Genomic DNA, 72,089 nt, shown 5'->3' on the forward strand with positions numbered 1-72,089 from the left:
ATAGTATGTGCCCATCAGAGTGACCCTTTCCATCACGTGTGCTCCTCAGAGTGCCCCTTTTCATTGTATGTGCTCCCCAGAGCGCCCTTTTCCATCGTATGTGCCCATCAGCATGCCCCTTTCCATCAGAGTGACCCTTTCCACAATGTGTGCCCATCAGAGTGCCCCTTTCCATCGTATGCACCCATCGGAGTGCCCCTAACATAACATGAGACCATCAGAGTTCTCCTGTAAACAACATACCAGCATGTAACCAGCATAACAGCATGTACAGCAAACAGCATACCTTGCGGGCAGGCAGGGAACAGGAGGGGTAGAGAGCTGCGAGGGGCTGGGAGCTGCACCGAGAACCTTGCTGAAGGGGGCGGGGCGAACACGACGTCATTGGTTGCCGGGATGCCTGCAGTCCCAGCAACCAATGACTGCTGAGCAGCAGGGATCTGGCACTTCAGACTGAGGGGCTGCCGGTCCGGACAGGAGTCTTGCTTGGTCCCGGTCTAGACCGCGGTCCGCCATTTAATGACGGCTGGTATAGTTCATAAAACCAGGCAGAAGGGTTCAATGGTATAAAATCTTTATTTACAACAAGCAAATACAAAATGATGCAATGCAGATTCCAGTGTTTTTGGTTTTTCTTTATAGATAAAAGGGGCACAATGGTAAAGCTGAAGTCGGACATACTGAAAGGACGCAATGGGGGGAGGGGCACGAAGACAAATTCCCATATGGGCTAAGACATTTTTCCATTTTGTGGTCCCTGTGCACCGGTTTCATCATATGTTCCTTTTGGACCAATCACGCCTCTGTAATGCTCTTCGCAGGATGCCGGCACACAGTGGTTCCTACCCATTGGGGATTGTCTGTAAATGATATCCGGGTCCCCCTCCAAGCAGCTGTGCCCCAAAAACTGCCGGTGGCATGAGATGTGCTATGAAGCCTCCCCACCCAGAACTGTCTTTAATATTTACATGGGTCTCTTGTAAACATAGAAACATGGATTCCTTCTCGTGGTTCCAGGCCCCGTGGTTGGGATGAAGAATCCCCCATACATTGGTTTCGGATTGCGCGGTGATGCGGGGAAATTGACTGGTTGTAAAAACGGGTGCCAGATGCAGGACCCTTTGGCGGTTTCAAAGATGATGTTGGTTATTGGGGGTGCCGCGTCCATGTTGTTACCACAATACGTAACGAGGAGGACTTTTATTGATCCATGTTGCCCCGGATGATCCTTCATCCCTATGTGAGGTTGTTGGTGTTGGGGTTTTCCTACAATGACAAATAGTCCATTACCGGTCTGCCTATATTAACAAACTATATGGTGTAGGTTAAAAAAAAAAAAACGGCATAGAGAACAGCATGTTGTCTCTACAGCTGGGATATGCAATTAGCGGACCTCCAGCTGTTGCAGAACTACAAGTCCCACGAGGCAGAGCAAGACTCTGACAGCCACAAGCATGACACCCAGAGGCATAGGCATGATGGGACTTGTAGTTTTGCAACAGCTTGAGGTCCGCAAATTGCATATCCCTGCGCTACAGTTTAAATATGTTAGTGGGGAAAATACTGCAGTATGGCCACTAGATGGCACTGACTATCATAAGAAATGAGTATGCTCCTCAACTCCATCAAGTGGCCATTATGCAGTATTTTCCCCATTTCACACATTTCATCAGCAGAAAATTTAACTTGAAAACATTAGATTTTGCCCCGTTTGCACAGAACAAACTTAAGTATATGCTCTAAAAAAAAATCTAAATTAAAACTTTAACCGCTTCAATACCGGGCCAATTCTGACACTTTGCTCCTACATGTAAAAATCATCATTTTTTTGCTAGAAAATTACATGGAACCCCCAAACATTATATATGTTTTTTTAGCAAAGACCCTAGAGAATACAATGGCGGTTGTTGCAACTTTTTATCTCACACAGTATTTGCGCAGGAATTTTTCGAACGCGTTTTTTTGGGGAAAAAAACTGTTTTGTGTTTAAAAAAAAAACAAAACAGTAAAGTTAGCCCAATGTTTTTGCATTTTGTAAAAGATGAAGTTACGCTGAGTAAATAGATACCTAACATGTCACGCTTCAAAATTGCACACGCTCGTGGACTGGCACCAGTGTTCGGTACTTAAAAATCCGCATAGGCGACGCTTGAAATTTTTTTACTGGTTACATGTTTTGAGGAGATCTAGGGCCAAAATTATTGCTCTCGCTCCAACGTTCGCGGCGATACCTCACATGTATGGTTTGAACACCGTTTTCATATGTGGGCGGGACTTACGTATGCGTTCGCTTCTGCGTGCGAGCACACGGGGACAGCGGCGCTTTAAAAAAAAATTTTTTTTTTAATTGTTAATTATATATATATATTTTTTTTTTTTTATTTTGACACTTTTTTGAAAAAAAAAAAAAATTGATCACTTTTATTCCTATTACAAGGAATGTAAACATCCCTTGTAATAGCAATATAACATGACAGGTGCTCTTAATAGTGAGATATGGGGTCAATAAGACCCCATATCTCACCACTAGGCTGGGAAGCCTGAAATAAAAAAAATAAATAAAACGATCGCCGCTTCCAAGCCGAAGCAGCGCCGTTTTTTTGAATGGAGAGGCCGGGCGTGACGTCATAACACTGAAATCTCTATGATCTACATCCGGCGCCGGCGGATCCACTCTCCACCTCACCGTTCGTAACGGTGAGTCGGAGCAGGCACCGGAGGGCGGCGGGAGGGGGGGGTCCCCTCTCGCCTCCCATAAGAATGATCAAGCGGCAGAACGGCCACTATGATCATTCCTATGGTGTAGAGATTCGCCGGCTGAAACTGGCAATATCTGAATGATGTTTGTAACTACAGGCATCATTCAGATATACCTGCTCAAAGCCAAGGACGTCATATGACGTCCTTGGTATTGAAGTGGTTAAAGTGCAGGTTTTAGACCATTCTGCATGTTACATCCATATTTAACCACTTCAGCTCTGGAAGATTCCCCCTCTGCTGACCAGGCCATTTTTTGCGATATGTCACTGCGTTACTTTAACTGACAATTGCGCAGTTGTGCGAAGCTGTACACAAACTCAATTTATGTCCTTCCCCCCCCCCCACAAATAGAGCTTTCTTTTGATGGTATTTGATCACCCCTGCAGTTTTTTTTTCTTTTGTGCTATAAACAAAAAGACTGACAATTAAAAAAAAAAATGATATACAGTATATATATATAATTTATTTTTTTACTTTCTGCTATAAAACATCTAGTAAAAAATCTAATTTCTTCATCAATTTAGGCCAATATGTATTCTGTTACATATTTTTGGTAAACAAAAATCCCAATAAGTGTATATTGATTGGTTTGTGCAAAAGTTATAGTCTACAAACTGTGGGATATATACTGGAATTTTTTTTAAACTAGTAATGGCGGCGTTCAGCGACTTATAGCGGGACTGCGACATTGCGGCAGACAAATCGGACACTAACTGACACTTTTGACACTTTTTTGGGAGCCAGTGACACTAATACAATGATCAGTAGGGTTGTCCCGATACCGGTACCTATACCGAGCATTTGCGGGAGTGCTTGTAAACTATAAAACTATATGTCGCTAAACTGGCAGTAACGCACACAGAACTATATGGCATTAAACTGGCAGTAATGCACGCAAAACAATATGGCGTTAAACTGGCAGTAACACACACAGAACTACAGTATATGGCATTAAACTGGCAATGACGTGCGCAAAATGATATGGCGTTAAACTGGCAGTAATGCACACAGAAGTAAATGGCGTTAAACCGGCAGTAACGCAATAAAATAGACGGTGTTCAATCGTCACTACACTGACGCTATCTGAACTGTCCCTACTCTAGCTATGCACTAATGTAAAGATTACTGACACGGTCCCACTACACTACTATGAAACTATCTGAGCTGTCCCTACTCTAGCTGCACACTATGCAAAGCTGAATGATGGTCCTCCTCACTACACTGACACTATCCCTAGACTGACACTAAACTAATATTCTACACTGACAATTGAAGCAAAATAGCACAGTATAGCACACTAACTAATAGCACTGAACAGAGCCCTGTTCTATCTCTATCCACCCCAAAATCACACTGAAAATGGCTGCCATTGAAAGAATACTTTTATACTGTGGGGCAGGAATGAGCCATGATTGGATAGTCATGATGACAGTGTCCAATCATGACTCTGACAGTGCTCTGTCCCCTGATTGGCTGAAGCTTTCACTGCTTCAGCCAATAAGGGCTTGCAATGCACTATTCAGCGCCACAGTGCATTGTGGTCGGTTCGGGGGGGCGCGGCGAACAAATGGTCAAGCGACCTGTTTGTTCGGCCCGAAGAGTTCCACAGAGTTCCACAGCAGAGACTGGAGTATCTGTACATAGGACGACAATAAGCCGTACGCTCCACAGAGTTGGGATTTATGGCAGAGTGGCCAGAAGAAAGCCATTACTTTCACCAAAAAACAAAATGTCACATTTTGAGTTTGGGAAAAGGCATGTGGGAGACTCCCAAAATGTATGGAGGAAGGTGCTCTGGTCTGATGAGACTAAAATTGAAATTTTGGCCATCAAAGAAAACGCTATGTCTGGCGCAAACCCAACACATCACATCACCCCAAGAACACCATCCCCACCGTGAAACATGGTGGTGGCAGCATCATGCTGTGGGGATGTTTTTCAGCAGTCAGGACTGGGAAACTGGTCAGAGTTGAGGGAAAGATGAATGGTGATAAATACAGGGATATTCTTCAGCAAAACCTGTAGCACTCTGTGTGTGATTTGAGGCTAGGACGGAGGTTCACCTTCCAGCAGGACAATGACCCCAAACACACTGCTAAAACAACACTTGAGTGGTTTAAGGGGAAACATGTAAATGTGTTGGAATGGCCTAGTCAAAGCCCAGACCTCAATCCAATAGAAAATCTGTGGTCAGACTTAAAGATTGCTGTTCACAAGCGCAAACCATCCAACTTGAAGGAGCTGGAGCAGTTTTGCATTGAGGAATGGGCAAAAATCTCAGTGGTGAGATGTGACAAGACTCATAGAGACTTATCCAAAGTGACTTGGAGCTGTGATAGCCGCAAAAGGTGGCTCTACAAAGTACTGACTTTAGGGGGGTGAATAGTTATGCACATTGACTTTTTCTGTTATTTTGTCCTATTTGTTGTTTGCTTCACAATAAAATAAAAAAAAATAAAAAACATTTTTAAAGTTGTGGGCATGTTCTGTAAACTAAATGATGCAAATTCTCAAACAATCCATGTTAATTCCAGGTTGTGAGGCAACAAAACATGAAAAATGCCAAGGGGGGTGTGAATACTTTTGAAAGGCACTGCATATGTAATGCAGGAAATGCTGCGATTCCTATGCGTGTCATTGTTAAATGAATGGCACCCCAAAACAGCTTGCAAAACGCAGTGCGATTGCCTGAATCGCATTGGGTGTGATCCTATTCCGGTGCGGCATAAAAAAAGGTCTTGCACTATTTTGGTGCGGAATGAATGTCTCAAATTGCACTGCAAAGACATCGCATGTGATTGGCACAGGAATGCGGTTGCGGTTCCTGCGCGAATCTCGTGCGATGTGCCGCATCACGCCAGCGTGAACCTAGGCTGAAGGAGCCTGGACATTGCATCCAGGATGCACCGATTGTGTGTAGATTGCTCTGCGGACTTCAGTGCAAAACATTAGTAAATGAAGAACCTTCACATAGGGATGTACAGGTGTTGGGTGCATCCCCTGCAGGCCGTCCCATTCATGTCTCCTGCACAGCCGCTGATCCCACTTTGAAATCCGTGTGGGTTCACATTGTGTGCGTTTGGGGTCGTGCACAGCACAGATTTTAAATTGGGAGCAGCGGCCCTCGCGCAGATGTACACTACGGCATGCCGGGGTGAACGCAGAATTATGGAGGGGTTAACTCAGCACATTATTATTATTATTAAATGCCCTGTGCAGGATCTGAGTTCTCTCAGTTCATTTGGTAATGTGTTCCCCCTGGTGATGGGGGGATGGTATTTTGTCCATACCTGCACTTTATGGTTGAACCTCTCTCTTCCCTTGTGTTGCATTGTAGTGATGTCCACCATTGCTGCAGTTATGTTATACACATGAGCACATTGCTTTACTGTTCATTATGAATGGCACCCCAATGCACTAAGTCAGTGTTTTCCATACTGAAGCCTATTGGGGCACTATTAAATCCACTGATACTAACAGTGGGGCATAACTCCCCCCACTATGGTTACCACCTCATCCCTTTAAACCTGAACACATATTCATCAAACGGTTTCTGAGGCTGATTAAGGTGGTAATTAAACTCACTTGGTGCCTTATCTGCATTTAATTAGCCTCAGAACCTGTGTAATTTATATGTGTTCAGGTTTAAAGGGATGAGGTGGCAACTCTACCCCCCACTGACACCTATGAAGGGGCACAATCCCTCACAATGACACCAATGATGGGGCACGATTCCTCACAATGACACCAACAATGGGGTCCAGTGACACCAATGATGGGGCACGATTCCTTCCAATGACACCAACAATGGGGAAGTGTTCCTCACAATGACACAAATGATTGAGCAAAATTCTTCCCAATGACACCAATGATGGGGTACTATTCCTCCCAATGTCACCAATGAATGGGCCCAATTCCCCCCAATGACACCAATAATGGGGCCCATTGACACCCATGATGAGGCACGATTCCTCCCAACGACACCAATGATGGGGCACTATTCCTTCCAACGATAGGGCCCAATGACACCAATGAGGGGGTCCAATTCCTCACAATGACACCAACAATGTGGCCCAATGACACCAACGAGGGGGCCCAATTCCTCACGATGACACCAACAATGGGGCCCAATGATGGGGTACTATTCCTCCCAATGTCACCAATGATTAGGCAAAATTACTCCCAATGACACCAATGATGGGGCCCAATGACACCAACGATGGGGCCCAATGACACCAACGATGGGGCCCAATGACACCAATGATGGGTTACTATTCCTCTCAATGTCACCAATGACGGGGCAAAATTCCTCCCAACGACACCAATGATGGGGCACTATTACTCCCACTGACACCAATGATGGGTTACTATTCCTCTCAATGTCACCAATGATGGGGCAAAATTACTCCCAATGACACCAATGATGGGGCCCAATGACACCAATGATGGAGCACTATTCCTCCCAATGACACCAATGATGGGGCACTATTCCTCCCAATGACACCAATGACTGGGCACTATTCCTCCCAATGACACCAAAGATGGGGCACTATTCCCCCCACTGACTCGGGACCTTGTCTAAGCCCCATGGCCACAGTCTGCACCCCCCCATGTCTGAAGGACCGTGAACTGGCTCTTTGTTTTGAAAGTTTGGAGACCCCCGCACTAAGACAACGCAGCTCCACTGCACATGCCTTGCAATGTACCTCAATGTTGTTGTGTGTTGGAGTATGGGGGGGGGGTAAAAATGGGCAACTGAAGTTAAGCTGCAGTTTGACACCCCCCCGACCACATGAAATGTCCCAATACAGCCAGACAGGGTTGTACAGATACTGTGTCTGCGGCACTTTGCTGCATGGCTGCTGCGTTGGTGCACATGGCTGGAAGCCTACCGCCAAAAAGAAGCTACTGCTTCATCATGAGCGACAAGCTTTGCTCAATGGGGTTTTACTGCATCGTGTTTTGGTGCCATTGAAAATGAATGGCATCCAAACAGAGGTGGTGTGATTTTGTCATTTGTGTAGAGCGTTCTGGGTATGTGGGCAGAATTGCGCCGATTCTGCCTGAGATTGCAACCACTTAAGTGTGAACAGGGCCTAATTTACAGCGGGACTGCGCTATTATGACACTAAGTGACACTTTTGACACTTTGTTGGAACCAGTGACACCAATACGACAATCAGTGCAATATATGCACTGTCACTGTACTAATGACACTGGCTGGGAAGGGGGTTAACATCAGGGGCGAATCAAAGGGTTAACTGTGTGCCTAGCCAGTGTTTTACTGTACTGTGGGAGGAGCTTTTACTAGGAGAAGCCCTTGGTCACATTGTCATGACAAGTCGCAGCCTACTGCCGACATTGGCATCGTTCCAATTGGTGCGACGCCGACTTTGCAAAAGCGGTTTCTGCACTACTTTTGCTGATTTCGTGTGCGACTTCAATAGACTTCTGCGCATGCAGCCGCAACAGATGTCCTTCAAGACGAAGATTTCAGATGAAGTTGCAGGATTTCAAAGTCGTGTTCAGTGTGAACGAGGGCGAAGACATGGTTGACCCCGCCCCTTATTACGTCACAGTCCCGGAGCCCAGTGACCACGCCCCATCCCTATATAAGTCATTGCAGACCGCGCATACGGCATTACAGTGGGAGAGAGCGTTGTGTCAATATCGGAAGAAGAGAAGAGGGAAGAAGACGGTGAAGACCGGGCCACCGCTAGCAAAAGGGCCGGCAAAAGAGCAGAAGATAGCGGAGGAGCCCGGCAGAAGATTCCGGAGAGCGGGAGAAAAAACGGAGAGTGCGGAGAAGAGGCCGGAGAGCGCGGAGAAGAAGGCAGAAGACCCCCGAAGTCGGAAGAAGACCCCCGGAGCTGCCTAATAAATTACTTTAAAAACCTGTCTAGTGTGGTTTTTTTATTGACACTTTTTTTCCTAGGTGAATGGGTAGGGGTACGATGTACCCCATACTCATTCACATAGGGTGGGGGGCCGGGATCTGGGATCATATACCGGCCCCCCACCCTATACTCATTCACATAGGGTGGGGGGCCCCCTTATTAAAGGGGGCTCCCGGATTCCGATAAGCCCCCCACCCGCAGACCCCGAAACCAACGGCCAGGGTTGTTGGGAAGAGGCCCTTGTCCTCATCAACATGGGGACAAGGTGCTTTGGGGTGGGGGCGCCGCAGGGCGCCCCCTGCCCCAAAGCACCCCCCCCATGTTGAGGGCATACAGCCTGGTACGGACCCAAGGGCCTGGCATGCTCCTGGAGGGGGAACCCATGCCGTTTTTTTATTTAAAATTTGGCATGGAGTTCCCCCTCAAGATTCATACCAAACACAGTGCCTGGTATTGGCGGGGATCCAAGTCGGATCCCCGTTCATTGAAAGTCGGACATATGTCGGCTTTAAGTCGCAGGGCAAAGTCGGATCCAAAGTAGGACGGCTGTCGTGTCGCACCAGTGTGAACCCGGCTTAAAGGATAAATTGGGGTGAGGAGACGTTATAATGCGGACTTCTCTTCGCAGGGCAACACAAGTCTGACAGAGCACTGAATGCAATAAATGCCAGCGTGTGAGGATAATACATGTGTGTGTACACAATGGACCAAGAAATTCAGAAATGGGCCATCATGCTTTTTTTTTTTTTATTTGGTGCAATACATTTTTCATTCATTTGTGTTCCCAGATTTTCTGTCCTGTTCACTGTCATTTTAGTGTGGAAGCGTTCCATTGAAAGCGGCACCTAGTGTTATATCAGGGTGTAATTCTAAATGTCACCAGCAGGTGTCACTCAGGGTCTCTGTGCAGCTAATAACAGATCACCTGCACCTGCTGGGGGGTTATATATTCCCCCTCAGGTGGGACTCTTCCCCTCCTCTGTAGTCCAGTTCAGTATATTTGTGTGGAGAGGGTTCACTCGATGCAAAATATATTTGTAATGAGTTCTTAGTCTAATGGAACAGTTTCAGGAGATTATCAGTTCTGAAGCTTTAGGCCTCTTTCACGCTTGTGCAACTTGGGACTGCAAAGTCGCATGACAAGTCGTATCCCTTGATTTCCAATGAGTTCCGTTTATAGCTGTGAGATTTCAAAGTAGTCCCCTGCACTGCTGTGGTCCGACTTTGATGTTCTTGAGGTCCACAGAACGCAAGATTACACAGGCATTGCTTCAGGTCGCACAAGTGTGCAAGGGGCCGTAGCCTCTTTCAGTCTAAGATGGAGGCTACCAAAGTCATACCAAGGCTGCGTTCACACATGCGTTTTTTCATACAGTTCTTTCAGGCGTTTTGGAGCTTTGGCATTTTTTTTGGTCAATAAAGAAAACTCAAAAATCATCTGTTGCATTATTTGTTAGGTTTTTTTAGTTTTCATTATTTGCTGTTATTATTAGCATCAGCTTTTATTTTTTATAATTAATTTATTACTTTTTTGCTATGGTAAGGGGTTAGAGTTAAGGTTAGAATTGGGGGATAATCAGGGGGGACTGACCTGTGAGCCACTCGGGCACTGCCCGATGGTCCTGGGCCACTAGGGGGCCCCATCAGGGTTGCCAGCCTCAGTAAAACCAGGGACAGTATGGACCAGGGACAGCCAATAGTATGGACCAGGGACACTGTGTATACTGTGTGTACATGTATATGTATTGTGTGTGTGTATACTATGTGGCTCCATAATCTCTGATTGCCTGGGGGCCCCATAATCTCCTATTGCCCGGGGGCCCCATGAGTTGTCAGTCCACCCCTGGGGATAATATTGTCTTCTTAGTCTTTATTTTTTTGTTAGGGTGTTAATACTACTACTAAGAATAATGCATGTAAAATAAATACACATATAAAAAAAAATCATAAATAATGCAATAAATGAATATTTGTTAAAATAACCCCTAACCTTAACACCCTATTCCTTAAAAATAAATTGCACATATAAATAAAAAATCATAAATAATACAATAAATGAATACTACAGTATATTATAATAAATAACCCCTAACCTCAACACCCTGCCCTTAAAAATAAAATAAAAATAAAATAATAAACACCCTAGCACAAAATAAAATATTATAATTTTTTTTGTTCAAGTGTTTATTAATATATATTTTTTAAGGTTAGGGGTTAACTATTGCATAGATATAATATTTATTATTTCTAGATCTTTGTGTATTTTACATTTATATATTCATACATTACAATTTTTTTTTTTTTTTTTCATTTGAGCAGATAATCGCGCATTTACGTTTATTTCTATGGGAATAAAAATACACCAAAATTGCTCAATTTGAGTTACAAAAAAAAATTCCAGAACTTTTTTGAGCTTCAGGCGACTTGGAGTGGAGATATGAGCCGTCTCCATAGAGAATTTTTTTTTTCATCCTCCAGCGTTTTGGAGCTTGAAGTTACGAGGTGTGAATAGGGGCCCTACTGCAGGTTCTGTATTTTCTCAGTGCATGGCGGTGATGTTCATCCCTAATGGCACCCCAAACGCAATGCAGACTTGCCGCGATTGTCATGCAGTTAATCGCACCTTTCAAAATTGCGTGCAGAAGCTTCTTTTTGGGCGACAAACATTCAAGTGAGTGCAAATCGCCAAAAACAAAAACCCTGCAAGTGGGCTTGTTCCCGCAACGTGAAAGTGTGAACAATGGGTTGCTTTTAGATCAGCTAAAAAAAAAAAGAAAAAAAGAAAAGCCACTGCATTCGCATTTTTTTTTGGATTTCTTTTTTTTTTTGGGCATTTGTGTGTTTTTGAGCATTTTTGTACAGCAGCGTTTTGGATCTTTGGCATTTTTGTATTCACCAATAGAGAGAATTATCACCTGTGACATCATTTGTTGCTATGTGTTTCTGCTTTCAGCGCGCCAATCTGCAAAAGTAGTATCATAACTTGGTGGAGTGGAGATGTGACCCAACTCCATAGAGAATAATTGATTTATTTTTATTTTTTCTCCCTGAACATTTGGAGCTTGGAGCGACAAAACGCACAGGTGAGAATGACGCTTATAAACATGGTGTGTGCAAGAGACCTAAAAACGACCCGAATATTCGATAATATACGGTACTGCATCAGATTTTTTTTTCTTTCCTTTATATATAATAAGCTTTCACAATAAATCTGCGTCCTGCCGCTTCCGCCCTGTGAATTCCCTTCCTTTAATAGTCCAGCCGGGACCCCCCAAGACAATGCGGCGATCTATCAGCGCGGCGACACGCAAATAGGCGCATTCCTCGCCGCGTTTAAGTAAACATGGCCGACGAGGAAAGAAAAATAAAGCGGGCTCGCAGACCGTTTTTAGCCGGGGATATAAATTTTAATGGAGCTGTGAAGGAAATAGGAGTGCGTTTCCTTCCTCCGCCTAGAACTGACAGCGATCGTTTAAGACGCGGCCTTTGAAAAAAACATATTCGAGGAAATATCTGAACAATGACAAGCCGCCTCGGCCAAGGATGACTAATCGGCATTGTTTATGTAGTATGAAACCTGGGGCCGCCGCACCGTTGTTTATGGGGCCCCTCCCTCTAAACTGGCCCTTTAACCCTTTCATCCCCCTAATGTTTGATTAGTTTTATCCCCCCTTCCCGCCGTTTGTGATAGGGGCCGCCAGATACTTACATTCAAGTTGTTTTCTACAGAATCTGGAAGAGAAAAGGGCAAAAAGAAGTTAATTATTTGAAGTGTGTTTTGTGTTAATGGCAACAAAGTATCAATAATAGAAAAAGAGATCATACAATAAAAACAATACAATTGTATCAATCTTATAGGATTAAGTCTACACAATGCTGGCCATATACGCTTCAATAAATGATCGATTTCATTCCCAATCAATAATGTCTCTTTAGTCAACGACCCGTTCAATCGATAAGACACACACGGGATCAGTCGATAGTTGGAAGATTCCATTGTAAGTTGTTGGAGATTTACTAAAACAGGAGAGTGCAAAATCTGGTGCAGCGCTGCATAGCAACCAATCAGCTTCCAGGTTTTTTTTTTTGATTTGGGTCAAGGGATTCATCACCTTTCGCCTGCGCTACAGCGCGTCTCTCCGGTTCTGGGAGGATGTCCATGGACGCCTTCCCACGTGCACACCTCCAGCGTTCTGTGACCGCTGTGCGCTTTGGACACAACGGATTACAGATCGGGGTAAAGGGTCGATCATATCGGCCCCATACCATGTGATCAGCTGTCTCCAATCACAGATTTTGCATGTAAACAGATTTGTCGGTTATTGGCTCTCCTTTCCTCACACAGAGACCGCATGTGAGGAAAGGAGAGCCAATCTGACAGGGCACAGTGAGTACATGATTTACACTGATAATCAGTGCAGCCCCATTAGAGCCCATCAGTGCCACCTACTAGTGCTGATCAGTGCATATCAACACATCCTCATCGGTTCCCATCAGTGCAGCCTCCTCATCAGTCTCATCAGAGCCCATCAGTACCACCTACTAGTGCCAATCAGTGCGCATCAACACAGCCTCATCGTTGCCCATCAGTGGAGCCTCCTCAGTGCAGGAGCCACCTCAGTGCCCATCAACACAGCCCCATCAGTGCCCCCTACTAGTGCCGATCAGTGCGCATCAACACAGCCTCATTATTGCCTATAAGAGCAGCCAGCCTCATCAGTGCCCATCAACACAGCCTCATCAGTGTGCATTAACACGGCTGCCTCAGTGCCCATCAGTGCCACCTACTAGTGCCCATCAGTGCAGCCCCATCAGTGCCCATCAACACAGCCTCATCAGTGCCTCCTCATCGGTGCCCATCAGTGCAGTCTCCTCAGTGCCCATCAACACAGCCTTATCAGAGTACATCATTGCCTCATCGGTGCCCTTTGGTGCAATCTCATCAGTGCCCATCAGTCCAGCCTCATCAGTGCCCATCGGTGCCGCCTCATCATTGGTGCCCATCAGTGCCTCCTCATTGGTGCCCATCAGTGCCTCCTCATTGGTGCCCAGAAATGCCCATCAGTGCAGCTTCATCAGTGCCCATCAACACAGCCTCATCAGAGTACATCACTGAAGGAGAAGAATTACTTATTTGAAAAATTTTATAACGGAAACTAAGAAAAACATGTTTTTTTTCAAAATGTTTGGTCTTTTTTTTTTTTTTTTGGTTGATTTAGCAAAAAATAAAAAAAACCCCCAGAGGTGATTAAATACCACCAAAAGAAAGCTCTATTTGTGTGAAAAGAAATGATAAAAATGTCATATGTGTACAGTGTTGTATGACCGCACAATTGTCATTGAAAGTGTGACAGCGCTGAAAGCTGGAAATCGGCCTGGGCAGGAAGGGGGTGGAAGTGCCCGGGACTGAAGCGGTTAATTAAAGAAGCTGAAGTTAGAAGCTGATTGGCTCCCACGCACAGCTGCACCAGATTTTGCACTCTCCAGTGTCAGTAAATCACCCCCATTGATTACACCTGTGTGTGTTTTCACCATTCCTTCTCAAAATCTGACTGCAATGCAATCGATTCATGAACAAAGTGACTCTGGCCCGGTTCACTCCGATGCGACAATTGCTTCCACTTTGTCGTGTCAGAAGTCAGACCCCAGTTGGACTTTGTGCACTGGAACCGTTCTAATCGGTGCGACTGAGAAAAATGTTGCTGCGATACTTTTGGTCCGACTTGCATTGACTTATATTACAGAAGTCGCGTGTGGTGTGAACCCGGGCTTAGCGCTTACAACGGTGCGAGTTGTCATGTGATTTGACAGTTCCAAATCACATGACAAGTCGCAGCCCATTGCTGGAAATGGAACCGTCCATATCGCCGTGGCTCATCTCGCAACGATTATGAGAAAGCTTCCTGAACTACTTTCTACCGATTTTCATTGTGACTTGCATTGGCTGTTATTAAATGAAGTTGCAATAAAACTGTCAGTGCAAATCGCAGTGATGTGTGGCTTTGAAATTGCGCTGTAGAAGCATGTGAACGAGGGGGGGGGGGGGGGTTCCTTAGTGCTTCCAAGTGATGCAACTTGATCAATAAATTTCCACCCTGGACGATCAACTGATCCAATCCAGTCTAAATCGATCAGGAAGTAAGGCCAATATGATGCCACCTCATCGTCTGCTTTAACCCCGTATATGGCGCCCTACCGTGCTGCAATGGCATACATTGCACACAGTTGCGAGATGCGGCCCCTTTTGCGTGAATGAATCACTTTGGCGCCGGTACTGACCGCCAATCACAACAGGAGGGATAATGTTTGCTGCTGCCACGGCATGTATACACCCCCACCCCCCCGATTGGCTGCCTTTGCAGGTTAAGTGGTGGCAATAAAAACACGGCTCAACCACCTGGTTTTACCACCATCCCTATCGCAAATAATGAGCCCTACTGCCTATTGGATTGTTTTAAGATTTGATCGTTTTGGCTGATTAATACATCGATTGAAAAAATATTTTAAGCATGTGTGGCCACTGTATGAGAACACACACAAGGACATCTACTGTATAGGCATAGATACAATTATAGAGACACACAGTGCCTTGAGAAAGTATTCATACCCCTTGAAATTTCCCACATTTGGTCATGTTACAACCAAAAACCTAAATGTATTTTATTGGGATTTTATATGATAGACCAACACAAAGTGGCACATAATTGTGAAGTGGAAGGAAAATGATAAATTATATAAATAAATATGTGAAAAGTGTGTGTGGGGGGGCATTTGTATTCAGCCCCCTTTACTCTGATACCCCTAACTAAAATCTAGTGGAACCAATTGCCTTCAGAAGTCACCTAATTAGTAAATAGAGTCCACCTGTGTGTAATGTAATCTCAGTATAAATACAGCTGTTCTGTGAAGCCCTCAGTTGTGAACAAACTGCATCATCAAGGCCAAGGAACACACCAGACATATTGCCTGGGACAGTCCCATAATTGGCAGCTCTGTCCCAGGTTCCGGGACAGGGCTGCCCCGGAATGTCCCGGAATTGCCCAGTGGCCCTGGACCAATCGAATGCCCCCTAAAATACCCCTCATATCACCGCTGTCACTATCAGCCTGTGGTGGTCTCCTGGTCGGCGTAGACCCCTTTTGTTCACCACGGCTGCTGGCTCACTGCCCAAACTGGTTGCTTGCCGTGGCCCGCCTGGCATCTAGCAGCCAGTGACGTCACGAGGAGGAGAGAGGCAGAGGCCCCAGCATTCAGAGCGGAGGAGGATTTAACTACCTCCTCCTCCTCCTCCATGCCTACTGCTTAGTTCCACCCACCTCCTCCCTGCATCTTCTCGAGTCCACCCAGCGGGATGCAGAAGAAACATCTGAGGCACTGACTGCTGCAGTGCACAATGGGAGAGACAATTTTAGGTAGAAGAGGCAAGTAAAATCCAAAGCACTCGCCAATCATCAGTCAGGTCTCCCCCAGCAGCCAGCTTCTGTGCTGAACTGTCAGCACTTCACAGCAGAGCTCAGACTGTGTGTCAGCCTTGAGCTGCTAGCAAGCCTCTGCAGTGCAGTGTGCAGAGAGGACGGTCGGCAGATAAATATGCTGAGGACCCTGCCATGACATGACACCCTCAGAGGGATGGGAGGAGACATCCTTAGTTATCAGGGCAGGGTTCATGCTGGGACCCCCCCCAAAAGTGAAGGACTACAGGTCCCAGCATGAAACTCTCAGAGCTGAAGATTTGACACCCCTTGGCCCCAGTCACATTAGCAACCAGCAGTGGGAGGGGCGTTCGCCTTCCGGGGGGGTCCGGTGTGTCGGACTGGTGGCAGGCTATGGGTGGCAAGTGACACTGCATCTGGTGGCAGGCTATAGGTGAAAAATGGCACACTGCATTTGGTGGCAGGCAATGGTGGTAAGTGAAACACTGCATCTGGTGGCAAGTGACAGTAGTTTAGGGTTCCCACTGATTCTGCATTATGGTGAGTTGAACAATTTCATTATATATTACTCTATGACTAATATATAGAGTCATGCATAGCCGCCGGACCCTTTTTGGAAAGCAAATGAATATTCACTTTTCTAACACTGAACCGCCTCTCCGCCCATTAGGAAGTGCGGGTCTGTTACCTGCCACCTGATTGGCTGAAAGGACAGGCGCTGTGATTGGACGCCTGTCAGGAGGAGAGGAGGAGACGCATGGAGAACACAGCTCGTTGCTGTCTGAACCGCTGCAAGGTCCCACAGCTCACCGCCGTCAGCCGCTGCCTGATCCGCCATCGAGATAGGGTAAGTGCCGGGCAGATGGCGGGCGGGGGTCACAGTGGCAACTTTTGATGGGCACAGTGGCAGAATTTAATGGGGCACAGTGGCAGCATTTGATGAGGCACAGTGGCTGCGTTTGATGGGCACTGTGAGGCTGTAATTGATGTTTTTGTTTCGGAATTTTTCAGTTGGTTTGCGCCCCCCCAAAAATTTTGAGCATCGGCCGCCACTGATTACACTGTAGTACCCCCGCTGCCAAATTTCCCATCAACCCCGAGACCACATTCATCGAACACCCCCCCCTCATCTTTTTTTTGGGAAGGGAGGAAGGGGGTGTCCCTGAATGGAGGTCTGGAAATGTGGTCACCCTAGCAGTAGGGTCGGCTGCCCTGGGCACTGTGGCATCATGTTAGGTGGGGAGGCGCTGTAAGGAGATTGGGGGGGGTTGTGTTTTGGAGGGGGAATTTGTGGTGCAATCACTACCATCTCAACTGCTTCCGCTTGGAGTCTCCATAAGGACTTGAGGATGATCGGAAGTGGGGGAAAGGCATATGCTCTGTTGAAGCTACACTGATCTGTCAGTCCATCTACTGCAAAGTAACAGTCCCGAGTGTAATACTTCTTGATTTTGAAGTTGTAGGGGGATGCAAATAGGTCTACTTTGGGATTGACTCCCAAGGACAGGATCCATTCGAACGTTTGCACATGAAGAGACCACTCGTTGTCTAACTGTGTGCGAGACAGGAAGTCCGCTTGGATGTTCTGAACTCCGGGGACAAAGACCGCTGAAATATTGGTCAGGTTTTTCTGAGCCCAATACATGATGGGCTTGACTTCTTGGAGCAGTGTGGAGCTCCGAGTGCCCCCTTGCCTCTTCACATAAGAGACCGCTGTGATGTTGTCCATTTTCAGTAAAACTGACTCCCCTTTCAGGAAATGAGTGAAAAATTGAAGGGCATACCAGGTTGCCCATAGTTCCAGGACGTTTGAGCCTGGGTTGTTAAGACGTGCATCCCACTTGCCTTGAGCAAGTTCTGACCCGCAAAGGGCTCCCCAACCAACACTGCTGGCATCGGTCCTGACTGTGACCCATGAGAAGGGGGTAATGGAGTGGCAGGTGAGCAGATTTCTGCGCTGAAGCCACCAAAAGAGGCTGTTCCTCTTAATTGAGGTTTTGTAAATGGACTGATTGCCATCCCCTGAGCTCCACTGACGGAGAAACCCTGTCTGGAAAGGGCGTAACCTCCACAGGGGCCATTTGACCATGGGGGTTGTAGAGAACATTGTGCTGATAATTTTTAGGCACTGTGAGGGCTTTAGGCGTGAGGAGCTCAGAGCCTATGAGATTCTCCCTCGGGACCGTCTCCACTGGGAGAGAGATGGTGCTTTCCACCCTGTCAAACTGGGCCCCTATGTATACCAGGCGCTACATTGGTTTAGGAGCCAACCAAACTCGAGTAGTGTGGTGATAACCTGCTCTCTGTGGATCAATAGCTGCTTCTTGACTTGGGACAGTAGCAGGAGGTCGTTGAGATAGTGGTACAAGCGTATCCCTTTTGTTCTGATGAGGGCCACTATAGATGTTTTTCCCGACTCTGAACTGGAGGTATTTGCGGAATTCTTCTGCCACAGGCACATGAAAATAGGCATCTTTTAAGTCGATTGAGATTAGCCAATCGCCTGGCTGCACAGGTTGTTGGATGGTAGATAAAGTCTCCACTTTGAATCTTTCGTATTTTATAAACTTGTTTTAGGTAAGTTAGGTCTAGCACGGGGCGCCATGAACCGTTTTTCTTCTGCACAAGAAAGAGAGGAGAGTAAAACCCTTCGCCTTTTGGGACAGGCACCGCTGCTCCCTGTACTATCAGTGAATTCACGTAGGACAGTAACACCTGCTTCTTTGCTTCTGACCATGGAAGCAGGGTGGAGATAAATCTGGGGGGAGGAGTACTGGTGAAGGACCATGTCAAACTGGGCCCCATGGCCTATGAAGACATTGGTGGTCCAGTAGTCCGAGCCTGAGGCCACCCAGATGTGCTGGAAGAGAAGCAGACACGCTCCCACCTGATCCGCTTTGGCAGGACCAATTTCAAAATTACTTCAATTCCTTCTGAAATCTCGGCCGGGCATGTAAGAGTGTGCTTCCCTTGAATGCTCAGTACTGCGTCTTCTGCGCTGAGGCTTCTTTTGACCAAACAGATGCCTATCCTGGGGCAGGAAACCACGATTTCCCACCTGTGGCTCTGGCTATGGTGCTATCCAGCCTGTTACCAAACAATGAGGGCCCCTCAAAGGGGATCCTACACCAGGCCTGCTTAGATGCTGGATCAGTGAGCCAAGGGCGCAACCATAGGGCCCGCTTAGCAGTGACCGAGGATAACATAGTCCGGGCCAACAGGTGGATCAGATCGATAGAAGCTTCCCCCAGGAAGGTCACTGCCGGTTTCAATCCCTGGACTGCCGAGTCCCTGGCCAGAACTTCAGAAACGCCCTTGAGCATGGAGTCTACATTTTCTGTCCAGGCTTCCAGAGCCTTGGACGTAGGGCCAAGGCGGGTTTGCAAGCCATACCGGCTAGCCTGTAAATTCTCTTGAGGTCTTTGTCTATTCTTCTCTCAAGCCCGTCCTTGAAGGATACAGTGTCCTCTAAAGGAAGAGTGACGTGTTTGGCCAGTTGCATCAATGCTGCATATACAAGAGGCTCATTTTCCAGATATTTCACTTCCTCTGCCTTGAAGGGGTATAATCTGGAGGTTTTGCTTGACATAGAAGTCTTCTTGTCTATCTTACTCCACTCCTCGTCAATGATATCCTTGAATTCGGAAAGGCGTGGAAAGATGGAACGTTCCTTCCCCAGGTGCTTAAAGAACATTCTTTGCTTAGCCGGAGTAGTGGAATTATCTTCCCACTTAAGGGCCTCTTTGACCACCTTAATTAGTGGGGAAACAAGGGTGAAGCCGAAGCCACCGACAAAATCATCTCTCTCCAATTCACTGAAGAGCCAAGGTGAGGCATTATAAGGCTGGAATAGGCCCGGATCCTCCTGAGCATTGTCAGCCAGGGAGCCAGATAGAGTGGTGGGCTGGCTACGCATGCGGGTTGTATCCCAGTCCTTTAGGGATTGCTGCACCACATGCTTAACAAGAGACTTCATTTGTTGGCTTTCCGTCTCCTTTTCCCCGACCACCTGGGCATAACATGAATCACACATTGACTTGCCCTCCGAGACTCATGACTCACCCTCCGAGACTCCTGGCTCACATCCCCAGCAGGCTCTGTGATCAGAGCGGCTGTCACGGCGGTGGGTGCAGTGACTGGAGGAGGAAGGGGGAACATCTCCTCTGTCTGGAGGAGGAAGGGGGAACATCTCCTCTGTCTGGAGGAGGAAGGGGGAACATCTCCTCTGTCTGGAGGAGGAAGGGGGAACATCTCCTCTGTCTGGAGGAGGAAGGGGGAACATCTCCTCTGTCTGGAGGAGGAAGGGGGAACATCTCCTCTGTCTGAAGGAGGAATGGGAGCATCTCCTTTGTCTGGAGGAGAAATGGAAACATCTCCTCTGTCTGGAGGAGGAATGGGAACAACTCCACTGCTGGTGGGTCCTAGAAGGAGAGTCAGGTCTGGACCTCGATGAGGAAGGTTGACGTTGCGGCCTGACAAGGTCCCTGTCATTTTGGATAGTAAACTGACGGTCCGTCCTGGAAGGGCAAAAAACAGAAGGGTAAACAAAACATGACGTTGGGGGATATGTCCATACTAGTGTGGACCTGGCCCCCCCTTCTCACACCCCATGTATATAGAGCGTGAGGGCTGGCTGCACAGAGGCGGTGATCTGTCCATGGCAACCTGGCGGACGAATAGGTGATGATTCTGCAGCTCTGTAGGAACACTCACTCATCCTAGGAGAAAGGAATGCAAAATGTAGTGTACCTTCCACTTTAAGAGCCATCTTAGACCCCTCCCTCACCCTGCACCATAGCCCCAGGCTGGAGCTTACCTTCACCTGGAAGCCTGGTGCATGGAGGGACTAACAGGGATTTAAATTCCCCGCCAAAATTATGTCACCACCGTGTCCCGTCCGCGCAATGGCGACCTACTGCAGAGCGCCTGCGCGACCACCGGGCCATACCGCGAATGCGTGAAACCAATCCTCGGTTTTGCCCAAGAATTGCGCATGTGCGGAAGCACACTGGGCAGCAATGCGGAAGAGAGAGCCGTGTCCTGGAACGCACCTGCGTTCCAGGCGCCACAGAAGCAAAAAAGCAAAAGAAACAAAAAATTGCAGGAAAGAGGGGACGTGAGGGGGAGACAGATGATCACATACAAAAACTTTCTGCCATGGAGGAAAGATAAATCTTCAGACCTGCCAGCCGATCCACCGCTTCCACGCCTGGGCATACGAATGGCCGTCCCCACCACTGGACATAGAGGCCTGGAGCCGCACACACACCGTGGCTGGGCCCTGGGCCATCTTCACACCACTAGGACATATGCCCGGCAACAACCTTGATCGATTTGGACGTCCGAAATACGTAAGTGCATTGTTTGTAGGTCCACAGAGGAGGACAGAAAAGGAACGCGGTCTCTAGTGGTGAGCTCAAATTTATGGGAGTGGGGTCCTATAGCATTGGAGAAAAGGCGGGGTTAACCCACACGTAGTCTGTCATGGAGTCCGTCAGGAAAGGATTTTTTTGGCGGGGGGATTTGTGCTAGAAGAGGGAATTGAGTGGGGATTTGGAGTGGAGGGGGAAAAGATGTGCACTCAGAGGGAAAATTTGAGGGGTAGGAGATTTATGCTAGGAGGGATGATATGAGGGGTTTGCTCATAAGGATAACTGCTGAGTATTCCTGCTAAGAAGGGATATTTTTTTTGGGGGGGGGGGGGATATTTGTGCTAGAAAGGGGAATTGAGTGGGGATTTGTGCTGGGGGGGATTTGACGTGGAGGAGGAGAAGATGTGCACTCAGAGGGAAAATGTGAGGGGTAGGAGGGGTGATTTGGGGGGTTTGTGCTAGAAAATGTTATATGTTGGGCAAAAATTTGTAATGGCAGGGGGATTTGTCCTGGAAGGAGAGGAAATGTATGCTTAGGGGGTAAACATGTTGATTTATTCTAACATTTTTTTGGGGGGGGGATTTTTGCTTACACATAATGCTTATACATTGGGGGGGGTGGTGGTTTGGCATATTTGCCCCAGGCTCTAGATGACCCCAGAAGAATATTGATGAATTCCCCCCTTCAGCCTGCTTCAGCCTATAATGGCGGCTCACACACACAGCCCAGTGATTGGATTGACAGATCCTTTCTACATTGTAACAATAATCCGGACAGTTCGTGTTTTATTGTTAATGAACTGATACAAGTCTTATCTATTTCATTTCCTTTAAAATGAAGTCTAGAAGACAGACTGCTGATGATGGTCCCCCCCCCCGTGTAATACGATGTTCGGGGGGGGCCCACTCTCCGCCTGCACCCTCCCCTCCCCCACACCATGTGGTCAGTTGATAGAAGGTTTAATAAACAGAGCTTATCTGCCCCCTATAATGACAATGATGGGGGTGTCATAGTTTCCAGAGAACTCTTTGCTGGAAGCGGAGTGTTTGTTTATGTGGTGAGCTATGTGATCTATCGGACGTAGAATCTCGGCACATGAAATCTGTATGGCGATGCTGTGAGCCAGGCTCGTATGATGCCGCCTTATCTCAGCTAAACACCCTTCCTGTCCATCCGTCAGGAAGAGACGCCGCTTTCCAAACAATGAGCTGCTTTAACTCTTCCCGAAATAACCCGCCAGTGCCTGGCCTATGTGGAAGGGAGCAGGTAAAAAGAGTGTATGCTGTGGGTCTCCCTCCACAGTTGCTCAGGAATCACATGTAATGTAATGTAATGTAGTCTTGTATAATGTTGACTGGGATTTTAAACTCTTAAATTGGAGGGTGGGTTTGGTTTTCTAAACAATGAATTGCCAAGACAACTGGAACCACCATTGCCAGTTCTTCAATTCACAACAGAACCAGGCTGATGACCTGACCTCCCTTATTATAGTGGAGTAATACAGCTTGGTCACCTCCCCGCCCCCCGCTGGTGATTGGACAATGAAGGCAGAGAAACACACTAATAAGCTAGCTCCTTAGGTCGCTTTGTTCTCATCTAGTGTCAGTATGTTCCTTCTCAGCTCATGAGCTAAAGACTGTTGGGACCTAGTTCACCTGCTGGTGGCACTTTGGCTCCATGGGCAAAGGGCTGTAGTTCCAGTGTCCACCAGTGGCTGTCTCTCAGCAGCCAGCAGATCCCAGTAAATCAGTTTTCACCTGGTGCTGGCTGCTGGGAGGGTATTTAGTTCCTCCTCTACTAGTGCATCTTGCGTCAGTGTTTTGCCTGCTAGCCAGAGACCTGCATGTTTCTTCTCAGCTCACGTGCTAAAGATTGTCAGAACCTAGATCATCTGCTGTGAACTGTGGCTTCCTGGGGCGGAGAGTTGTAGTTCCAGTGTCCACCAGCAGGTGTCTCTCAGCAGCCAGCAGATCCTAGTAATCAGTTTCTATCCGTTGCTGGCTGCTGGGAGGGTATTTGGTTCCTTCTCTACTAGTGCATCTTGCTTCAGTGTTTTGCCTGCTAGCCAGAGACCTACTGGCTTGCTGGAACCAACATCGTCTGTTCTTAAATTTACAGCAGAACCTGACCTCCCTTACTATAGTGGCGCAATACCGCTTAGTCACCTCCCTGCCCCCAGCTGGTGACTGGACTGTGAAAGTAGAGAAGCACACTGATAAGCTAACTCCTTCTAGTGTCAGCATGTTTCTTCTCAGCTCATGTGCTAAAGATTGTCAGAACCTAGATCACCTGCTGGTGGCACTGTGTCTTCCTGGGGCGGAGAGTTGTAGTTCCAGTGTCCACCAGCAGGTGTCTCTCAGCAGCCAGCAGATCCTAGTAATCAGTTTCAATCCATTGCTGGCTGCTGGGAGGGTATTTAACTCCTCCTCTACTAGTGCATCTTGCTTCAGTGTTTTGCCTGCTAGCCAGAGACCTCCTTGCTTGCTGGAACCAACATCGTCTGTTCTTAAATTTACAGCAGAACCTGACCTCCATTACTATAGTGGAGCAATACAGCTTGGTCACCTCCCTGCCCCCAGTCGGTGACTGGACAGTGAAAGTAGAGAAGCACACTGATAAGCTAACTCCTTCTAGTGTCAGCATGTTTTTTCTCAGCTCATGTGCTAAAGATTGGCAGAACCTAGATCACCTGCTGGTGGCACTGTGGTTCCCTGGGCCGAAAGTTGTAGTACCAGTGTTCACCAGTGGGAGTTACCCAGTATATCCTAGCAATCAGTTTCCACCCCGCGCTGGCTGCTGGGAGGGTATTTAGTTCCTCCTCTACTAGTGCCTCTTGCTTCAGTGTTTTGCCTGCTAGCCAGAGACCTACTTGCTTGCTGGAACCAACATTGTCTGTTCTTAAATTCACAGCAGAACCTGACCTCCCTTACTATAGTGGAGCAATACAGCTAGATCACCTTCCTGCCCCCAGCCGGTGACTGGACAGTGAAAGTAGAGAAGCACACTGATAAGCTAACTCCTTCTAGTGTCAGCATGTTTCTTCTCAGCTCATGTGCTAAAGATTGTCAGAACCTAGATCACCTGCTGGTGGCACTGTGTCTTCCTGGGGCGGAGAGTTGTAGTTCCAGTGTCCACCAGCAGGTGTCTCTCAGCAGCCAGCAGATCCTAGTAATCAATTTCAAACCATTGCTGGCTGCTGGGAGGGTATTTAACTCCTCTTCTACTAGTGCATCTTGCTTCAGTGTTTTGCCTGCTAGCCAGAGACCTGCTTGCTTGCTGGAACCACCCCTGTCAGTTCCTAAATTCACAGCAGAACCTGACCTCTCTTACTATAGTGGAGGAATACAGCTCGGTCACCTCCCCACCCCCAGCCGGTGATTGGACAATGAAGGCAGAGAAAAGCGCACTGATAAGCTAACTCCTTAGGTCACTCTGCTCTCACCTAGTGCCAGCATGTTCCTTCTCAGCTAAAGATTATTAAGATCAGTTTCAACCTGGTGCTGCCTGATGGGAGGGTATTTAGCTGGGAGGGTATTCACCCCTACTAATGCCTCTCGCTTCAGTCTTTTGCCGGCTAGCCAGAGACTTGTTTGCTGATTCATCCTGCACCTTATCTCTGATCCTGCCTTGTACCTTCATCCTGTGCATTACTGCCTTGTACCTGCTCCCCTTGTTCCTGATTCCAGTCCTGGTTCCCCCTTTTCCTTGAATATCTGAATATCCAGTTTTATGTGATCTGTGTTCCTCATTTTGTATATATTGTATTATGGTTGGGTTGTTGGGTATTTTGTCACTCACTTGTATTTTCACATTTGTTGTGTATTTTGGTTGGTGGTGTTTGGATGGATTTTGGTTTCACTATAAATAAATCTTACTCAATGCATACACAGTCTGGTCTCGGTTTCCTAAGTATAGCCACACAGATCTGGCCATCCCTGCTGCTGATTCCTGACAAAGATACTGGACACGGGATGGCCTTCCCGACATTTTTATGGAACTCTATCTAGACCACATGTGTCAAACACAAGGCCTGGGGGCCAAATCCGGCCCACCAGGCCATTTCATGTGGCCCTCACACCTCTCCTGCAGCTGCAGCCCCCACTTTGTTTCTGCCCCCAGCAGCAGAGAGGAGGACAGAACTCCTCCACCAGATCCTGGGTTTCTCCTTGTAGCCACGAAGAGGCTCGTATCTGCCCCACCTTGTCTCAGCAGTTGACAGCATTCTAGCAGCTGACTCTAGCCCTCCTCTGGTCCTCCTCCAGACCTTGCACTTTCTGCTTTCCATCTCCACCCCCAGCAGCACAAGGTAAGGGGGGGGGGGGGTTGCAACACAGGTTCGGGGGCTAATTTAATGCAGGTAAAGCACCACGTGAGTTTAATTACCACCTTAATCAGCCACAGAACCTGTGTAATTAATATGTGTTCGGGTTTAAAGGGATGAGGTGGCAACCCTAGTCTACTGTGATGTAAGAGACTGTGAGGGAATCTTGACTTCTGATGTAAGGGGAGGTGGGGTGATCTGGACATCTAGGCCTTACAGATACAACCGTTCCTTTGAGGGCAACCATAATACTGGTGAAATTGAGTTTGACACCCCTGATGTAGACCATCTCTGGGTTTCTGATGGTGTTGAGCCTGTAGAGTGGCTGTTCCCAAGATGGCTAGATGGCCAAAGAAAGATGGGTCACCCTATGTTCTGTTTAGCTGGAGGGCTGTGACACCTTATCTAAGATGGCAAGTGGTTACCTGCTCACCACATTGAACAGAACTTGGGCTAGAATTTTAACAAAAAAGATTAGGTGGAGTTACTTGAGCCTGCTGGAACCTCATTGAGCTTCATGGCAGGTGTCAGCTAAGCTGTCTGGGAGGGAAATAGTCCTCCAGGCTGGGTGCCTCTTCTCCTGAAACAGGAACCTTGACTGCTCAAGGCCCAGACTATTTATGTTCTGAATACTGAATACAGAGGAGTACAAAAAAAAGAACTAAATTTGCCTGAAAGTATAGCACCTAACTAGGAGGGTGCAGCCCATAAAACCAAAATATCAAGAATATGAACTTTGGGACTGTTTAACATCTATGTGTGCAACCAACATCTTCCCTCTACCTGAGGGTTAGAAAGAGAAAGACCAAAAAAGTTGGTTGAAGATGACCAAACTGGCAGATATGTCCAAGTGCACATCTTCCAGAGGAGCTGAAGGACGCCCCATTGTTGGAGGTTGGGTTCTTGCATCCCCGAAGTGACATTCCCAGCTGTAATAGTGATCTCTCCCACAGGAACCCAACATTGTTCTAGAGTTTAATGTACGCATTTATTGCCCTAATCCCCTGAAGACCACAGATGTAGTTATGCTTTCTCAGACACAATCTGCCATTGTCAGGGAGGATGCAGAATGAAGGTTTTCTCAGCTGATGATTATCCTGGCCTGAGACCTGCAGAGGAACTCTCAATCCTTTTCAACAGGAAGGCAACTAGATGCTGCAAAGAATCCCAGAAGAGGAAGTGATACCATTCCCGGAGTGTGAGCTTTCTAGTACAGAGCTCCATTATGACTCTGTACTAGAGCTTGACGTTAATGTACAGTGCAGGAGCCTCTGCCACCCTGGCAGATGCACCACCGAAGGGTCACGACAGATGCACCACTGAAGGGTCGCCCTGACAGAGGCACCACCAAAGGGTCGTTCCGACAGAGGCACCACCAAAGGGTCGGTCCGACAGAGGCACCACCGAAGGGTCGCTCCGACAGAGGCACTACCGAAGGGTTGCTCCGACAGAGGCAACACCAAAGGGTCGGTCCGACAGAGGCCCTACCGAATGTTCACTCTGACAGAGGCACCACCGAAGGGTCACCCCAACAGAGGCACCACCGAAGGAGCACAGGTTTTATGAACATACACTGCCACCAAAAACAGGGGGAAAAGCTCAGCAGATAAGAGAAGCTTCAAACTGAAGTTAGACACATTGTCTTCGATCTGCCTCCTAGTATCTCCAACAAAATGTAACACTACATTTTCACTTTGTACTTCACTATCCCCTTGGCCATGTTGCTATGGGCTTAACTCAATTCAACGCCTTTTAAAACCCTCTGTGAATATTTGTTTATAGACTTTTTGTCCATTTCATGGGTGTCAGCCAGAACATGAATGGGAAGCATATATCTAGACCAAGGGTCTTCATACTTTCTAAACTAATGGCCGGTTTACTGTCCTTCAGACTTCAGGGGGCCAGACTGTGGTCAGTGGGAGTACAAAAAGTCGTATGGTCAGTGGGAGTAAACAATGCCCCAGCTTTGGTATTAGGGGGAGGAATAGTGCCCCCTGGTTGGTGTCAGTGGAAGGAATAGTGTCTCATCATTGGTATCAGTGGGAGGAATTATGTCCCTTTGTGGGTGTCAGTGGGAGGAACATTGGCAGTTTACTGTCCTTTAGTCTTTCAGGGGCCAGACTGTGACCAGTGAGAGTAGAGAATGCCCCATTGATGTCAGTGGAAGGAATGGTGTCTCATCATTGGTGTTAGTGGGAGGAATAGTGCCCCATTATTTTTGTCAGTGGGAGGAATAGTTCCCCATCATTGGTGTCGGTGGGAGGAATAGTGCCCCTATGTTAGTGTCGATGGGAGGAATAGTGCCCCATTATTGGTGTCAATGGGAGGAATAGTTCCCCATCTTTGCTCTCAGTGGGAGGAATAGTGCCCCATCATTAGTGTCAGTGAGAGGAATAGTGCCCCATCTTTGCTGTCAGTGAGAAGAATAGTGCCCCATCATTGGTGTTAGCAGAATGAATAGTGCCCCTATGTTGGTGTCAGTGAAAGGAATAGTGCCCAATCATTGGTGTCAGTGGGAGGAATAGTGCCCCATCATTGGTGTCAGCGGGAGGAATAATGGCCCATTGTTGGTGTCAGTGGCAGAAGTTATGCCCCGCTGTTGGTGTCAATGGGGAGAATAGTGCCCCAAGGGCTGTATAAAGATAAGAAAAAGGCCACAGTTTGGAGACCACTTATCTATTCTAGAAGAATAAGGGAAGAAGTATTTTCCCCTTGTGGCAAAATTGTCTGTAAATGCATAGTAGCCTTTTCTCTAGACCTTGACAGGTTTCAAACAGATACATATGTTCAGCCTACAACAAAATCCCCATAAACTGCATAAAACGTAACCATCCCATGTGTTTGGTATAAAGAAAGAGCTCTGTATCTGCTTTACAAGGAAAGAAGCCAACATCAAAGGCCCAGAAGATCACAAATCATATTCATCACACAAGAGTTACAATAGTTCCCCGTCCATCTGCTGCTGGGGTGAAGACAAACAAAGCTCTTATCAGTGTCCTGTCCATCCAGCACTTCCATGACCAGTTTAATGGAGCTCCCTGTGTCTGGTGTACAAGACATGGCTCTCATATTCCATAGACAGTATTATAAAGCCCAAAAAGTAGAGTAGACCAGTGGTTTTCAACCTCAGTCCTCAAGACACCCCCAATGGGGTGTCATTGATATTGATTTAAAGCAGCTGTGCAAAGTACAGGAAAACCTGAAAACATGGCCCGTTGGGGGTACTTGAGGACCGAGGATGAGAACCATTTGACTATACCAGCTCTGTGTATATTAATAAGCCCCATGTCCACTACATATCATGATTGCTCCTTGCACAACATATATTAAAATCATTCCAGTGTCCACTACAACATCAGCCCACTGCTTACTACTATACAATCCAAATACCGAGAGCAACGTCCATATCCAGGTGTAATGCAGCATGGTAATAATATCCAGGGCAAGTAATACCCATCATATATATGGAACCTACCATATGCAGTATACAGAAGGCCTATATTCAAGGCTATATCCTGGCTATGCAGTCCTCCATGTTCAGTATTTAATGAAATACATGCCGTATACAGTGGTGGAGCTCTATATACAGGCCATGCAGTCCCCCCATATTCAGCAGATAATGGACCAAACTATATGCAGTATGCAATGGGGGGAACTAAAGATCCAAGTCATGCAGTTGTCCTATATTCAATATACAATGGAAAAGACCATGTTTAGCAGACAATGGGGGAGTTATATATCCAGGTCATACAGTCCTACCATATTTATTATATAATGGAGTAGACCACGTGCAATATACAATGGAGGGACTATATATCCAGGCCATGCAGTCCCCCCCATATTCAGCAAATGATGGAACAGACCATGGACAGTATACAGTGGGGAAGCCATATATCCAGGCCATGCAGACCCCCCCATATTCAGCAAATGATGGAACAGACCATGGGCAGTATACAGTGGGGAAGCCATATATCCAGGCCATGCAGTCCCCCCTATATTCACTTTATAATAGAACAGACAATGAGCAGTATAGGATGGAGAGCCATAAATCCAGGCCAAGAAGTCCCCTCATATTCATCAAACTGTGGAAAAGACCATGTGCAATATACAGTGGGGGAAGGGGAGGTGATATATCCAGGCCACAAAGTCCCCTCATATTCATTAAACTAGGGAGCAGACAGTATGCAGTATACAATGGGGGAGGTATAAATCCAGACCACACAGTCCTACTATATTCGATGTATATTGGAACAAACCATGAGCAGTATACAATGAGCAAGCCATATATCCAGGCCATGTAGTCCCCCATATTCAGTGTATAATAGACCAAACTCTATACAGTATACAATAGGGGAGCCACTTATCCAGGCCAAGCAGTCCCCCCATATTCAGTATGTAATAGAACAGATCATGTGCAGTATACAATGGGGAACCTTATTCCCAGGACATGTAGTCACCCCATACTCAATATATAATGGAACAGACCATGTGTGGTATTCAATGAGGAGCCATATATCCAAGCCATGAAGACCATGTACAGCATACAATAGGGGAGCTGTATATCCAAGCCATGCAGTACCCCCCCATATTCAATATATAATGGAACAGACAATGTGCAGTATACAATGGGGAGCCATATATCCAGGACATGCAGTACCCCTATATTCAGTATATAACGGAACAAACCCAATACAATGGAGGAGCTACTGTATATATCCAGGCCATGCAGTCCCCCATATTCAGCAAAGTATGGAACGGACCACTGTCAGTATACAATGGGGAAGCCATATACCCAGGCCATCCAGTTCCCCTATAATCTGTATAATGAAACAAGCCATGTACAATATACAATGGGGGTGGGGTGGGGGGCTGTATATCCAGTTCCTGCAGCCCCCCCATATTCATCAAACTATTGAACAGACAGTGTGCAGTATACAATGGGGAAGCCACATATCCAGACCATGCAGTCCCTCTATATTCTGTATATTATGAAACAAACTATGTGCAGTATATACAATAGGGGAGCCATATATCCTTGCCATGCAGTCCCGCTATATTCCAGTAATAATGGAACAAACCATGTGCAGTATACAATGGGGGAGCCATATACTGTATCCAGGCAATGAAGGCCCACTATATTTTCCATATATAATGGAACAAACCATGTTCAGTATGCAAGAGGGAACCATATATCCAGGTCATGTTGCCTTCCCATATTCTGCAAACAATGAAACAGGGCATATACAGTATACATTGGGACAATCTTATCTCCAGTATACAAATCAGTCACTTCCAGATACAGATTATTTTGGATATAGATGAACAGATTATAGATGGATATAGATGAACTTGATCCAAATAGACATCTGTGACCACAAACACTGTATAACTGCAGCATTGTATCATTGTATTAAGGTAACATTTTATCCATTTAGCATTGTATCAGTTTAGCATTGTATCATTCTATCATTGTAAGGGGGAAATGTGACTCTCACCATGATGATGATCCGGTGCTGAACTGTCAGCCTCTGTGTACTCTACTTCATGGTTCTGCTGGTTGTTTCCTGAAGGAAGAACACAAAGTCAATGACGGAGGCTGAAGATGGAGTCCTAATTTAGGTGGGGACCATACTCCTCAGAGGTCACACAACACTGTTTGCATTACTTTAATAACGATATCAGAGTTAGGAAACCCTTATCCATTAATATGATGTTCAGATATGTTTATTAAACTGAAAAGAAATAACTTTTGTGTATTCATTGCTTCTCCCTGACAATTAATATGTCCGAAATTGGAAAAAATATTACAAAATAAGTGAGATCAGTCAGTGAGACACATCTGAGCTCTGTATTCCACTGCAAGCAGAATTCAGAGAACACTTCATGGGGTGACTGGGAGGGTACTTCCTGGAGCAATTTCTTCCCTCTCTGCTTCCTAATTCACATTACAACTTCCAGGACCGATTCCCATCTGTTTGATGACTGGAAAAAATCTGTAGTGCCTCAATTTAACATTAGGATTAAGCAAGGAACCTGGGGTGGGTGTGTCTGGGAATTGCTCTTCACCATCTCAAGATGGTATTCTGAGATCACCAGTTTATGGGGGCAGTACAGCCATTGTGGAATGAAAAGCCTTGAGCAAGCCAGGTAACTCAATGTATGTGTCTCAAGGCTTTAATTTCAGTTCTTGCTGGGATGCATTTTCTATAGCTGATAAGAGATGAAATATTAGAGGGTGTTGCAGCATTAATAACCAGAAAGACTTCCAAGCAGGAACTGGGAAAGTCCCTAAAATCTAATAAATTACATTCATACCATTGGTTTCTTCTGCTGTTTTCAGGATATGTAGCTCTTCTTCATTCTGTACACTGCCTGCAATTAAATAAAACTATTGTCACACAGAAAATAACTCCACATTCAATGTATGGCACAGAGAGCCGTGATTCCTGCAGTCTGGGGTTCTGTATATTCACAAATGGTGGTTTCTGTAGAGGAAATTCTAGACAGTAGGGCATCTATGAAGGAACAGGTCCCAGCCCAAATTTTGGGTTCCCCTCCCCTTTGACACTAAGTGGTGTATTTATGAAAAAATTGCATAGCTGTCCATCTATATTCTAGGCAGATCAAATGTATGAATAGGGACATAATGGCATTATGGCCACTTGATAGAAATGAGGAGCATACTTATTTCCTATGATAGTCTGTGCCACCTAGTGACCATAATGCAGCCGCCGCACCTCTGTGTCATTGGCTTTAGTCTAAGAAAGAATGCTTTGGCACCAGACAACATGTCCCTAAAGAGGAACTCCTCACTTCCTCTACCATGACGCTCCTATAGGACAGGAATTGAGGGGACCATCATGGGACCTTCTCCACTCTTGGATGAGGTCTGGTTGCTCTGGGTTATCGCCTGGAATGACAGTGAGATTCTTTGTAATGGGGCCCCATAGGACAGGAAGTGAAGGGATCTTCCCTACTCTTGGATGAGGTCTGGTTGCTGTGGGTTATTGCCTGGAATGACAGTGAGATTATCGATGACGGGGCCCCCATAGTACAGGAAGTGAGGGGACCTTCCCCACTCTTGGATAAGGTCTGGTTGCTGTAGGTTATTTCCTGGAATGCCAGTGATATTCTCTGAAAAGAGGGGCCCTCATAGAACAGGAAGTGAAGGGACCATCAGGAGGCCTTCACCACTCTTGGATGAGGTCTGGTTGCTGTGGGTTATAGCCTCAGATGACACTGATATTCTCAGTGACGAGACCCCTCATAGTACAGGAACTGAAGGGACCATCAGGGGACCTTCCCCACTTTTGGATGAAGTCTAGTTGTGGGTTATTGCCTGGGATGACAGAGAGATTCCCAGTGATGGATTTCGGGAAGTGACTGAAGATTTAGGCAGCTCACCAAAATACGAGTCATCGCTTTTCACGTCCGCCGCTGACTTCTCTCCACTGGAATTAACAGCCTTTGATCTGAAAAACAAAAACACACCTTTCGTGGAAAATCTGCTAAAATTGGCACCAGGCAACGATGAAAACAACAGATCTACACAGAAAATGTCTGGAACGATGGGACGCACCTCGATGAGTCACTCGTAATGTTTTTCCCTGGAAAAGATACAAAAAGAAAAGAAAGTAAAATTCCCGATCCCAGAATGTAATGGCGGTTGTTCTGAACTCTGCAACTAATGATTCATGACGTCATCCCTCTACTCCGAAGGATACTTTGTATGACGTCATCCCTCTACTCACATGGATACTTTGTATGACGTCATCCCTCTACTCACATGGATACTTTTTATGACGTCATCCCTCTACTCACATGGATACTTTGTATGACGTCATCCCTCTACTCACATGGATACTTTGTATGACGTCATCCCTCTACTCCGATGGATACTTTGTATGACGTCATCCCTCTACTCACATGGATACTTTGTATGACGTCATCCCTCTACTCACATGGATACTTTGCAGGACGTCATCCTTCTACTCACATTAATACTTTGTATGATGTCATCACTCTACTCACATGGATACTTTGTATAAATGTTCACATCATTCAAAGGACCAATAAATGTCAGAGCTCTGCCCCCTACTTCCTTCCCATTGGTTCGTTAATGTAGTAGATGGCTTATTGGTCCAATAACGTGGTAGCAGTCTCCAGTAGCATTTTAGCTTTTTCTATCAGTCTCAAATATTATAGTAGCAGTCTCCAGTAACATTATAACATTACATAGCTGTCTCCAATAACATGAAAGCATTCTATAGCAGTCTTCCAATAATGATAGCAGTTTTAGTCTCAAGTAATATGGAAGCAGTCTCCAATAACATACAGTTGTGCTCATAAGTTTACATACCCTGACAGAATTTATGATTTCTTGGCCATTTTAGAGAATATGAATGATAACACAAAACTTTTCTTTCACTCATGGTTAGTGTACGGCTGAAGCCATTTATTATCAATCAACTGTTTACTCTTTTTAAATCATAATGGCAACAGAAACTAACCAAATGACCCTGATCAAAAGTTTACATACCCTGGTGATTTTGGTTGAGTCGCCAGAAGAAAGTCATTACTACGCAAATGCCACAAAGTATCCCGCTTACAATATGCCAAACAGATAAGAGACAAGCCTCAAACCTTCTGGCACAAAGTCATTTGGAGTGATGAGACCAAAATTGAGCTTTTTAGCTTTTTGACCACAACCATAAACGCTACATTTGGAGAGGAGTCAACAAGGCCTATGATGAAAAGTACAGAGGTGGATCGCTGAGCTATGTGTGAGCTACAAAGGCACAGGAAATTTGGTCAAAATTGTTGGCAAGATAAATGCAGTATGTTATTAAAAAATACTGGAGGAACATTTGCATTCATCAGCCAGGAAGCTGCGTACGGGACGTACTTGGACATTCCAACAGTAACAAAATGATCCAAAACACAAGGCCAAGTCGACCTGTCATTGGCTACAGCAGAATAAAGTGAAGGTTTCTGGAGTGGTCATCTCAGTCTTCTGACCTCAATATCATTGAGCCACTCTGGGGAGATCTCAAAACGTGCCGTTCATGGAAGACAGCCCAAGAATTTCCAGGAACTGGAGGCTTTTTGCCAAGAGGAATGGGCAGCTTTACCATCTGAGAAGATAAAGAGCCTCATCCACAAATACCACAAAAGACGGTATTAAGAACTGGGGTATGCAAACTTTTGATGAGGGTCATTTGGGTAGTTTATGTTGCCATTATGATTTAAAAAGAGTAAACATAGTTGATTATAAATGGCTTCAGCCAAACACTAACCATGAGTGAAGGAAAAGTTTTTGTGTTATCATTTATATTCTCTGAAAAATGGCCAAGAAATCATAAATTCTGCTAGGGTATGTAAACTTATGAGTACAATTGTATATGCAGGCTCAAATAACCATGGTAGCATTCTACAACAGTCTTCAATACCATGGTAGCAGTCTCCAATACCATTGTAGCAGTCTCCATGAGCTCCATTACCATTGTAGCAGTCTCTAATAACATTGTAGCAGTCTCTAATAACATGGGAGCAGTCTCTAGCAGTCTTCAGTAACCATGGTAGCATTCTACAGTAGTCTCCAATAACATGTACGCAGTCTCTAGCAGTCTCCAATACCATGGTAGCAGTCTCTAATAACATGAAAGCAGTCTCCAATAGCATGGAAGCAATCTCTAACAGTCTTCATTACCTATGGCAGCATTTTAAAGCCGTCTCACTCAATGACATAAAGACACAGTCTCTAGCAGTCTCCAATTCCATGGTAGCAGTCTCCAATGACATGGGAGCAGTCTCTAGCAATCACCAATACCACAGTAGCAGTCTCTGATAACATGGAAGCAGTCTTCAATAATCATGGTAGCATTCTACAGCAGTCTCCAATAACATGATAGCAGTCTTTAGCAGCCTTCAATAGCATGGAAGCAGTTTCTATTAGTTTCCAATAACATGGTAGCAATCTATAATACCATGGAAAGTCTCCATTAGTCTTGAGTAACACTGTAGCATACTCTAGCCATCTCAGATAACATGGTAGCATTCTCCTGTAACATTATTACATTCTCTAGCAGTCTCTAATACCATGGCAGCAGTCTCCAGTAGCATTCTCTAGCAGTCTTCAAAAATATAGTAACAGTCTCCAGTAAAATTGTAACATTCTCTAGCAGTCTCCAACACCCATGATAGCATTATCTAGCAGTCGTATGAATCTGATACTTATGATCTTGCCCGTCTCCATCCGCAACTTCCAACCGACATCCAGCCATAGACTAGGAGTTATAAATGGTTCTCCAAAGAGCTCTCAAGCAACTCTCCAATAGTATGGTTTAGAGAGACATTACCTTTTTTCTTTTTGTCCAGATATAAGTAGAGGGCGATGGCTATGGCAGCCACGATAATGACAAGGACAATTGTGCCAATTACGGCCTTCTTCCATCTGGCGAGGATGGCTACAAACAGAGAGACCAAGATGAGTATTTACCACATCGAGTGTAACAACGATCATTATAACGATGGCTTGAGACACAATATATATATACACTATAATCCTGGTAATCAATTACTATTACAAATTGGTTTAATTTATATCTTCAGACTATAAGAGACACTTTAGTAGTATATACATAAATGTATTACCCTTCTTGCTTCTCTTAGTGTCTCCCTGCTAATTGTCTTCCCCACCATGTGTGTATTCCTCTAAACACCAAACCCTCACAAACACCGGTGTATGTCTCTCCCCTATGGGTTCTAGTTGTCTTGCACCATCCAGAAAGACAATGGTACCGTCTCCTGATAACTCCACTAACCCGTGTCTCTGCCCCTCCCACAAGGTGGTACTGGCCCACAGCTTAACCCCTCCTACATGTAGGCAGGTGCAGTCTACTTTCCCCAGTGTAGATGGCACTCTCTGCAGCGGCACTGCGGTTGGAAAGGAAGTCAGGAGGAACATAGCTCCTCTATGGTTTCCTGGGTCACTGGGAAGCATCCAATTGGATGCTGCCACCCCACATGGCTCTAGCAGCCATTTTGGGTCAGGCAGAGTCTATTTAAGGCCCTGGCTACCAGATTTGGCATGCATTTGTGAGTGGGTGGAGTAGGGACAGGTACCCCACCTGTTAGGGACAGAGCTAGCAGCAGGGAAAGGTTTCTGATGTGGGGGGAAAGGGTAGGGATCGCAATGTCCCTGTAAACCTGCCAGTTGGGCACAAGATGGCCAGGCCGCAGTGGCGTCACTAGGTATAAACATGGTATAGTCCTAGCTGTTAATTACTCCAGAATAAGTACTGTAGTACAGTCCCAGTGACTTATTAGTAAGTACTCCAGTATCATGCTCCGCCTGTTAGTCCTCTCAGGGCAATATGGGGGGGTAGTACTAGGTGGGGGAGGGGATCTGCTCTCTACATGCCTTTGGAACTGTAAGTGTTCCCGGCTGGGCTGCCTTCCCATCGGGTTATCTGTGAACTGTCTGCATTATTTCAGTACAAGTTCTTTCACTAGTGTGTTATTTTGCCGCACCCCGCTGCACCCCACCTACATACCCAATGGGGAAGGGTGACACCGTCATTTGGCAGAACTGGGAATTCTGGTGGTCATATTTTACCACTGGAGACAAAAAGAAACCTCCATGTAACCGAGTTTGCCATCAACCATACAAAACTGAAATATTTTTGGGTTCAGATGGCATCTGACATCCACCCAAAACAGGATAGTGTGTGTCTGTATCACTGTGGTGGTGACAACAAACAGACTTGACTAGAGAGAGCTTTGTAAAGAGCTGCAGAAAATATTATTAGGTAAAATCTAAAAGTTATATATTTATCAGACCTTTTACTTCCATGCTCTTGCTGCTGGCGATCTTGTTGGCTTTGTTGGAAGCCTTACAGAAGTAGGTGCCATCCTTTTCTTTGGTGAACAATGATACTATGTGTTGCGCGTGCATGATGTCGGTTTCAGTCACGTTTCTCAGTAGAATTTCGATGCCTTTCTTGACGTAAAAATAAAAGGTAAGGGGCAAAGTTCCATATTCTGCCCTACATACCAAGGAAAGCTCTGCTCCCTCCTCTACTTCTCCGTTTTCAGGGATAATTACAAGGCTTACTTCTCTAACAGGTGCTGCCAGTACAAAAAGATCAAAACAAGACAAGGTGTTCAGGTGGAATATATTGCATGAGGATGAAATACATAATTGTTATGGTGTTTCCAGAAGAAGACCCAGCTTTCCTACTCTCCATATACACTGAAATGGTGACCAGGTGGGGAATATTGCATGAGTATAAAATGCACTGAAACGGTGACCAGGTGTTCAGGTGGGACATATTGCATGAGGATGAAATACATTGAAATGGTGACCAGTTGTCTAGGTGGGACATATTGCATGAGGATGAAATACATTGAAATGGTGACCAGGTGTTCAGGTGGAACATATTGCATTGAAATGGTGACCAGGTGGGACATATAGTACAAGAATGAATTACATTGAAATAGTGACCAGGTGTTCAGGTGGAACATATTGCATGAGGAAGAAATGCATTAAAATGGTGACCAGGTGTTTAGGTGGGACTTATGGCATGAGGATGAAATACATTGAAATGGTGACCAGGTGTTCAGGTGGAACATTGTGCATGAGGAAGAAATGCATTTAAATGGTGGCCAGGTGTTTAGGTGGGACTTATGGTATGAGGATGAAATACGTTGAAATGGTGACCAGGTGTTCAGGTGGAACATTGTGCATGAGGAAGAAATGCATTTAAATGGTGGCCAGGTGTTTAGGTGGGACTTATGGTATGAGGATGAAATACGTTGAAATGGTGACCAGGTGTTCAGGTGGAACATTGTGCATGAGGAAGAAATGCATTTAAATTGTGGCCAGGTGTTTAGGTGGGACTTATGGTATGAGGATGAAATACATTGAAATGGTGACCAGGTGGGACACATGATATGAGGATGAATACATTGACACGGTGACCAGGTGTCCAGGTGGGACATATGGTATGAGGATGAAATACATTGAAATGGTGACCAAGTGGGACATACTGTATGATATGAGGATGAAATATATTGAAATGGTGACCAGGTGTCCAGTTGGGACATATACTATGAGGATGAAATACGTTGAAATGGTGTTTCCAGAGGAAGACCCAACTTCCTTCTCTCCACCCCTTTGAAACCTCTTCTAAGGTCCTAACCCCTCTGCTTGACTCTGGCCTTTTGCTTCATCAGTTGGTTGACTTCTATTGTCTGTCTTTTAATTTGATGTCCCACCTGGCAGTTAGTCCCCCAGTTAGGAACAGCATTACATTTCCATTAAGGAATGGCACTGCTGGGCACCAACAGTATGTAGTGAAGAAAACTGTGGCTTTGCAGCTTTGCTTATAGTTGTTGGGCCTTTTGTATATATAATATTACTCTCCATCCTCTATAGTATCCTGTGTGCATGTTTTTTTGTTTGCGACAGAACCACTTTTCTCTCCATACAAATCAATAGAATTGCAAAAGCTTCTTGAAGCAGCTTAGTAGGAGGTCAACTGCATTTCAAATACACCTGTGAAGGATCTCAAATGACTCTCAAACCCAAAAGCATACTGCTTCTGTCCATCTACCCAAGCCCTGAGTCATACCTTGCTAGCTGTCAGTTCAAACTTCTAGATAAGGAGTCTCCAAACTTTCTGAACAAAGGGCCAGTTTACTGTCCTTGAGGCTTTAGGGGGGCCAGACTGTGGCCAGTGGGATTAGAAAAGGCCTTGGTGTCAGTGAGAGTAAACAGTGTCCCATGATTAGTTTTAGTGGAAGGAATAGTGCCCTATTGTTGGTATCTATGGCATAAATGGTGCCCCATCATTGGTGTCTATGAGAAAAATTGTGTCCCACGCCCATCATTGGTGTCTGAGAAGAATGGTGTCCCATCATTGGTGTCTATAAGAAGAATGGTGTCCCATCATTGGTGTCAGTGGATAACATGGTGCCCCAAGAGCCAGATAAAGGCAAGCAAAGGGACACATCCTTGCTCGCACCTGCAGTTTGGAGACCACTGTTCTACATGTCAGCTAAAAAAGTCCTCACAATGCTGCCCTGACCTTTTGTATATTTCTGTAAAAGGCTAAAAAGTCCAACAGATGTTAAATGTATATAAAACACATACCGATAACCATGACATTGAGAACCTCGCTGAGTGCACTGGACTTGTGGTTCCTGTTTGAGGCGTTACATTGGTAGTGTCCCAAATCATGCAGCTTGGTGGTGTTGACCATGAATGTGACCTCACTATTGTCCTTCATCTCCTTCCTCTCAAGTGGCTCTCCCTCTCGGTACAAGGTATATACAATGGGAGGGGTGCCGGTCGGTGATCTGCAGGTTAGTATTAGGGTGTCCCCGAGGACCACCATTTTGTTCCCCCTAAGAATCTGTTTGAGTTCAGGCTTGGTGACTGGAGCTGGTGGAGAAAGGTCAAATGTTAGAGGCTAAAAAGAACCAAATTTTCTGACAAGATACACACTGTCACCTTATATACAGATTAATGATTCAGCACTGCTTCCTCCTCCTCTATCTCAGAAGCCACACACTGTCACCTTATATATAACTTTTTCCATCCTGTAAATTGTTTTTTTAAACCTCTAGATTGGTATACAGACATGTGTTTTTTTTTACTTCTATTAAATCATTCAGATGCTGCATTTGTACTTTTATGCAGGGGTGTCAAACTCAATTTTATAGCGGGCCGCATCAGAGGGCCGGTTGTATCTGCAGGACTATATAAATTTATCCAGGGCTTTTTTTTTTAAAGAAGAATAGGCGCAGGAACTCAACCATGCCCCCCCGCCGAACCGCATCGAATGGTGGGTATGTTCAAATTGTTCTAACAGTGGGGGAATCTTAAAGGGGCAATAAATATGTGCATTAGGTGCGGAGTTCAGGGGTGCGCTATATACAGAGTGCAGAGTTCAGGGGTGTGCAAAGTGCAGAGTTCAGGGGTGCGCTATGTACAGAGTGCAGTTTCAGGGGTGCCCTATGCACAGAGTGCAGAGTTTAGGGGTATGCAATGTACAGAGTGCAGAGGTCAGGCGTGCGCTATGTACAGAGTGCAGAATTTAGGGGTGCACTACATACAGAGTGCAGAGTTTAGGAGTGCACTACATACAGAGTGCAGTTTCAGAGGTGCCCTATGTACAGAGTTTAGGGGTGCGCTATGTACAGAGTGCAGAGTTCAGGGGTTCGCTATGTACAGAATGCAGAGTTTAGGGGTGTCCTATGTACAGAGTGAAGAGTTTAGGGGTGTGCAATGTACAGAGTGCAGAGTTCAGGGGTGCGCTATGTACAGAGTGCGGTTTCAGGGGTGCGCTATGTACAGAGACTTCGGAGGTGCGTTATGTACAGAATGCAGAATTTAGGTGTGGGCTATACACAGAGTGCAGAGTTTAGCGGTGTGCTATGTACAGAGTGCAGAGTTCAGGGGTGCCCTATTTTCTTGGCACACTATGGGCCACTTAGTACCAATTGAGCATAGTTTAAACACCACGGAGGTCAGGAGTGCGCTATGTACAGAGTGCAGAATTTAGGGGTGCACTACATACAGAGTGCAGAGTTTAGGAGTGCACTACATACAGAGTGCAGTTTCAGGGGTGCCCTATGTACAGAGTGCAGAGTTTAGGGGTGTGCTATGTACAGAGTGCAGAGTTTAGGGGTGTGCTATGTACAGAGTGCAGAGTTTAGGGGTGTGCTATGTACAGAGTGCAGAGTTCAGGGGTACACTATGTACAGAATGCAGAGTTCAGGGGTGTCCTATGTACATAGTGCAGGGTTCAGGGGTGTCCTATGTACAGAGTGCAGAGTTCAGGGGTGCGCTATGTACAGAGTGCGGTTTCAGGGGTGCGCTATGCACAGAGACTTCGGAGGTGCGTTATGTACAGAATGCAGAATTTAGGTGTGGGCTATATATAGAGTGCAGAGTTTAGGGGTGTGCTATGTACAGAGTGCAGAGTTCAGGGGTGCCCTATTTTCTTGGCACACTATGGGCCACTTAGTACCAATTGAGCATAGTTTAAACACCACGGCCTACCAGAGTATTGTTGCTGACCATGTCCATCCCTTTATGACTACAGTGTCCCCATCTTCTGATGGCTCCTTCCTGCAGGATAATGCACCATGTCACAAAGCTCCAATCATCTCACCACTGGACAATGAGGTCACTGTACTCCAATGGCCTCTACAGTCACCACATCTCAATCCATAATGGACACCTTGATTGAATCTATGCCACAAAGAATTAAGGCAGTTCTGAAGGCAAAAGGGGGTCCAACCTGGTACTAGCAAGGTGTACCTAATAAAGTGGCCGGCGGGTGTAGAGCCACGTGTGTTCATCTAAAATAGGCAGAGATGTGGATATATAAGGTTCTCACTCTACTCACCATAGACCTTCACCTGAACCTGCTCACTAGTCTTGGTGATGTTGGCGATGGTGACTTCACATTTGTAGTCTCCGCTGTCCGTTGACCTCAAGCGCATCAGGAACTTCCCTCCCCTTCGCATATGTCTTCGCTCTCCATTGTTGACTATTAAATAAAAGTCCTGTTTGGATGACTCCTGAGGAGATAAGCTAGAAACGGAACATTCGAGACCCACCCCATCTCCATCATTTATGAACTCCGTCTTGTTGTTTGTTAGCTTTAGAGTTAGTCGAGGTCTTGGAAACAGCTCTGGAAAAGAATAGCATTTTGTTTATTGCATTGTTGATCTGCATTTATATTAATAAAATATACTAAAGGTTTTCTCCTTTCCCTTTCCTTACCTCCAAAATCCAAGAAGTGAAATTTAAATGATAAAAAGTCATCTATATGACAATTTAATAAAGATGGAATAAAGGAGAATGTGGAGATCTGTTGTCTTCCAATATGACATGGTGATTGATGAACTTAGATATTAATCCACAAAACTTTCTTTGATATTATTTAAAGTGATTCTAAAGTCAAAGTGTTTTTTTTTCCTTACCTTATTGCATTCTATGCAAAACCTCCCAGTTGCTGTTAATCCCCCTCCCCCCCCCCACCCGCCCTAAAAACGCTGTGCCTGTCTGTAGGTCTTCTACCCTCTCTTGACTAGGCTTGGCTGGGAGCAGCGGGAGCCATTGTCAGTAAAATCCAGTGAGGAGGGAGTGGGGACAAGGCATACTGTGTGTGTCTTTGGACGCACACAGCCCAGCTTGGGACCATGCCTGCACGTGTGCTCCCATAAGAGGCAGCTTCCTATGGTGGTGCACAGAGAAAAGGAGGAGCGGAGAGTGCCAACGGGGGTCTCCAAAAAAGGGGATTCGGGGGTCACTCTGTGCAATAATCTTGCACAGAGCAGGTAAGTATAACATCTTTTTTTATATTAGTTAAAACAAATTTTGACTTTACAAGCTCTTTAGCATATTGGTAATTATGAACATGCAAGAAGACTTTGGGAAAGCCATTGTGTAAAATAACCACATAACATCACAGAACAACAACGTCCCTTTCTATAAAAAACATTTTCTGGCAAGTAAATGTAAATGTTCTTGCACTTTAACTCTTTTGCTTTAACACTCTTTCTCCCCAAATTATCATAGCTGAGCACATCTGAGCCAGGAAGGCAAAAGCAAATGTAAGCAGGGGTAGTAGCCGTTTAAGGGATAGATACTGGGTAGATACTGTGGGTTCAGCTAGATTTATCGCATATATTCTAGAGCCAGAAGAGCTTGATGGAAAGAGGCTACCCCTTTTATACTATTATTTAAGCTTGTAGCCTCAGGAAGTGAACCCTTTGGTGTAGGCCCAGTTTAAGTTCCGTTGGATTACCCACCTAAGAGGAACTACAATGGGGAACTGGAACTCGATTTGCCACGATTTTGTGCAGGGCAAAAGGTCACCAATGTAAAAAGCAGAAAAACACCCAAATCTGCCTAAAAAAAAGGTTCCAGAACTTGTTTGAGCTTCAGGCGTTTTTTAGCTTCTGGCTTCAGGCGTTTTGTAGTGGAGATGTGAACCATCTCCATAGAGAATAATTGATTTTTTCCCCTCCAGCGTTTTGTAGCTTCAGTCTTCAAGCTACAAAACGCTCAGATGTGAATGGGGCCTAAGGGAAACCCTCCTCTGGATGGGATTAGACTTGTCTCATATTCTAGAGCAAGAAGAGCTTGGGGTAGAGGTTGATGGGAAGAGGCTACCCCTATTATACTATTGTGTAAGCTTGTAGCCTCAGGAAGTGAACCCTTTGGGGTAGGCCCGGCTTAAGTTACGTTAGAGCATCTACCTAAGGGGACCTACAGCGAGGAACCGGAAGTGATGGTTGGCAAGCCTATGTTGACGTTAAGCTTGAACTGTACAGTGCTGCCGATTTTGGGGGTAAAGAGGCAGAGGCGAAGTTGTATTTAAGGGAGACCCCCTACCCTGGGTAGACACTATGGGCGGGGCTAGACGTGTCCCTTATATTCTAGAGCCAGAAGAACTTGGGCCAGAGCTTAATGGGAAGTGACTTCCCCTATTATACTATACGGCAAATGTAGCAGGGGTTAGTATGCCTTTAAGAGAGACACCCTCCCCTGGGTAGATACTGTGGGTGGGGATAGACATGTCCCTTATATTCTAGAGCCAGAAGAACTTGGACCAGGTTTGAAGGGAAAAGGCTACCCTATTATACTATTATGTAAGCTTGTAGCCTCAGGAAGTGAACCCTTTAGGGTAGGCGTGGTTTCAGTTCCGTTGGCGTACCTACCTAAGGGGACCTAGAGTGAGGAACTGGAAGTGCTGGTTGGCAACCCTACATTGAAGTTAAGCTTGAAAGATACAGTGCTGCCGATGTTAGGGGGTAAAGAGGCAGAGGCGAAGTTGTATTTAAGGGAGACCCCTACCCTGGGTAGACACTATGGGTGGGGCTACACGTGTCCCTTATATTCTAGAGCCAGAAGAACTTGGGCCAGAGGTTGATGGGAAGTGGCTTCCCCTATTATACTATTATGTAAGCTTGTAGCCTCAAGAAGTGAAACCTTTGGGGTAGGTCCTGTTTAAGTTTCATTGGAGTACCCACCTATGGGGTCCTACAATGAGGAACTGGAAGTGATGGTCAGCAACCCTATGTTGAAACTAAGCTTGAAATGTACAGTGCTGCCAATGTTGGGGGTAAAGTGGCAAAGGCGGCAAATGTAACCAGAGGTTGGTTTCCCTTTAAAGGAGACCGTCCCCCCCCCCCCCCGGGTAGTACTGTGCATGGGGCTAGACTTGTCTCGTTTATATTCTAGAGCCAGAAGAGCTTGGGGCAGAGGGTGATGGGAAGAGGCTACCCCCTTTATAGTATTATGAAAGCTTGTAGCCTCAGGAGGTGAACGCTTTAGGGTAGGCCCAGTTTAAGTTCTATTGAAGTATCCGCCTATTGGGACCTACAATGAGGAACTGCAAAGTGATGGTCGGCAACCCTGCGTTGACGTTAAGCTTGAACTGTACATGCTGCTGATGTTGCGTGTAAGTATCCCTTAAAGGGAGACCCCTCCCCTGGGTAGATTACTGTGGGTGGGGCTAGACTTGTCCCATATATTCTAGAGCAAGAAGAGCTTAGGGGAAAAGGTTTATGGGAAGAGGCTACCCCTATTATTCTATTGTTTAAGTTGCACAGTGCTGCTGATGTTTGGGGTAAAGAGGCAAAGGGGACCTGTGCATTTTGTTGCTGCTGCTGCTGTAAAGCATTAAAAAGATTGAGTGCGTGGACATTCCTTTATTTCTGGAGAATTCAGGAGAATATGAGTAATCAAGATGGTGCATTTCTTCCACGTTACAGGTGTGGGTACCCTATATTGTTTCTGTTGCAGGAGGATGGTGGGAGGGGTCCCTGGCCAGTATGGTGTTGCTGGTATGAATCAGGGCCCCACCTACACACACTTCTAAGAACAAAGGAAGCCTTGCCTGGATTACTCATGGATAAAGTTTAAATAGGCGCTTGATTAAAATGGCAGTTCCAAGAGCCTCTCCTTATTTCACGTAGAATGGAAGATATAACTATCAATAGACAGTGAATTGATGGCCAAGATTAACCTGTATGGCAAATAATAATGTCAAAAGGTTTCAGAAAATTGCCATTACTGAAGAATGTAACACTGTGACACGAGTACCAACTTTGCAAGCTGCAGAAAGGACATAGGGAAGGAAATAATCCTGGCCACTGACCCTCTGAGGACCAATACAAAATGGATAAAACTGTTGGAACATGATGTACCTTTCACCTTGACCATGGCAGTGGTGGTTTTTGAGGCTGTTTTTCCTTCTGCTTTACATGTGTAGTCGCCCATGTCGCTCACAGTTGCCACCTGAGAATAAGTCAATCTTTCTGAGGTGGAAGCCTTTAGAATCTGGTTTCCCTTTTGTAAGGTGATGCTCACTTCCTCGGAGCGCCTGTATGACTTCTGAACTGTGCACGTCACCTCCATGACTGCCCCTTCGGTGAAATTGTTTGATGGACGAACTGTGATAGTTGGTGTGCTAAACGGCTCTATAGGAAAACCAAAAACACATTGTGTGACGGTGTAATTACAGCTAATATACTGTGTAGATAATGTTAGGAAACAGAACAAGCAATGCTGGTGTTGATCTAAGTCCATCAGTAGGACTGTGCTGACCAGGACTAAACGTTATGCTACATATTATGTTTTTTACAACTGAAAAACTATGTTTAGTGCTATCCGTGGATTTCCATTCACTTCCTGTCCAGTCAGACAGGAAAGAAGTTAAAAATCTCCTAGATGGAAGCACCAACAAAAATAAAAAGTTGAAATAAAACTGAAATAACAAAGTATTTTATATTCTGAGTGTTGAGCTTGGGAAGGGTTAGTTCACCCAAAGTTGATACAGATGAATGCCTAATTTCATCCAGCCTAAACCTGGGGCTGTTTCCACCGAGTTCTATCCACTGAAGATTCCAAGAAACATAAGCCTTGGTTCAATGATCTAGATGACATCCGTGGATGCACAATGAGATTTAGGTAGATCTAACTTTTAAAGTTCTACTTTAGAGATGCAGTAGAGGAATAGGAGTACCTACCCACCACGGTTACTGTCTGTCTCCTACTTAAAGGTGACTCTGGTTCATCCTCGATCATCAGCTTTACGGTGCACTCAAAGTGCAATATGCTCTCCCCTTCTTTAATCTCATATGTGTTTTCTGCATAATTGTTGTTGGACTGCTTCTTTTTTGGAGATCCCTTCTCCTTGACTGTCTTGTAGAAATTGAACGTCATGGGGGGTTCCTCATTTGGGGCTTCACACGTGACCGTTATTTCATCTCCCTCCGAGACCTCCGTCTTTGTTATGCTGATCAAAGGTGCCGACAGCCCTTGGAGATAAAAGAAAAATAATTTTTTTAATTAGGGGATAATATTCTTTTATGCCTGCACAGTAACTGCAGAAGCTGAAAAAAGGAGTGTAAAGAAATTATAATGAATGCTCTACAACGCCTGGTGTAGAATGTCCCCAGTCCCCAACCAATACTGTAACATATCCCCGTCTCCAACCAATACTGTAGCATATCCCCAGTCTCTGACCACTACTGTAGCATGTCATAAGTCTCCAACCACTACTGTAGAATGTGTTCAAGCTCCAACCACTGCTGTAGCATGTCCCCAGTCTCCAACCAGTACTGTAGAATGTCTCCAGTCTCCAACCACTATTGTTACCTGTCCCTAGTCTCCAAAAACTACTGTAGCATGTCTACAGTCTATAACAACTATTGTAGCATGTCCACAGTCTCCAACCACTACTGTAGCATGTGTCCAGTCTATAACAACTATTGTAACATGTCCACAGTCTCCAACCACTACTGTAGCATGTTCCCAGTCTCCAACAACTACGGTAGCATGTCCCCAGTCTCTAACCACTAGTGTAGCATGTCTCCAACCCTTACTGTAGCATGCCTCCAGTCTCCAACTCCTACTGTAGCATGTCTCCAGTCTCCAACCCCTACTGCAGCATGTCCCCAGTCTCCAATCCCTACTGCAGCATGTCCCCAGTCTCCATTCCTTACTGCAGCATGTCCCCAGTCTTCAACTTCTACTGCAGCATGTCCCCAGTCTTCAACTTCTACTGCAGCATGTTCCCAGTCGCCAACAACCTTGCGTGATGTCAGGGGTCACAGACGAGTCCCCTCTTGCATAAATAAATTGACAACCACTAAATTAGGTATTCCTTCAATCAACCTAGCACACTGTATTTTTATACTTCTATGTTATCCTTTCTATTTTCTATTTTATAGGGGAAATGATTAAACCTTTTTTTTAGAAGTAAAATAATTAGTTTTCTGTATTTTGTTTTATATATAATCACATTTTGTCAAACACATCAAAAAGCCCAAATACAGTTAGGGCCAACCAACTTGTGGGGGGTTCAGCTGGTGGTCTGAGACAGTGTTATGCCGCGTACACACGACCTGACTTTTCGACGGACTGAACTCCGAAGGACTTTGACGGAGTTCAGTCGAATCAGACTTGTCTACACACGATCACAACAAAGTCCGACTGATTCGAACGTGATAACGTACGATCGGACTAGAATAAGGAAGTTCATAGCCAGCAGCCAATAGCTGCCCTAGCGTAGTTTTTCGTCCATCGGACTAGCATACAGACGAACTGATTTTTCGATAGGACTCAAGTTCGTCGGAAAGATTTGAAACATGTCCTATTTCTAAAGTCCGTCAGATTATTCAACAGAAAAGGTCCGATGAAGCCCACACACTGACGAATTGTCCGACGGATTCGTTCCGTCGGGCCAGTTCGGTTGAAAAGTCCGGTCATGTGTACACGGCATTAGGCTCTATAATCAAAATGTGACCAATATGAGAGTTTGAAGCTCATCCCCAGTGGTGTAGTCACAGGAGTAGCAGAGGTATTAAAGCATACTGAGCCCATGGCCAATGGGGGTCCAGCTCTGACCTCCATTCACCATGTTTCAGTCTTTCCTCCTGTTGCACTGATGGAGACATTGACATGATGAGTTTATGCTATGAATCCATATCAGTTAGTGAAATCTTGGTAGTGACCATTGGAAACTCGGCATGTGTCAGTGAACAAAAACGGTGACCTGTATCAGCCGGTGGTCCCGTACAAACACAGAGACCAGCCTAGACTTACCAGTGACCTTCACCTTGATTTCTTCGCTCGTCTTATGTCTACTGTCTGCATTTATCCGACACTTGTAGAGGCCGGACTGGGACACGCTGGCATTCTGAATGATGTAAATGGCCTGAGAGCTGGTGGTGGTGACATTGTGGATCAGTCTGTCGTCCTTGTAAAAGGTGAATGTACTGGCCAGCACAAAGTCCGCGATCTTGGCGATGTTCACAAGGCACTTCAACTGCAGATTGTCACCATTTTTTAAGGTGAGTGATGGGAAAGCCTCCAGTTCAATTCTGTTAATAGTGAAGTCTAAAGAAGAAGGTTAAACAATGAAAAGCAAAATATGGAAATAGAAATATATGTGTTATTTTAGTGGTCTTTGAAAGATTAAGTAACATTTAATTAAAAAAAAGAAGAATTTGTATGTTTCATTAGAAAGCTGCCAAATCTGATGTTTCATTGGGTGTGCCAAGATGGTGCCAACTGCAGGTGATGAGTCACTGTGGGTTAATAAGGTGATAGAAGAGTATGGTGGACCCCAGATGTCCCAGAATAGAGAGTCTGAGGGCACCTGCTTGTGTAATACACAAGGATGTTTATTGAAGCCTACAAACAATAGCTGAAGTCATTCAATCCTGACACACCCTTTTTGACCTTTATCGCTCTGGAGCCATACAAAATAAACATGTATAAATGGTACAGATGGTTCTGAGGCTGTTTAACAACACGTGACCTGCACCACCAAATGGTGTCCTCCACCCCTCTCTGCCAATCCCTCCACTGGCTTCTACTCAGTGTCCTCCACCCCTTTCTGCCAATCTCTCCACTGGCTTCTACTCAGTGTCCTCCACCCCTTTCTGCCAATCTCTCCACTGACTTCTGCTCAGTGTCCTCCACCCCTCTCTGCCAACCTCTCCACTGGCTTCTGCTTAGTGTCCTCCACCCCTCTCTGCCAACCTCTCCACTGGATTCTGCTTAGTGTCTTTCACCCTCCTTGGCCAATCTCTCCACTGTATTCTGCTTAGTGTCTTCCACCCCTCTCTGCCAATCCCCCTGTTGGCTTCTGCTCAGTGTCCTCCACCCCCTCTGACATTCCCTCCACTGGCTTCTGCTCGGTGTCCTCCATCCCTCCCTGCTGATCCCACCACTGGCTTCTGCTCAGTGTCCTCCACCCCTCTTTGCTAAAATCTCCACTGGCCTCCACCCCTCTCTGCCAATCCCTTCACTGGCATCTGCTCAGTGTCCTCCATCTCTCTTTGCCAATCCCTCCACTGGCTTCTACACAGTGTTTTTCACCCCTCGCTGCCAATCCCGCCATTGGCTTCGCCCAACAAATAAAATTCAAAATACTAACAAAATTCAAAGCCATTAACAACTCTGCCCTAAGCTACATCGCCAACCTCATCCCAAAATATCACCCAAACCGTCCTCTCTGCTCCTCCCAAGACCTCCTGATCTCTAGCTCCCTCGTCACCTCCTCCCACGCTCGGGACTTCTCCGGAGCCTCTCCCATCCTCTGAAACTCCCTACCTCAATCTGTCTGTCTATTTTCTACTCTGTTCAGGGAGATCCCTGAAAACACATTTCTTCAGGGAAGCCTATCCCGCTTCCACCTAACAGATGAACTTATAATTTCTCCCCCACAGTTATTTCCTTTGGTATCTTGCCTATCCCCTTTAGATTGTAAGCTGTCACGAGCAAGACCCTCACATCTTGTTGTCTCTTTTTAATGTGTAAAGCACTGCACACACTGATGGTGATATAAATATCCTGTATAATAACAATAAGTGATTGAAATGCAATATGGATAAGCACACGTGAGACCACCTAAGTGTTCCGCTTGACTATGGTGGACCTGGCACCCACAAAGTCATAGAACAGAATGAATCTGCGAGGAAACAAACACGGAAACTGCAACTGATGACTTGTTCAGAAAGATGCAGACTGCGACAACTCCCTGATTTCTAAACGGACAGGTTCCCTTTAAAATTGCGCTAAATACCCTGTTTCCCCGAAAATAAGACCTAGCCTGATTGTCAGTGATGGCTGCAATAGAAGCCCTACCCCCCCTACCCTGTTTCCCCAAAAATAAGCCCTACCCTGAAAATAAGACCTACAAGGATGGTGATGGTGCAGCCATCACCGACAATCACGCTAGGTCTTATTTTCGGGGAAACAGGGTACAATCATCTCCACCCTTCACCCATGTGTAGGCAGAATATGCAGACCCCGACAGGCTCAATAATGAAAAGCAATCACAACTAAGACACAAAGTCATAAACAGAGAGCCGTGTACTCACTGACAGGTTGTCCGCAGACCATCCAGGCTGGAAAAACAGGAAAAAAAAGACGGAATTATTTCCTGGAAATGACAGTCGTCACCTTTCCCTTATCGCGTTGGTCGATACTTACGCACTAGGAGTAAGACTACCGTCAAATACATGTCGACATTGGAACGAACGCCCACTGCGCGATCCTAAAAATTTTAAAAAATAAATATTCCAAGCAAAAAAAATTGCAGTTGGGGGGGACGCAGGCGTCCTGGGATGGCGGCAGCAGCGACTCGCCCCTGAATTATTCGCTCAGCGCAGACGGAGGGCTAGCTCATCCTCCGAGTGTCAGCGCAGGTTTGGAGAGGCGAAGCGATGTGGGAATATTTCGGCTCACAGGCAGACGAGGGAGGAAGTTGGGGAAACGACACTTTTCCTGCAGCAACTTTTCCTGCCTGGGTCCTTAAGATGTACTCCTGAACAATGCCATAATGACCTGACGGGCGCTGCAGGGGATGCGCGCCCTGATTAGCTCTGATGAGGGTGGCAGGGATTGCCAGTAACCCCTTGGAGGCTGGAGAGGCTCGGCCAAAAGGGTTAAAGCGCGCCAGCCAGCATTGACGTGGGGAGGCGGCGTCGGGGGCTGAACTAGCTTGTGATGAAATAATTATCCTGCTGAGGTTCCCAGTGCCTCATGCCTCAGAATGCTAGAGTGCCTTGAAAAAGTATTCATACCCTTTAAAATTATCCACATTTTGTCATGTTACAACCAAAAATGTAAATGTATTTTATTGGGATTTTATGTGATAGACCAACACAAGGTGTCACATAATTGTGAAGTGGAAGGAAAATGATAAATGATACAAATAAATATGTGAAAAGTGTGGGGGAGGGGTATTTGTATGGCGCCCCCCGGAGTCAATACTTTGTAGAACCCCCTTTCTCTACAAGTCTTTTTGGGGATGTCTCTACCAGCTTTGCACATCTAGAGAGGACATTTCTGCCCATTCTTCTTTGTAAAATATCTCAAGTTCTGTCAGATTGGATGGAGAGCGTCTGTGAACAGCAATTTTCAAGTCTTGCCCACAGATTCTCAATGTGATTTAGGTCTGGACTGTGACTGGGCCATCCTTACACATGAATATGCTTTGATCTAAACCATTCCATTGTAGGTCTGGCTGGATGTTTCGGGTCGTTGTCCTGCTGGAAGGTAAACCTCCGCCCCGGTCTCAAGTCTTTTGCAGACTCTAATGTCGTGTACACACGGTCGGACTTTCCGGCAGGAAAAGTCAGTCGGAATTTTTTCATTGGACTTTCCGATCGTGTGTGGGCCTCATCGGACTTTCTTTTTCGAAAATTCTGATGGACCTAGAAATAGAACATGTTTTAAATCTTTCCGACGGAATCCGTTCCTATCGGGGAAATCGCTCGTCTGTGTGCTGTTCCGATGGACCAAAAACAACGCATGGTCTGAAGCAAGTAAGCTATTGGCTACTGGTTATTGAACGTCCTTTTTCTAGTCCCATCGTACGTGTTGTACGACACTGCGTTCTGGACGGTCGGACTTTGGTGTGACCGTGTGTAGGCAAGACCGCTTGAATGGACTTCCGTCGTAGTTCCGTCGGAGAAACCTTCAGAGTTTAGTCCGACGGAAAAACCGGTCGTGTCTACGCGGCATTACAAGTTTTCTTCTAAGATTGCCCTGTATTTGGCTCCATCCATCTTCCCATCAACTCTGACCAGCTTCCCTGTCCCTGCTGAAGAAAACCATCCCCACCACATGACGCTGCCACCACCATGTTTCACGGTGGGGATGGTGTGTTCAGGGTGATGTGCAGTGTTAGTTTTCCCCCCACAAATAGCGTTTTACTTTTAGGCCATAAAGTTGAATTTTGGTCTCATCTGACCAGATCACCTTCTTCCACACGTTTGCTGTGTCCTCCACATGGCTTCTCACAAACTACAAACAGGACTTCTTATGACTTTCTTTCAACAATGTCTTTCTTCTTGCCATTCTTATAATTCTAATGCCCCGTACACACCATCGGAAATTCGGCCAGCAAAAGACAGATGAGAGCTTTTGGTTGGAAAATGCGACCGTGTGTACGCTCCATCGGACTTTTGCTGGCCGAATTCCAGCCAGCAAAAGATTGAGAGCAGGTTCTCAATTTTCCGGTCGGAAAAAGTTACGATCGGAAATTCAGATCGTCTGTACACATTCCGACGCGCAAAATTCCTACGCGTGCTCGGAAACAATTCGGCGCATGCTCGGAAGCATTGAACTTCATTTTCTCGGCTCGTCGTAGTGTTGTACGTCACCGCGTTCTTCAGCGAACTTTTGTGTGACCGTGTGTATGCAAGGCAAGCTTGAGCGGAATTCCGTCGAAAAAACCATCCAAGATTTTTCTGACGGAAAACCCGCTCGTGTGTAAGGGGCATAATAGTTGTCCTGTGGACAGATTCTCCCACCTGAGCTGTGGATCTCTGCAGCTCCTCCAGAGTTACCATGGACCTCTTGGCTCTTCTCTGATGAATGCTCTCCTTGCCCGGCTGGTCAGTTTAGGTGGACGGCCATGTCTTGGTAGGTTTGCAGTTGTGCCATACTCTTTCCATTTTCCAATGATGGATTGAACAGAGCTCCGTGAGATGGTCAAAGCTTGGGATATTTTTTTATAACCTAACCCTGCTTTATACTTCTCCACAACTTTATCCCTGACCTGTCTGGTGTGTTCCTTGGCCTTCATGATGCTGTTTGTTCACTAAGGTTTTCTAACAAACCTCCGAGGGCTTCACAGAACAGCTGTATTTATACTGAGATTACATGACACACAGATGGACTCTATTTACTAATTAGGTGACTTCTGAGGGCAATTGGTTCCACTAGTTTTTAGTTAGGGGTATCAGAGTAAAGGGGGCTGAATACAAATGCCCCCCCCCCCCACACTTTTTACATATTTATTTGTATCATTTATCATTTTTTTCCACTTCACAATTATGGGCCACTTTGTGTTGGTCTATCACGTAAAATCCCAATAAAAAACATTTACGTTTTTGGTCGTAACATGACAAGATGTGGGGAATTTCAAGGGGTATAAATACTTTTTCAAGGCACTGTATCTATTGGTGCCTCACATGGGTACAGCCTTTATCCTCATAGCCCATGTCACTTCTATGGGGCCCAGCAGCACAAGTGGCCCAATGAGAAAACTTAAAGTGGTTTTAAACCCTTCCATATCCCCAGTGAAGTGTTTAGCTTCAGGTGATACACAAAGATGAAACCCTCCTACATAAGTTGTACCTGTTTATCTGCAGCATTCTCTTCAAACTTGTCTGAGAGTTCAGAAAAAAGGGGGCAGACATGTGCGATTAGTTTCGTACGAATCAAAAATTCGTACGAATTTCCGTAAATTCGTACATTCGGGAGGATCCGAAATACGAATTGCTATGCTTCTGAATTTTGTATGAAGTACGAAATTTCGTTTACGAATTAAGGATCCAAATTCCTAACGAACATTCCTAATTGTTACGAAAACGAACCTAAAAGTTAAAAACCCAGGAAGTCAGCACAGCACAGGGGTGGTGGGAGCCCCTCATAATGATAAATTCATTATAACGAACATTCGTAATTGTTACGAAAAGTTAACGAACCTAACGAAAACGTGTATTTCGTACGAAATTTCGGACACGAATTACGAATTAATTCTAATACGGAACGGAATGAAACAAATTTATTGACGGCACACATGTCTAATATATATATATATATATATACTTTTTGCTATCACCTCCATAGAATCCTTTCTGGACGATTGAATCATCATTAAAGATAAAATATGTATTTTCTATCATTATCCTGTGGTCCTTACACTGCGACCCACTGCCCAGATGGTCCCCTCAGTTCCCGTGGTGGACATATATGGGGTCAGCCCTGTTGCTCGGTACCTGGCATTGACAATGGGAGCCAGTTTTCTCGTGAGTTTTCAACAAAGTTATCTGCTCCTTTTTGAGCTATCAATACCAATACTCTTTGGATATAGTGACATTGATGCTTACTAATGTCTTTTATAGATATTTGGATTATGCCTGCTCCTGAGGAAGTGAAATGTTTTCACGAAACGCGTAGGGCATATTGTGCGTTAATCCCTCCAATGTATTATGTATACAATGTATGTCTCTATTTTTTCTGTATATCTTGTTACCTCACTGCTATGGTATGTTACCAGTAACTGTTATACTATGATATAATACGGTTTTATGCATTTTTGATACAATGCAATAAAGATTGCATCGATATGTAATTATCTTATTCGTATATTCATACTCAAATTGTGTTCATTGCACCGACCATTGGTATGCATGCCTCATTTAAAGTCCCAAACTCTCTTCTTTTTCACAACTTTGAAGATTTTTTTCTTTTTATTGTGAAGCAAACAACAAATAGGACAAATAACAGAAAAAGTCAATGTGCATAACTATTCACCCCCCTAAAGTCAATACTTTGTAGAGACACCTTTTGCTGCTATCACAGCTCCAAGTCGCTTTGGATAAGTCTCTATGATCTTGCCACATCTTACCACTGGGATTTTTGCCCATTCCTCCTTGCAAAACTGCTCCAGCTCCTTCAAGTTGGATGGTTTGCGCTTGTGAACAGCAATCTTTAAGTCTGACCACAGATTTTCTATTGGATTGAGGTCTGGGCTTTGACTAGGCCATTCCAACACATTTAAACCACTCAAGTGTTTCTTTAGCAGTGTGTTTGGGGTCATTGTCCTGCTGGAAGGTGAACCTCCGTCCTAGCCTCAAATCACACACAGAGTGCTACAGGTTTTGCTCAAGAATATCCCTGTATTTAACACCATCCATCTTTCCCTCAACTCTGACCAGTTTCCCAGTCCTGACTGCTGAAAAACATCCCCATAGCATGATGCTGCCGCCACCATGTTTCACAGTGGGGATGGTGTTCTTTGGGTGATGTGATATGTTGGGTTTGCACCAGACATAGCGTTTTCTTTGATGTCCAAAAAATTCAATTGTAGTCTCCTCAGACCAGAGCACCTTCCTCCATACATATTTTGGGAGTCTCCCACATGCCTTTTCCCAAACTCAAAACGTGCCATTTTGTTTTTTGCTGAAAGTAATGTCTTTCTTCTGGCCACTCTGCCATAAAGACCAACTCTATGGAGCGTACGGCTTATTGTGGTCCTATGTACAGATACTCCAGTCTCTGCTGTGGAACTCTGCAGCTCCTCCAGGGTTACCTTAGGTCTCTGTGCTCCTCTCTGAGTAATGCCCTCCTTGCCCGGTCCGTGGATTTTGGTGTGCGGCCGTCTCTTGGCAGGTTTGCTGTTGTGCCATGTTCTTTCCATTTGGTTATGATAGATTTGATGGAGCTCCTAGGGATCATCAAAGATTTGGATATTTTTTTTTATAACCTAACCCTGATTTGTACTTCTCAACAACATTGTCCCTTACTTGTCTGGAGAGTTCCTTGGTCTTCATGGCAGTGTTTGGTTAGTGGTGCCTCTTGCTTAGGTGTTGCAGCCTCTGGGGCCTTTCACAAAGGTGTGTCTATGTAATGACAGATCATGTGACACTTAGATTGCACACAGGTGGACATCATTTCACTAATTATGTGATTTCTGAAGGTCATTGGTTGCACCAGAGCTTTTTATGGTCTTAATAACAGAGGGGGTGGATACATACGCACATGCCAATCATCAGTTTTTTTTATTTCTGAAAAATAGTTTTATGTATATATTTTTCTAATTTTACTTCACCAACTTAGACTATTGTGTTCTGATCCATCATATTGAATTTCGATTAAAAAAAACAAAAAACTAAAGGCTGTAATGTAACAAAATAGGTAAAAAGCCAAGGGGGGTGAATACTTTTGCAAGGCACTGTGTATGTGTGTATATATATATATATATATATATATATATATATATATATATATATTACTGCATATATATTCTTAGCCCGAAAAAAGACAACTAATGCAGCCACTACATACAGGGACAGGTGAAGATGAAATTTTTTCTTGCTGGGATTAGATTCACTTTCATTAGCAGTATTTGGGCGCCATCTGGTGCTGAGATTGGGTATTGAACTATAACTGGACGCTGCAGACATTTAGCTTACATGGACATGTGAAATCATTTTATCGGTATCGGTGTGCACCCCGAGGCTCTAACACACATGTAGCCTCAGCTGGGAAGTGCTCTGTGCTGAACCGCTTCCTGTTCATTCACAAACCGCAGCACACAGTTTACTATGCTTCAGTTACGAATGAACACAGTAAAAGAGATTGGCACCAATCATTCACTGTGTTCATTCAGAAAAGGAAGGGGGCCCCCTTCCCCTGCTCTGCATTCTGAAACATCCCCCTTTGTGCCTGCAGCAGCAGTAGCCAGCAGGAGAGGACGGAAGCCAGACACTCTGTGGGGGCAGCAGGGGGAATCTGCACCACACGGGATGATTAGGGTGTGCCCAGGCACACCCGGCACACCCTGTGCGCACGCCTGTGTTTATAGGTGTGTGAAAGCCAAACTCCAGGAAGATATAATAGCATAGCTCCCAACTGTCCCTGATTTGGAGCAATGTCCCTCTGTCCCTCATTCCTCTTCATTTGTCCCTCATTTTAGTCTTATCTACATAGATTTATCTATCAGAAAGTGTTTTCCAGCACTAAACCTTTCATCTGATTTCTAAATTGCTGCATTTTTACATTCCAAGAGGCAATATAAAGGAATAGTAGTGGGGGAAAAAAAGCACTTGTGGGTTTAACCAATCTTGTTTTTTTTTGTACAGTTCTCCTTTAAGGGGGCGTGGCCAGGGGTGTGTCCTAGGCCTGCATACTTTTGCTGATAGGTGTCCCTCATTCCCATCTCAAAAAGTTGGGAGGTGTGATGATAGACAAAAATAAATGCAGCTCTGTACAGTACTCATTAATACATCACTTCAGCTCCGGAAGGTTTCACCCCCTTCATGACCGGGCCATTTTTTGCGTTACTGTAACTGACAATTGCGCGGTCGTGCGACGCTGTACCCAAATAAAATGGATGTCTTTTTTTCCCACAAATAGAGCTTTCTTTTAGTAGTATGTGATCACATCTGTGTTTTGTTTTTGTTTTTTGCGCTAGAAACAAAAATAGGACCGACAATTTTGAAAAATAAACAATATTTTTTACTTTCTGCTATAAAACATTCCCAATAAGAAAAAATGTAAACAAAATCTAATTTCTTCATGAATTTAGGCCAATGTGTATTCTGCTACGTGTTTTTGGTAAAAAAAAAAAATATATATATCCCAATAAGCAAATACTGATTGGTTTGCGCAAAAGTTATAGCGTCTGCAAACTATGGGATAGATTTATGGACTTTTAATTATTTTTTTTATTGTTTTTTACTAGTAATGGTGGCGATCAGCCACCATGTGTCTTAATAGCCATTTAGCGGGATTGCGACATTGCGGCGGATAATTCAGACACTAACTGACACTTTTTGGGGACCAGTGACACCAATACAGTGATCAGTGCTAAACAAAAAAAGCACTGTCACTGTACTAATGACACTGGCTGGGAAGGGGGTAACATCGGGGGGCAATCAAAGGGTTAAGTGTGCTCCTAGGTAGTGCTTGCTAACTTTGTGGGGGGGGGAATGCTGTGACTGGGGGAAGACAGAGATTCGTGTTCCTGCTTAGAAGAGACACAAGATCTCCATTTTCCTCCCTTACAGAACAGTGGTCTGCCTTTTTTCTAAGGTAGACTGCCTTTCTGCCTCTCCTGTGGTTGATTGCGGGTGGCCGGCGTGCGCGTGTGTCCCAGAGCCGAGGAGAGGAATCACATACAGGTACGTGACTTTGCGCCCTAGGGCCGCCTCCTGCAGTATATGTACATGGGGCGGTCCTTAAGCAGTTAAATGTACTTGTTTAAATATGAGTAGTGTAAGTACATGAATGTGATCCAGTGGTGGCTGGTGGTCAAAATTTTTTGGGGGGCTGGGGGGACATGCTTCTTCCCCCAGCTGAACAGGAGGCGGGTCCTGAGATCCGTCCTAAGACTCCCAGCCAATCAGGGCTCAGGAGCCGCTTCCTGATTGGCCTGGAAGGAAAAGCAGGAAGACATTCACAAATATTCCTTTGCTATTGTCACACAAGTGGGTGGGCTCGGGGCACAGAGCACTGCGCCCCGAGCCCACCCACTTGTGTGACAATAGCATAGCATAGCCCACTATAGCCTTACAAAGCCCACTCCTTTTTAAGGCCTACTCGAGCCTCTAATCATGCATAGCTCCCAACTGTCCTTGATTTCGAGGGACTGTCCCTGATTTGGAATAAAGTCCCTCTGTCCCTCTGTCCCTCTTTCCTCCTCATTTGTCCCTCATTTTGGTCTGATCTATATAGTTCTATAATAAATGCACCTTTTATCTTTTAAATAGAGTTTCCCAGTGCTAAACCTTTCATCCAATTTCTAAATTGTTGCATTTGTAAATTTTAAAAGTCAATATAAAGGAATAGTAGGAGGTAAAAAAAAAATCATTTGTGGGTTTAACTAATATTTTTTTGGTGTAATTCTCCTTTAAGGGGCATGGCTGGGGTGTGTGTCTTATGGCTATATACTTTTGCTTATAGGTGTCCCTCATACCCATCTCAAAAAGTTGGGAGGTATGAATCATGTGCTTCAAAAAAACCCCCCAAACAAACCCCACATTGAAATCCATGTGTCCGGCGCCCTGCATGGAGATTAGGGGCCGGGCGCATGGAATAGGGGGGGGGGATGGACAATGGACATGCCGCCACTGGTGCGACCTGGTATCGGCCTCTTGCTATCTTTGTACAGCAGAGCTCAGACTGGGGGAGGAAGATGCAGCACAAGGAGCCATTTAGTGCATGTGCTGACAAGAAGCATGCTGACAGGAGGAGAGAGCAGCGTGACATTGAGATGAGCTCATCACTGCACTGCTTCTCCTTTCACTGTCCAGTTCAGATCTCTGTACAGATTTTAAGTAAATTTCTGAATTCCCACTCCCCTGTAGGTACAAGTAGGAAATGGATGATCTCTGATGATACCTGAGATGATACTTTACAAGCCATCGAGTCCACATCCTTATCTGATTGACTCCATTCTTTATTCTGCTTAAAGCGTATATAAAAATTGGTCTAAGCACTGACTCATACTGCAGCAAATGTGGTTGACTCCAGGACCCTCCTATGGAGGTATCTCAAACTTACAAATACTGGGCAGGGGTTATTCCAACCCTTAACAATGTATGGAACCCCTTTCTGGACATGAACCCCAATACCTGTGTAGCACCCAGATAGTAAGAAGGGTTGCTAACAAATTTAGTTTGCTAGGTGGTAACTAGCCTGGCTGATTGATAAGGGATTCCCTGGCTTTTCCCTAACTCTGGATATGATGCACCTCTCTCTTCTGTCACTAGGTGGCATTGTTGCCTGTGGCATTAGAATGATCAGGGCATAGTGAATTCAGACTAGGAGTGGATGGGTTGTTTCAGCCAATTGGCAGGGGTTTCTTTAGTCCCTTGGCCTGCTGGGAGAGGAGACTATTTATTTGGGAGGAGTCAGGTGATCGGGTTCTGTGCCACATGGATGGCTGTCTGGGTGGACGTGTGTCACAAGGTTCCGAGTTGCTAGGCCAGAAGCCTGAGGGCTGTCTGAGGCCTATCCAGGTATGAGAGAAGCAGCGTGGGGTTGTTGCTTTTGGCCGGAAAGCGAAAATAAGTTGCACAGGTTTCACCGGACAGGGGGAACTGGATCGTTGCCAGCGGTGAGGGAGAAGCAGTTGCCACAAGGGGACAACCACTCCTGTTCCCAGGGGCAAGTGATGATCAAGGCCAGAGGTAAAGGGAGGAATAGTCGCCAGCAAGCGACAACCATTCCTGTTATCCAGGGGCGGCTCCAGCCCAATTTTTTTGGGGGTGCTGTGCAGGTGCTGGAAGAAAAAGCGAGGGTGCTGAAAAATTTGCATGTGTGGGCGTGGCCAAAGGGTGGGTGTGGCTAAAATGTGTGTGGCCAAATGTGAGTGATTTTTCCCGATCTATAGCTTGTAGTGTGCCACCTTTCCCTCTTTGTATAGGCTAAAAAGAGCCTGGAGGTACACTGAAGAGATTGTGAAGTAAAATAAGTTCCATTGAGGCAAACAATTATAGCCCCCAGCATATGTCAGGGCCAGCAATAACCTCAACTCAGTGGGGTAGTTAAGTATAAAAAGTCTACAGCCACAAAGAAGCCAGAGAACTATCTAAAAACTCACACATTGAAAACAGGCCATGCAGTCAGGCACATTGTCCCATACTCCAAAAAAAAACAAAATGTGCTAAAGGTAATTATCACCACAATGTACGCCACAATAACTCAAAGAAAGCAGTAAAAGCATAAAACATCTCAATAAATAATATATAAATTAAATATGTGATACAAACAATAAAAATGTAATCTGTGCATACATCTAAAGTGCAACGTGCAACACAAGTGACCCCTATTAGAATTTCACATCAACAAAGTTCAGTAGAATTGTCTGCAAGCAGAGTGAATCCTTTGCAACCTATTAGCAGCTACTTCCGTGCACCATCATCCACTGGGAGAGAGTTCGGCCTGCTTACTAGAGGTTAAGGCCTTAGATAGCAGGCCCAACAATGCATGGTCATGTCCCACGGGCAATCAGCATACCACCAACCGGACCTCAGATAGTTAATCTTCCTCCAGCATTACCTGCATCAGGGATTGTTCCCACAATAACACACAGCAGCCAGGCCAGCAATTGTACACATAAAAATACAAAGAGCTGCCAAACAATTTCTAATACTGTTCAGCCAGCCTTATGATCCCCCCTGCCAGAGAGCAAAATCGGGTTGTGACCTCACTGATCTCCACTGTAGTTGAAGAAAACCTACCTCCTCCTCCTCAAATGTAAGTTACATTGATTGGTGGAATATATATTTATCAGGTTAGAATTTTTTAAAATTTTTTTTAATGGTAACATGAGGGAGAGTGTTCAGAGGGAAAGTTCACTTTTCTTATAATGAGATATACTGTGACACCACACCAGCAATGTTGGGGCTCATTTGCACTAGCGGTTAGGCAATTGAATCGGCCTTTTCACAACCTGTCAAACATGCTTAGATCACTTTTTAGAGGAACAGTGGTGCCTGTTCCACCTGTAAAACTGCCCTTAGCTGCATTTGACGGTGGTACGTGAGACTGGGGTTGGTAAAACCCTGTGGTTGAGTCACACTTTTACCTTCCCCAATCCCTACTCCCTTTAGCTGCAGAGGTAGCAGCCAAAGGTGTACACATGCCATGTTGTGCCAATATAGCTGATATTGTGCATCTGTATGGGCTCAATAGTATCTTTATGGGCTCAATAGCATCTTTATACTATTGTGCCTATATAGCTGCTATTGTACCCAAATAGCTTTTACTGTGCCCTATCATGCCCACTGACCTTAACTTCTTGTAGAACTTCCAGCTGCTGTGGATCCCGCTACCAAGAATGAGAGGCGGACTGCTATTGGTATCACTCCACCCCACATTGCAGCTGGATTTATGGACAAGGCATTGGCTCATGAGGCAGGCTTGATGCCCCCGCGGCCGCCTGCTCCCTCCTGCCCTGCTTTTCTTGTTCTGTGGCTGGCCGCCGCCTTCATCCACTATCTGTGCCAGAAGGTCGGTAAGCCCAGGACCAATCTACCAGTCACCTGGATGCGATCGACTGGTAGATTGTGGTCCATGGGTTGCCGACCTGGGCTCTATAGTAAACATGATTTCTTCTGGGAGAAAGGAATACTAGGTGTCTGTGTTCCCTCTGACACTGCCCCTAAACATTTTGTAACAACAGCCTCCCTGTGTGTAAATATACACAACATACAGTATATAGGGAATGCTTTCCTCTGTTTCCTTCACTGCCTACACTAAACCAAGGAGCTGTGACTGTCCCGGCTATTGCAGAATTTGGTTCTCCCCTCCCTGAAGCAATGCACAGAAAAAAAAAGACTCACATGGGTGTTTAAGAGCTGAGGGGTCATTTTGGCTTCTTCTTGCTCTGACATTGAAAATCATTTTTGGAGTGTGCTGCGAGTATAGGTGTATGGAAAATGCATGGAGTGTGCAGCGAGCATAGGAGGTGTATGGGAAATGCATGGAGTGTGCAGCAAGCATAGGAGGTGTGTGGGGAATGCATGGAGTGTGCAGCAAGCATAGGGAGTGTGCGGTAAATGCATGGAGTGTGCAGCTAGCATAGGAGGTGTATGGGAAATGCATGGAGTGTGCAGCAAGCATAGGAGGTGTGTGGGGAATGCATGGAGTGTGCAGCAAGCATAGGAGGTGTGTGGGGAATGCATGGACTGTGCAGCAAGCATAGGGAGTGTGCGGTAAATGCATGGAGTGTGCAGCTAGCATAGGGGGTGTATGGGGATGCATGGAGTGCGCCACGTTAAGAGTGCAGAGCTGAGGGGTGCGCTATTTACGTAAATTTACAAAGTGCAAGATTCAGGCTTGTGCTACTCACAAAGTGCAGGGTTATGGTGTGCGCTACACACACAATGCAGGGTTCAGGAAAGAGATGCGTACACAGCGCAGAGATCAGGCGTGCACTGCATATGCAATGCAGAGATCAGCAGTGTGCCACCTACGCAATGCAGAGATCAGCAGTGTGCCACCTACGCAATGCAGAGATCAGCAGTGTGCCACCTACGCAATGCAGAGATCAGCAGTGTGCCACCTACGCAATGCAGAGATCAGCAGTGTGCCACCTACGCAATGCAGAGATCAGGAGTGCCCTACGCACACAATGCAGAGATCAGGAGTGCCCTACGCACACAATGCAGAGATCAGGAGTGCCCTACGCACACAATGCAGAGATCAGGAGTGCCCTACGCACACAATGCAGAGATTAGGAGTGCCTTACATACACGATGCAGGAATCAGGAGTGCGCTATGTACACAATGCGGGGATCAGGAGTGCGCTACGGAAACAATGTGGGGATCAAGCGTGTGCTACGGAAACAACGCAGGGATCAAGCGTGTGCTAAGCACACAATTTGGGGATCAAGAGTGTGCTTCGCACACAATGCGGGGATCAAAAGTGCGCTTCGCACACAATGTGGGGATCAAGAGTGCGCTACACACACAAGGCGGGGATCAAGAGTGCGCTATGTACACAATGCGGGGATCAGGAGTGCGCTATGTACACAATGCGGGGATCAGGAGTGCGCTATGTACACAATGCGGGGATCAGGAGTGCGCTATGTACACAATGCGGGGATCAGGAGTGCGCTATGTACACAATGCAGGGATCAGGAGTGTGCTCTCTGCACAATGCGGGGATCAGGAGTGCGCTATGTACAAGAGCTCTGGTCTGTTACTAAAGTGTGGGAAATATAGGGTTAGTATAATGCCATCAGAATATCTTTTAATTTGTCAATCTATTCTTCTTGTATTGTGACACCAGCGATAAGGAATGGGTGGTCTGATGGATGAATAAATAGATGGATGGATGAGTGAATGGACAGATGCATGGATGGATAAGTAAATGAAAGGATAGATGAATAGATAGATGAGTGAATGAATGGATAGATGGATGAGTGAGTGAGTGAATGGATGGATGGATGGATGGATAGATGGATAACTCAGAAATCCGGCATTTTCTACTCCTCAGTCTCTGTAAGAACCATGTGACTTGTGCTGGCAGAGAGTAATGCAGGTGTCAGAATACAGGATGGATACATAAACCTTGTTCTCCTCTGCTAACCTTCCCACACTGTAGAACCCAGTTTGTTCTCTCCATGCTGGCAGCAGTGCAGACAAACACAACTCACTGTTTCTCAGTGCTGGGTTGAAGAATGTGTCCCCCATAGCAGGCTGTGTCCTCTCCTCTCCTCTCCCCTCTTTCTCTCCAGCTGCAGAATCTCCTCTTCTCAGAAATCATAGAAGGCGGGCTGGGGGAAGGGGGCGGGTACAGTCTTTACCATTGGCCGAGGAGGCAGTAGAGAGGTGGATATCCATCTGCCCAGAGGCGGCACTCTAATTAGGCAAATTAGGCGGTCGCCTAAGGCCTCGCACTCACAGGGGCATCGCGGCCGCCTAATTTGAATGTTCTCAATCACTGAAGTTGACGCCGGCGGCTCCGCCTACCCCCACTTGGACTCTGTGGCTTAGGAGCTGACGGACAAATCAGATACTGCCCGCAGCCTGAGGAATAGCGGCCTCATCACAGAGCGTTTCAGTCCATGGGGCCTCATGTGTAAGTTTTGCCTAAGGCCTCACAAAGCCTAGAGCCGCCTCTGCATCTGCCTCTAAAATTAGTCTGTGCCGGGTTTAGCTAAATATTTTTGGCTTCTGCGGCCGCAGCTGTTGTATCCTTCCACAACAAAAAAAGAGTCCCCAGCTTCCAGGCAGCAATAGAGAACATGCTTAAATAATTTTTGGGGAGGCTTGAGCACACCCAAGCACCCACCTGGTGCCGCCACTGTGTGGGTGTAATTCTTTGAAGGGAAAACACAAAATGGGTTGATGATTGATGTTTGCATCTCAGGGCCGTCATCCGTTGGTTGGCGGGAAATGGATCACTCCGGGCACCTTTTGGGTCTTGGCCGTCCTGGTCGGTTTGTCCGTGTAGACTGGCCATCAGTAGTGTCCCTGAATCCCCCATAGGTTCCTTCTCTGGATGTCTCACACATGTTGGACTCTCGGTTCTGTTGACCGGCTCATGGACATCTTAGTCCTGTAAGGGAAAATGGATTCCGTTAGAAAAGACATATATAGTCCCCCCTTTTTTTTAAATGATCTGTGTTTGAGATCTCAGTGTTAAGCTGGTATCCTGGGCTTCCTCAGAGCCCCTTTTTTTTTCATTTAACTAAACACTCTGGATAGCAGGACAATGTATGAAACATTTGCTATGGGAGAAAAAGCTCCAGGGCTTATTAACATGAGGACATTTCTTTATAGCTGTGGATACCAGACATGAATGACTGACTGACATTCTTCAGAACCATTTTTTTTCCCTTTAGCTTAATTGTAGCGGTTCTGGAATAATAACAATTAAAAACGTTTCCGTTTGACATGTGACACTTATTGTCAGTACTAAGATATTTGACATTATAGTCAACCTTCTACTTGTGAGGAATAGGGATGAGCCGAACACCCCCCTGTTCGGTTTGCACCAGAACATGCGAACAGGAAAAAGTTTGTTCGAGCACGCGAACACCGTTAAAGTCTATGGGACACGAACATGTATAATCAAAAGTGCTAATTTTAAAGGCTTATAGGCAAGTTATTGTCATAAAAAGTGTTTGGGGACCCGGGTCCTGCCCCAGGGGACATGTATCAATGCTAAAAAAGTTTTAAAAACGGACGTTTTTTCAGGAGCAGTGATTTTAATAATGCTTAAAGTCGAACAATAAAAGTGTAATATCCCTTTAAATTTCGTAGCTGGGGGGTGTCTATAGTATGCCTGTAAAGGGGCGCATGTTTCCCGTGTTTAGAACAGTCTGACAGCAAAATGACATTTCGAAGGAAAAAACCCATTTAAAATTACCCGCGGCTATTGCATTGCCGACAATACACATAGAAGTTCATTGATAAAAACGGCATGGGAATTCCCCACAGGGGAACCCCGAACCAAAAGTAAAAAAAAAAATGACGTGGGAGTCCCCCTAAATTCCATACCAGGCCCTTCAGGTCTGGTATGGATATTAAGGGGAACCCCGACCAAAAAAAAAAAAAAAAAAGACGTGGGGTTTCCCCTAAATTCCATACCAGACCCTTCAGGTCTGGTATGGATTTTAAGGGGAACCCCGCACCAAAAAAAAACAAAAAAACGGCGTGGGGTCCCCCCAAAAATCCATACCAGACCCTTATCCGAGCACGCAACCTGGCAGGCCGCAGGAAAAGAGGGGGGGACGAGAGTGCGCCCCCCCTCCTGAACCATACCAGGCCACATGCCCTCAACATTGGGAGGGTGCTTTGGGGTAGCCCCCCAAAACACTTTGTCCCCATGTTGATGAGGACAAGGGCCTCATCCCCACAACCCTGGCCGGTGGTTGTGGGGGTCTGCGGGCGGGGGGCTTATTGGAATCTGGAAGCCCCCTTTAACAAGGGGACCCCCAGATCCTGCCCCCCCTGTGTGAAATGGTAAGGGGGTACTTACCCCTACCATTTCACTAAAAAACTGTCAAAAATGTTAAAAATGACAAGAGACAGTTTTTGACAATTCCTTTATTCCAATTCCTTTTTTTTGACAGTTTTTTAGTGAAATGGTAGGGGTAAGTACCCCCTTACCATTTCACACAGGGGGGGGCCAGGATCTGGGGGTCCCCTTGTTAAAGGGGGCTTCCAGATTCCGATAAGCCCTCCGCCCGCAGACCCCCACAACCACCGGCCAGGGTTGTGGGGTTGAGGCCCTTGTCCTCATCAACATGGGGACAAGGTGTTTTGGGGGGCTACCCCAAAGCACCCTCCCAATGTTGAGGGCATGTGGCCTGGTATGGTTCAGGAGGGGGGGGGGCCGCACTCTCGTTCCCCCCTCTGTTCCTGCGGCCTGCCAGGTTGCGTGCTCAGATAAGGGTCTGGTATGGATTTTTGGGGGGACCCCACGCCGGTTTTTTTTTTTTTGGCGCGGGGTTCCCCTTAAAATCCATACCAGACCTGAAGGGTCTGGTATGGAATTTAGGGGGAACCCCACGTCATTTTTTTTTAAAATTTTTGCCGGGGTTCCCCCTAATATCCATACCAGACCTGAAGGGCCTGGTATGGAATTTAGGGGGACTCCCACGTCATTTTTTTTTTTTAATTTTGGTTCGGGGTTCCCCTGTGGGGAATTCCCATGCCGTTTTTATCAATGAACTTCTATGCGTATTGTCGGCAATGCAATAGCCGCGGGTAGTTTTAAATGGGTTTTTTCCTTCGAAATGTCATTTTGCTGTCAGACTGTTCTAAACACGGGAAACATGCGCCCCTTTACAGGCATACTATAGACACCCCCCAGCTATGAAATTTAAAGGGATATTACACTTTTATTGTTTGACTTTAAGCATTATTAAAATCACTGCTCCTGAAAAAACGGCCGTTTTTAAAACTTTTTTTTGCATTGATCCATGTCCCCTGGGGCAGGACCCGGGTCCCCAAACACTTTTTATGACAATAACTTGCATATAAACCTTTAAAATTAGCACTTTTGATTTCTCCCATAGACTTTTAAAGAGTGTTCCGCGGCATTCGAATTTGCCGCGAACACCCCAAATTGTTCGCTGTTCGTCGAACTTGCGAACAGCCAATGTTCGAGTCGAACATGAGTTAGACTCGAACTCGAAGCTCATCCCTAGTGAGGAATAAAACAAATAAAATCTCCCCCCTTTGGGGTGTCAATACAACTCATTTGAGGCAATCAAACTACCTTATGTGGGTGACTCCTCATCTTTTACCAAAATATCAAACCATTTAGGCCTCCTGATATTAATGTCTTTAGGATTCGGTCTTCCTCCGGAATTACCGTCTTCGGCGACTTCTTGAACTTAGGCTGTTTGGAGCCTGTGTATGTCAGAGGAATGAAGTGACCACTGAAAAATAGGAGAACAATTAATATCTAACAACCACCATCCCCCGGTAGGGATTTCAGGATCCTCATTACTGTGACCTGGGGAAAAACATGGTGTTAGAACCTCTGTCTCCTATACCTTTATTCAGTGCATTCCTCTGATTTATTTTAACATAGGCGCTTCAAAGGCTCTGTGGCCCTTGGTTGGCCACGGAATTTGCCCCTTGAAGGAGGGTTATTCACATTCCGTATAGCAATGAAACCGTGTAACATATTCATAATTTGAACTATTTAGGATTTTGTATTGCTTACATGTTGATCAGAATTGGGTCGTGGGACCCGGTTTCTGTACTTTCTAGGGACTACTGGCTCAGTTTGATCAGACATATCCCCATCAGAACCACTGTCTTCATTCTGGGATAGTTGTCTGGGCCTTAGTTGCTCCCTATTTTTCCAGGGATTTTGGGGTGTCCTACCCTGTGGTTGCTCCCTATTTACCTGTGTAGGCCCCCAGGGCCAATTACACTGGTGAGGGTGTCTACCCTTAGGTTTAAATCTGACCCGTGGGAGGTACACCCTATAGTTTCTTCCAAACCTTGGGCCAGGATCCCATGGGTGATACTCCTGAGGTGGTCTTTGCTCCCCCCTTCTGGTTTCGTGGGGTATCTGGTCTCCTGCTGGGGAAACTCTTTGGCATGTCTCCTCTGACTATGTCAGCGTATGTCTTTTTCTGGGTTTCAACATGTAATGATTGAGGAGATACATGAATTTCATCAACAAATTTATTTGAGGGTTCAGGCCCCACTTTGTGTTCACCAGTCTGTTGAATAAAATACAAATTGTTACTCTCTTTTACCAAAGTCTCCAGTGAACACCCCCCTTTGTAGTCTTTCGCTAAACTCACTTTTATGTAGTTAGGTAGGGCCTCGAAAAATGTGGATTTAAACTCAGGGTGATTGTCATCTGGCTCCTTTTTCTGCTATGTGGGAAGCACTTTTGAGCACAGCCAGAATTGCGTTGGGGTTTTGATTACTGTTAAATCTGAAATTGGGTATAGCCGCTGTAGCCGCTGTAACATTTTCACATGGGCCAAATTTTAGATGACAGCGGTGTTTAATTTCTTGCCATGAAGCACCATACAGACCTTTTAAAGATTCGCAGAATCTACGGTGTTTGGTTTCAAATACCCACGGCAAGAAGTTAATCCTAGACTGGTCATCATCTAGGCCTAAAACTGATAGGGTATTTTCATAGGTCTCGATGTGGTCAATAACGCACATGGATCCCTCTTCCTTAAAGACTGGGACAGCATCGTTTACAAATGTTATTATTTATGAGGCGTCTTGTGTAGGGGTGTCTGGCTTTTTCTCTGATCCCAAAGACTGATTAGACCTACTTTCATGTGGTGGTTCATTTTTTACTCCCCTTTGCTCTACAGATGGCTTGGGGTAGGATATTGGTTCTTTTTCTGATTCCTCCTCATTGTCTGACTCCCAAATTTCAGATTCAGAGTCAGATTCTGAAGTGTTGTCAGACTCTTCACTTTCAGGGTTAAGCATCTGAGCATCACCCTGGGGCACAAACTTCGCTTGTTCTATTAATTCTTCTAATTGCTTAATTAGGGATTCCATCCAACTTTCTGAATTTTCACTGCCTATTACTCGGCAACTTTCTAAATTTCCACTGAGTATTACTCGGCAATTTTCGTTAGGAGACTCATTTTCCTGCAGAAAATTCTCCCTCTCCTCTATTAATTGTTCCCACTTTTTACTTATTTGGTGACGTCCGTCCAAAATTATTTTAGTGTCTTTTGTCGACTGTTCTATTTTAAAATGCAATTCCTTTAATCGGGATTCTAAGATATTACTCTCCTGTTGGGTACGTTGACGTTTAAACTCGCTATAAAGAGACATCAGGATAATGCACAATTCCACAAGAAGCCGATCACGCCTTTTTATTCCCTTTGCCTCAGGGAATGTGTCTGTGAGTCCATTGATTTGCAATCCTATAATCCACATGCCATTTACTAAATTTATGGCATGGTTTTTAAGGCTTTTAACAAATGCTTCTAGATCAGTCTCATTAGACAATTTTTTTCCGGCTTGATCCGCCATTTCCATTTTATAAATTATTTCCAACATTTCCTGTACCATAACTATGATTGATCTTGTACAAAACATCGACGTTATCTCAGTGCAGTGCCTCCATTTAATATGTCGTGAATAATAAGTAATAATAAGTTGTGCCTTTTTAAGGACAGCTTTCCCGCACAATAATTATTATTGAGTAATTTTTAACGAGGATATTTTTAAGATACAAAATCAATCTATATGACACAGTCTGTGCATGTGAAACTTATTCATGGAGACGTGTGGGCATACGAAATAGAAATTTATTGGTTAACAAGCACAAATAATCACATGAAATTAAGATACCGATTGCGTTACATGAACGTCTTGAAAATCAATAAAAACACTTGCAAAAATGGGCGTACCGTCCCTTTGACCTAATACCACCATGATAACTTCTCGGTAGACTCAATAACCTTGTGAACTTGACAAACAGAACGTCTGTATTTCACACGTACAACCATTACTATGCTGCAGGTAAGTAAGTGGTTAAAAATGTGAAATAAATTAGACGTTTGTTTTGTCAATAAATGTGGCAACTATGCAAAAAGAAAAGTATAATGAAAAATTTGAATTTTTTAGAGAAAAATCTACAAGGCGGTTATTGATTCGGGAGAATGATTATCAATTGTATAATATTCAATACATCAATATTTGAGAGAACATACAAGATAAAATCAACATGACATAATTACCCATTCCAGGATGGCTACAGTTCCTATTGGCTGGTTACCAGAGTTAAGATGGCTGCCGTAGTTTCAAAATGGATACTCTTAAAGAGGATTTACTTCTTGTGACCTCCGAGTTCTAAGTATTAGGTGTTGAGGAATCTTCATGAATGTAAAGATATGTATTCATGCATGGTGCATGAGTGTCAGTCTGGGAGTGTGTGCATCTCCCATTGTCCCCCCTCAGGGTGGATCCCTGAGCTCTCCCCCTGAGCTCTCCTCCTTTCTCCCTTTCTCCTTCTTTCTTTTCCTGGCATCTTACTTGCCTCTAAATACCATTTCAGATAATAAGACCATAAAAATTATAATGGCTCTGCCCAAAAGGACGTGGCTTCTTTCTATTGGTTTAAGAGACTTAATTATTAACCTTCTCTGGAAATTTAGGGAGTCCGCATAATACCATCTTCAACCACTAGGTGTCTCACATGTGTTTTGAGTCTATCCTATTAAGTTAATACGTTCTATTTTCAAAATGTGTATAATGGTAAGAATAGTATATACCGTATT

At 45.4% G+C, this 72,089-nt stretch overlaps 1 protein-coding gene across 1 annotated transcript; it reads right to left on the bottom strand.

Annotated features, from left to right (window-relative positions):
- Positions 1 to 557: 557 nt before the first annotated feature.
- Positions 558 to 51,568, bottom strand: PECAM1 (platelet and endothelial cell adhesion molecule 1). The gene is made up of 15 exons (XM_073607161.1): positions 51,316 to 51,568; positions 51,204 to 51,230; positions 48,919 to 49,212; positions 46,839 to 47,129; positions 46,017 to 46,289; positions 42,203 to 42,490; positions 39,940 to 40,230; positions 37,626 to 37,913; positions 36,143 to 36,250; positions 33,364 to 33,391; positions 33,189 to 33,256; positions 32,100 to 32,156; positions 31,280 to 31,348; positions 12,367 to 12,389; positions 558 to 1,266 (listed from the first exon to the last, which is right to left on the bottom strand). Exons 1-15 carry the CDS (start codon positions 51,344 to 51,346, stop codon positions 1,237 to 1,239), a joined length of 2,166 nt encoding a protein of 721 aa, XP_073463262.1. The 5' UTR covers positions 51,347 to 51,568; the 3' UTR covers positions 558 to 1,236.
- Between the last annotated feature and the right edge of the window lie 20,521 nt (positions 51,569 to 72,089).

This window comes from Aquarana catesbeiana, linkage group LG12 (genome assembly GCF_042186555.1).
Source record: "Aquarana catesbeiana isolate 2022-GZ linkage group LG12, ASM4218655v1, whole genome shotgun sequence".
In the NCBI taxonomy this organism is placed as follows: Eukaryota; Metazoa; Chordata; class Amphibia; order Anura; family Ranidae; genus Aquarana; species Aquarana catesbeiana.

Excerpts from the sequence above, each read along its gene's own strand:
- PECAM1 (XM_073607161.1), bottom strand. The coding sequence starts at position 51,346 with ATGTATTTGACGGTAGTCTTACTCCTAGTGC. Across the intron at positions 40,231-42,202 it reads GGTTCAGGTGAAGGTCTATG|CTCCAGTCACCAAGCCTGAA; the intron begins GTGAGTAGAGTG and ends TTTCTCCACCAG. Across the intron at positions 37,914-39,939 it reads TCTCAATGTCATGGTTATCG|CACCTGTTAGAGAAGTAAGC; the intron begins GTATGTGTTTTA and ends TTGTACTGGCAG.